General features: G+C 41.4%; 1 protein-coding gene across 6 annotated transcripts; it reads left to right on the top strand.

The window, feature by feature from the left end:
• The first annotated feature begins 28,818 nt into the window (after window positions 1-28,818).
• On the top strand, window positions 28,819-68,708 carry ccdc90b (coiled-coil domain containing 90B). 6 transcript variants are annotated; one of them, XM_059964520.1, is made up of 10 exons: window positions 28,819-29,080; window positions 40,963-41,079; window positions 47,975-48,078; window positions 48,735-48,818; window positions 50,830-50,931; window positions 51,708-51,749; window positions 51,835-51,906; window positions 54,280-54,333; window positions 63,134-63,248; window positions 68,571-68,708. In XM_059964520.1, the coding sequence occupies exons 1-10, from the start codon at window positions 28,975-28,977 to the stop codon at window positions 68,627-68,629; spliced, it is 855 nt and encodes a 284-aa protein (XP_059820503.1). In that variant the 5' UTR covers window positions 28,819-28,974; the 3' UTR covers window positions 68,630-68,708. The 6 variants fall into 6 exon arrangements, with proteins under 6 accessions (XP_059820503.1, XP_059820502.1, XP_059820501.1 ...); XM_059964519.1 differs by having other exon boundaries at window positions 63,134-63,237; window positions 68,571-68,687; XM_059964518.1 differs by lacking the exon at window positions 68,571-68,708 and adding an exon at window positions 66,977-68,560 and having other exon boundaries at window positions 63,134-63,237.
• Window positions 68,709-72,089: the final 3,381 nt, after the last annotated feature.

The raw sequence follows: 72,089 nt of genomic DNA, 5'->3' as shown, positions 1-72,089 counted from the left end.
CTTTGGCTGCTTTATCAATGACCTTCCTCCTATCACAAGTTCAGAAATGGGGTGCTTGTAAATGAACCAATTTATTAAAGCATACAGCAAGAATTAGGCAACATTAGGCCATGGCTAACACGTAGCAAATAATAGTCATATCACCAAACTCTCATTCAATGACTATTTCCACTAAGAGAGAATTTAATTATAACTCTTTATGTTTAACAGTGTTACCAACATTGACTGCACAAGCATCAGTATCATGAAGTCATCATTAACCAGAAACTCAACTGAACCAACCAGATAGATACCTTGGTCAGAATCTCAGTATGCTGCAGCAGGTGATACCCTGAAACCTTTCCACTATCCACAAAGCAAAGGCAAGAGCATAATGCAATATTTCCCACTGATCCAGATAAGTACAGTGCCAACATGTCTCAAGAAGCAGGACAAACTAGTCTGCATGCTTGGCACCCATCAACCACCCTGAACATTTATTCCCTCAACAGCCACGTGTATCCTCTACTAAATTATTGCAGTTCCTTCCCTAGGCTACTCCAACAGCACTTGCTAAATAAGTTCAAGTTTATCATTCAAGCATACATGGATACAGCCAAAACAAAATAGCATTCCTCTAGGGCCAAGGTACACAACACATTACCAACAGCAGACAGCATCTTGTACAAATAGTACAAAAACGTACCATTTGTACTATTCATAGCAGAAATAGTACATATGGTAATGATTTCAGAAAAACATGCAGTCGCAAAGAAACAAAGATATATAATCCAAGTCCCTGAGTTGTCCTGCTCCAGCTTGTTCTTCCACTGAGCAAACACGGGAAGGCAGCACCGAGCGAGCAGCAGAGGGCAGCAATGAATGAACACCATGACTTTACCATTAAAAAGGCAGACGTATGGGAACAAGTTCCCCTCCAAATTATAGGCCATCTTGAATTGGAAATATGCTATCAGTTCTTCATTGCCATTTGATCTGCTATTTTTATAACTCACACTCTTAAAGTTCATGAAGTTATTTTTGTAGACAGAGAGTACCGAGAGTATCTAAACAAATCATTCTGATGTCTCTTGGTATCTCCATTTTATAACTAACATCCCTCTTTCAGCAATACATTCCACGTACCTACATCCTATCAATTGTTTTCCTTTGTTTTGTTTCTGGTGGATTTATGTGTGCATTAATTACTTATGATGGCTGGAGAAATTTATGACTTTTACATCTCACTTTTGAAGTTAACAAAGAAGAGTCTGTATAATAGCTGAAGTATCAAGTAAAGATCTCTGAAATTGTTAATTGCTTAAAAACCTCATGTTTTTGAATTGTACACCAAACATGACTGGCTTTTAACTAATCAGACTTCAGTCTTTTATTTCAACCATGGTTTATGGTTTAAATTTAAATGATGATGAATATGTGTTTTACTGCACTATTTCCCCAGCAATGTATTGTCATCTACACCCATTCATCTGCTCTACCACAAAATGATTGTAAATATTAGACAACAATACCTTCATCTTGAAATTTATTACTGACTACTTAATTTATATCCAGTAACCTATTATCAAATAAAATCTATGAAAAAAGCACTTACTAACATCTAGAATTTCTTCATTCAGAAAGGCAAATAAAAACATCTGATGCAAACAGTGGTAGTTCGGATAGTGCAGCACCTGTTCAATAAGATAAGCTAAGATAAGATAAAACTTTATTTATCCCAAAGGAAATTATTGTTGCCAAATTGTTCAGTCAGAAATATATTGTTTGAAATACAAAACATGAGCATTGAAATACAAAAAAAATCCAAAATGTGCAATAAAAAGTAATAGTGCAAAATACAGATGTGCAATGAAAGCATATACTTTATACTTCATGAGGAGGAATTGTAGAGTCTTAAGCCACAGGGGGAAAGGATCTCCTGTGACATTCAGTGGTGCACCTCGGTGGACTCAGTCTGTTACTAAAGGTTCTCTGCTTGTCCCATATGTCATGGAGGGGGTGAGAGGGATTGCCCATAATGTTTTGTGGCTTCTGCCTCATCCTCCTCTCAGACACAACCACCAGGGAATCCAGTTCCACCCCAGAGCAGAACCAGCCCTCCCAATGAGCTTATCGATCTTCTTGTGTCAGCTGCTCTCACTCTGCTGCCCCAGCAGACCACAGCGTAGAACAGAATACTGGCCACCACTGAGTGCTAGAACACCTGCAGCACAGTACTGCAGACATTGAATCACTGGAGCCTTCCCAGGAAGTACACTTGGCTCTGTCCCTTCTTGTACTGAGCCTGTAATTTTAATCCTGTCCAGTTTATTGTCTAAGTGAGTTCCCAGGTATTCGTAGTCCGAGACGATTTCCACAGCCGTTCCCTTGATAGAGATGGGAATGCCGGGTGTTTTCACCTTCCTGAAGCCCACCACCAACTCCTTGGTCTTAGTGATGTTAAGGTGATTCACCCCACACCACTCAATAAAGTTGTACACCACTCTCCTGTACTCAGCCTCTTGACCCCGGCTGATACAGCTCACAATGCCCAATCATCTGAAAATTTCTGCAGGTGTCAGGGCTCTGAGTTGTATCTGAACTCTGAGGTGTGGATGGGGGACAGGACAGTCCCCTGAGGTGCCCCTGTGCTGCTAACCAGGGTGTCTGATACACTCTGCACTCTCACATACTGTGGCTGACTGGACAGGTAGTCTGTAATCCAGGACACTAGTGGAGCATCCATCTGCTTCTCTGTGAGCTTACTCCCTAGTAAAGCAGGTCGTATGGTGTTAAAAGCACTGGAGAAATCAAAGAACATGATTCTCACGGTCCTGCCTGGCTCATCCAGTTAGGTGTAAGCCCATTGAAGTAGGAAGATAATGGCATCCTTGACTCCAATATGTGGTTGGTAAGCAAACAGTAGGGGCTTCAGTGATGGACTTACGATGGTCGGAGGTGTGTCAGGCCCAGTCTTTCTAATGACTTCGTAACATGCGAGGTCACTGCCACTGGTCTGTAGTCACCATAGACAGATCTACCTGTAGATGGGGCACGTCTTCTTGAGCACTAGAACCAGGCAGGATGTTTTCCACAGCACAGGGACCCTCAGAGATTAAGGATGTACTGAAAGACTGCACCCAGTTGAGCAGCACACACCTTGAGTACCAATGGGCTGATGCCGTCTGGTCCCACAGCATGTCTGGGTGAAGCCTGCTGAGCTCTCTCATTGCCTGCTCAATCCAGGTGATAGTGGTTGTTGGAAGTCCGGTGTCCCTGGGGAGAGACGGTGGGTGAGAGGGGAGGAGCTGGGGGCTGGAAAGGTTATAGAGGGGTAAATAGAAGCCTCCTCATCAAACCTGTTGAAAAACCAGTTTAACGTGTTAGCCCTGTCCCAGTCCCCTTCAATCACCTGTGGTCTCTGGTCTTTTTTGTAGCTTGTGATCGTTCTCATATCATTTCACACATCCTTGTGTTGTTCTGATGTAGTTTCCTCTCCAGCTTCCTCCTGTAGCAGTCCTTGCCCTGGACGATCTTCTCCCTTAGATCCCCCTGAACCAGCCTCATCTCCTCCCTATCGCCATCTGAATGCCCTCTTCTTCCTGTTCCGTATGGCTTTGAAGTCTTCGGTGACCCAAGGTTTTTTGTTTGGGAAAGAGCGTACAGTCCTAGTTGGAACAGCATTATCCACACAGAAGCTGACGTTCCCTATAATGCAGTCTGACATCCAGCAACGTCGTCTCCATCTGGACTACAGAGCACAGCCCAGTCAGTCCCTGCGAAGCAGCCTTGTAGGCCCTCGTTGACTTCCTGTGTCCATTTCCTCACAGGTTTATACAAATGCTGAAGGTACACCAGCTCATGAACAGATCTGCCAAGAGGTGGAAGGGCTCTAGCACCATATGCACCCTTAATGTTGCAATAGCAGATCTATTGTCTTATTTTCCCTGGTCTGACAGTCCAGAAACTATGTGAAATGACTTACATTTGGAATTTCTTCATTCAGAAAGGCAAATTAAAATGTCCAAAGCAAACAACGGTAGTTCCGACAGTGCAGCAGTTCCTCAATACTGCGGCCAGATAACACCTAGAAGTTATACTCAGATCTTTGACTCTAAAGTGAGACGATAATCAACATCTACACTACTTCTGCCAATGCTTGAGCCCTGAGAGAAGCCTGTGACAATTACTATTGTAAGGCACCTCATTGTTGTAATTGCAATTGACTGATCTTGAAAACGTCCTCAGAGACAGCTGGTGAAAGGAGAGGAGAAAGACATGATGTTTTATTGTGGCTTTCATAACCTCAGGCTGTCCAATTCTCTTTATAGCCAATGAAGTACCTTTGGAGCATCGTCAAATTTGTATTGAAACTTGTCATAACATGATGAGGACCAGCTGTCAGCATAATCACTCTTTTGATAGTTTTTTTTCCAGTGTCTAATATTGTATTCTACAAATCTGTCATGGATCTCTGTGATATAATTCATTACACCTGCAAATTTCAGTATTCTCTTGAAAATCAGGGCAAAGCAAAAATGTTATTCAAAATGTAAAATTTTTGTCATCTTCAAATTCAGTAACAATATTTCTAGGTTGACAGTGCAATTGACACCTCGACATTAATAAACCCCAATGAAATTGTTGGTGGAACTCAGCATCGGTGGAAAAGAATAAACAGTCAACGTTCTGTGCTGAGACCCTCACCAGGCGCATTGATGAAAGGTCATGGCCCGAAACACCAACTGAGCTCATCCAGCATTTTGTGTGTGTTGCTCTGGATTTCCAGCATTTGCAGAATCTCTCTTGTTTGTGTCTCCCTATGAAATTGTTTTGGTTTTAGCGTATAATAAAATTAACCAGAATTTTTGACCGCTGGTGGGAATGGGTAGCCCACTGATTACTCATTCCCTGCATGGGAAACAAATACTTCCTAATTGATTTCCTGGACTATCATGGAGAATTTGGTAGTGGACCCAGGAAATTGCAGGAATGATCATAACTTCTTTCCATGGATTAATGCAGCCATATAGTGATTGTCTGTTGGCCGTCACTCTTTGCTGAGTTGCAATCACACAGTCCTTCATCATGGAAACTGGCTTTCAGTCCAGGAGTCTGTGCCAAACACTAAGTACCCATTTATTCTAACTCTTATATTAATCGCATTTTCTTCTCCCTATATTGCCATCAACTCTCTTGAGTTCGACCACTCATCTACACACTAGAGGCAGCTACCATTTTACTACACAACCATTATACAATTCCTCATCTGTCTTCAACCCCTTTAACTGGCTGGCTTTCTCTTCTGAGTCCTCACTCCCGTTTCCAGGGTTCTGCTCTCAAGCAGTGGCAGGCTTCCTCTTTGTGACAAAAGTTTCTCAGAGAACCGGTGCTGCATACTGAATGACCTTTTCTCAGTCTACGGTTGTTGCAGTATTCAATGGAGGAGCGTAGTTCCAGCCTCACTTGAGCATTGCTGCTCAGTAGAGAGTCGCAGCCTATTTGTACAGGTGTTCATCCATTTTAATCATTCTGCAATATGAAGCTGCAATGAGCAGACTTGGAGCCATTTTAGTACCTATCAGAGCGCTTTAAAGCAACTGAATCCGAAGGCAGTCACCATAGCAACCAAGCTTACAATATATTCAGATTTCAGAGAGCCTACAGAAGCAGAAGCACTTTGACGTACAAACATTATTATCCATACCAGTCTGAAATGTTTAAAAACACAATAGTCATTGAGATTGTTGGTCAAATTTAGACCACATGAATTGGAAGAAGTTGAATCTTATATACAAAGGATGTGGGCTACTGATAATTTAAAAGCGTTTGCATTGAAGTGCGTTCAGATTTCTTCCACTTAATTGATATGCAGTCTTGTTATTCTGATTTAAATGAATTAACCTTTCAACCATTTTAAAACTCAGCCTTTGGTCAACCTGCTTCACTCTGTATGATACAAAGGAATGACTGGGTACACAGGATATAGCAAGAACAATTTGGGGTCATACTCCTAAATTTGCATAACACAAACACAGGCCCCTCAGCCCACTAAATCCATGCAGGCCATCAACCTTAAGTTTATTTTAATCTTCCCATACTCTCACCAACTCCATCCAGATACCACCACTCACCTGTACACTGGGAGAATTTATGGGAAACAATTAACCTAATGGTCTGCACATCTTTGGTCATAGAGAAAATGTGCAAACTCTGCACAGAGAACATTGGAGGTTAGGATCAAAGACAGTGAGGCAGCAGTTCCACCAGCTGTGCTACTGTGCCAACCCACAGTTTTGATGATTAGGCATTAGCTACCCTTCCATCATGAGCAGTTCTGGGCAGCCACGACATATATGTTTGCCCTACAAAATAGAGCCCTATCCGGGAATCTCCTACGCAAGGAAAGCATGTATAGACAATTATTGCCTCATTATTTTATCCTAATTATCAATGGAACAGTGAAAGGTATTGTCAGTCAGGATGTGATCAGAGGGACAAAGGGCCTGCTTCCATATTGTTTGACTCTATGACTCTATCAATGACAATGCAATTGAATATCCCTCACTCACCAGCAACCAGATGCCAGGACACATTTAAGCGTGGACAAAAGAGCTGACCTCGGAAAGAGAGATATAAGCCATTGTCTTATCATTGAAGAGGTATTTAACTATATGATGCCTTGGTAACGTTCCACAGAATAGAAAAACTGGGAGAATTGCAACTGATTGAAACTGCAGTAAAGATGTGTTTGTCAGAGGACAGCTACGCAAGTCCCAGAACATTGCTGCTGGAGTCCCTCGCAGTAGTGTCTTGGCCAAAGTCACTTGCACTTATTAACCTGGGGTTCACAATTAACCACAATCTAGACTGACCATCAAATAAGTAGTGGTGTATGGTGAGATCAGTAGCTCAACTTTAGTTCATAATACGGAGTAGATTTCCAGTTGCTGCTTAGGCATTGGCATCCTCATAGCAAACGATGTGCAAGATGTTTGGGAAGTTTAGAATTGAACAGTAAAGAGTTTTTGATGAAGGCAACGCATGTACAATGATAACTTTTGCTTTCAACTAGAAAGCTGACAATTTACCCCTCTGGCTCCACTGTGACAGGGAGAATTAGGAGAATCAATTTACCAAAATGATTAGTCCACTGTGCCCAAGGAAGTATCAGCGAAAGGTCAGAACTTGCAATGCACAAAGAACGATGGAATTATATTGATGATTTCCCCCAGTTGCTAATAATGCACAATTTTGGCCCTGACCTCCTGTAAACAGTTGAATCAGTTCAGAGTGCTCAGGCAGGGGATATTTGAGAAAGTTCATGAATCATGAAAACTTGCTGTGTAGATCCTCTATAATCAAACAATTCATCAAGGTTTTGGTAGAAATCATACAAGGTGAAATATGTTATAACAACCCATCTTGATTTTATATAATCCAGTGATAAGGCAATGAAAGTAGAAATCACTTTTCATTCTGGTTCCTGGGTAAACTGGTATTTCTTTATAATCTTTTAAGATCTCAGCAAGTTATTAAGACAAAGTACCAATTAAAGATGCTATGTGAATCTAAACCAAAGAGGAAAGATGTTGCAGAGAGAAGACAGCTATTAAAGAATTGAGAGAAGTTTCTGAAAGCAGTAAATGACAGCAATGACCTTCAATGCAAGTGGAAATGTTGTCATACTGGGTGTAGACAGCATACAGTTGCTTCATTTAAAGTTCACCCTCATCTTAGAAAGCTTATGGCTAAAAAATAGGAAAGTTCAAAGTTCAAAGTAAATCAATGTACATTCATACATCACCATATGCAACCCTGAAATTCATTTTCTTGTGGGCATACATAGTAAATGCAAGAAACACAATAGAATCAATGAAGACCATACCCAACAGGATGGACAAAGTACCAATCTGCAAAGGACAACAGACTGTAAGGACAATAGACAAATAAAATAATAATATTAATAGTAAACTAAGTAAGCAATGAATATTGTAATGAAGAATCCTTGAAAGTGAGTCCATAGGTTGTGGGAACAGTTCAGTGATGGGGCAAGTGAAGTTATCCCCTCTGGTTCAAGAGCCTGATGGGTCAGGGGTAATAACTGTTCCTGAACCAGGTGGTGTGAGCCTTGAGGCTCCTATACTTTTTTTCCTGATGGCAGCAGCAAGAAGAAAGTATGGCTTGGATAGTGGGGGTCTTTGTTAATGGATGCTGCTTTCCTGAGAATGCAGTCCATGTAGATGTGCTCAGTAGTGGGGAGGGTTTTACTCTGGGCTGTATCCAGCACTTTTTGTTGGATTTTCCATACAAGGGCATTGTTGTCCCTATACCAAGCTGTGAAGCAAGCAGTCAATATACTACCACACATCTATAGAAGTTTGTCAAAGTTTGAGATGTCATGCTGAATCTTTACAAACTTCTAAGGAAGTAGAAGTGCTGCTGTGCTTTCTTCATAATGGCAGTGCTGGATCCAAGACAGGTCCTCTGAAATGATAACGCCCAGGAATGTAAATTTGCTGACCTTCTCCACCACTGATCTCCTGATGAGGAATGGCTCACGGATCTTCGATTTCCTCCTCCTGAAGTCAATAATCAGCTCCTTGATCGTGCTAACAATGAATAAGAGGTTAAGAAAGAATATTATCAAATATAGGTGCTGATAGTGTCTGAATCTGACCATTCATTTTACTTTATTTTTATTTCTGTCTGATCGACTTCAGTCTAACACATGAATAACTTGAGCAGTCATTTAGTTTTCCAAACAAGTCTTCATATAGAATCATAAAAGTCTGAAAGTACAGTAATAGATGATCCAGCCCAACAAGTCCATGAGGTCTACCAACCATGCTTACAAAATTCAAACGTTTGTACTGGCAAGCCACTTCACTGCTGTAGAATCATGTCACGAGTTATTATTTTCTGGGTTGTTTCTGAAAAAAATAACCAACCTTTAACCTTACTATTAAATGAACAATAAAAGTCCTATTTATCCCCCAGTGTGTGAACTACAAACATTTCATGGAAAATATTCTTCCCAAAAAACTTGGGATTTTTCGCGTTCCCAGCCACCTACAAATTAGTATGATTGCCTTATAGAATCCTATATTCTAGAAGTGATCACTGCTGAGAAATTAGCGGGCACTAATTTTATTGAAAAGGCATTTACATTTGACTGCATAATTGTGAGCTTGCAATTCTATTCTCTGAAAGACTGAGCAATCAATTGAGATGCAGCAGTAGCTAACTACAATTTAAAAGCAAGAGAATTGTGACCAGCATACATCATGGAAATGAAAGCACAAAACATTCCTTTTCAGAACTAAATGTCTTGTTGAAATTAAGATGGAGACACAAGAGACTGCAGATTCTTGACTCTGGAGAAAATAAAAAAGAATTGCTGGAGGAACTCAAAGAGCCAGGCAGCATCTGCAGAGGAAATGGACAGTCAATGTTTCAGGTTGAGGCTCATCTTCTGTATTGAAATAGTTGAGGGCAGATAACCCGTGTAAACAGGTAAGGTAAGGGTGAGGTAAGAGTTGGTAAGCAATAGATGAACTCCAGTGAGGGAGTTGAGAAACTGAGTTACAGAGAAAGGTTGAATAGGTTAGGACTTTATTCCCTGGAGTGTAGAAGAATGAGGGGTGATTTGATAGAGGTATATAAAATTATGATGGGTATAGATAGAGTGAATGCAAGCAGGCTTTTTCCACTGAGGCAAGGGGAGAAAAAAAAATCAGAGGACATGAGTTAAGGGAGAAAAGCGAAAAGTTTAAAGGGAACATTAGGGGGAGCTTCTTCACAGAGAGAGTAGTGGGAGTGTGGAAAATAGCTGCCAGTTGAAGTGGTGAATGTGGGCTCACTTTTAACATTTAAGAAAAACTAGGCCAGGTACATGGATGAGAGGGATATGGTCTAGGTGCAGGTCAGTGTGACTAGGCAGAAAAATGGTTCAGCACAGCCAAGAAGGGCCAAGAGGCCTGTTTCTGTGCTGTAATGTTCTATGGTTCTAGGGGTTGGTGGAGGGGGAATTAGTGAGGTATTCAGATGAAGTTATCTGAAGGAGGGATGGGTGGAGATACTATCAGAGAATCAAAGGTGATAGATAGAGGTGGCAACTGGTTGCAGATGACAGAATCTGATAAAGAAAAGAATGCTGAAGTCGAACTTAATAAGGGAGATGGGATGGGCAGATAGGAACAAGGGGAAAAGGGAAGACAGTGGGTGATGGTTGTGTGTGATGGGCAGTTGAAGTACATGGGGGAGGGAAATATGGTGGCAGAAGGGATTTGAGGAGGGTGGGGCTTGGAAGAAAGATAAAGTGTGTGAGAGGACCTAAATAGACCCAAAGAGAGACAAAAAGAGAAAGGCACAGAGGTGGGTGGGTCACCTGAAATCAGAGAATTCAATATTCATATCATTAGGTTGTAGACAACGCAGGAAGATAAGGTGCCGTTTGTTGAGTTTGGGTGTGACCTCACACAGGACTGGAGGAGGCTGAGGAGGACAGATGGGTCAGTGTGGGAATGGGAAGGGAAATAAAATGGCTTGCAACCAGGAGCTCCAGATAGTCATAGAGGACAACTGGATTTTTTTAAAGCTGTTCTATTTTGAAGATTTCAAAGTTTTCAAAGGGACATTTAATGTCAGAGAAATGCATACATCTTGGGTCTCTGGGCAGACAGCCAGGGCTTTTACATCTCCAATGACACACTGATCTCCTGCAGAGGCACCGATCTCCAATCCCCATCTCCAGAGCCACGAGATCCCGGACCTCCGAAGGTGAATGGAGTTCTTAGGCCGAGCGCTTGGTGTGCAGAACCACGGCCAGTCGTGAAACTCCAAGAGCGGGTCCCATTCCCTCAGTGAGTAACTCCAAGTCAGGGTCTTCAAAAGAACCCTGTAAGGGTTTATTTACCAGTTTATACACTAATGCCGCCATGTAGATTGAAATAATTGAACAGTTTTTGTTTAATTTCTGCTGCTTTGTTCTTGCACTGAACATTTGCAGTCTTCCCCTGTCTACTTAATACCACCTCGATAGCAGATGGCATTCACATAAGTGGGACTGGAATGCAATCATGTAAATTTTAGTCATTCGTTTTGGTTCGTGCTTATCAAGTCAAAAGATACACATGCAATGCACATTCATACCTTAAGAAATGTACAGAAATGCATTAATGTTGCAAACAATAACATATTGATTTACATTCTATTTACAAAATGAACGTTTGTCAGATAGTTAACCAATCTGCGATCAAATTATTGGGAATTTATTTATCATTTCTTTAGTATTAAGGCCAGATTTATCTTTTTTCAATGTTCTTGTTTTCATGAACAACATCAGCTTTTTCACTTAGCAATATTTTTGACATTGCAATTGTCAACTTCATCAAACTGCCTTTTCTCAAGTGTCAGGTCTAACACAAAAAGTTAACCCGAAAGTTTGCAAAGCAAACATGGATTTCTCATTAAGTGAAGGCTAACCTTTTCATCTGCGATGTTCACAATTTCACCATACAGTCAGTTTCTCAAGGTTGGCCTATAAGTTATCTGAACAATACTGCTCAGCCACTTCAATCACTTGTAAAGCAAAACTACTTATCAAGGACGGTAAAAGACACTCAAGCTTCAATAAGGAGAAAGGATGCAATAAGATGTCTACACTTCTGTAACCATGGCTTTGCAGACACAATTTTAGTCAGCAGGCTACATGCCCTTTTCAATATCCGGTAAGAAATCTTTAAATGTCCTTATCTAATCTTAAGAGCATGCTTTTCCTCCATCTCAAGATTCCTGTGATTGAATTAGATTACTGAATTGAATAAGTGTGTTGCTAATTATATTCTGGCACCAGTAAACTAGGAAAAGTAGTGACACTCAGCCATAGGTTCCTAATTTCTTTTGTAAATAGGTAATGCACAAGAACTGTTGTTATACTCTAGACTCTGCATAAGGTCAGCCAGCACCCCACTTAGGAGATAAAGTGGTATTGCAGACCTTTGCTAGATTGACAGTATCAGGCTTATGTGACAAAATACTATTTGAGAATGAATCTATAGTTAATTAAAATCAATGGAGTTGTACATCACTCAGAAATCCATTTGTCCATACTGAATAAACCAGTCCTTAATGCCTTCAATTATTCCAGCTTTATAAAACCCTACAATTATTTTCCTTTTAAGGTATATATCTGAAGTTGTTATTAAATTTACTTGCACAAACCTTTCAAGTAATGGATTTCAGATTACATTTTGCAGCATAGAATATTTACTTTTTTGACTGAAAAGAAGCAAGGCTTCTTCTTTCCAGTACTATCATCTGGAAAGGGAGATGAAGCCTTGGATTGTGGTCAAGGTCCCTGTCTGAATGAGCAGTCCTCAAATAGTGCAGCATTGTCTCATCACTGCATTGCAGTACAAACCTCAAACTCCAAGGAAAACACTTCCAGTTTCTCTGATCTTCTCAGATAACTGATGTCCCACAGTTCTGATGCAGAAAGCACACATTCTGCAAGTACCACAGTTTTATTCTATCAAATCAATCTGGTGAGTTACTTAAAGTAACTACCTAATACTGAAATTTTCTTATGGCTTTAAAATTCAGCTCTGATGAACCCACTGTTATGTGTTGGTAAAGACAATTTGGTCCTAAGTTGAAGCCAGTTTTCACGTGTGTATATGTAGACAGTGAATCACGTCAGCCAACGTATTAGAGAGAGCATCACTACAACTGGAGCTAAGGCCTGCAGAAAGAATGCAAAGTTTGCAAACCATGATGTTGTCCAATCTGCCAAGATGTTTTGGTAGCATCGCTGAATCCACCAATTAAAACTTATTCCTAACTTTGGACTGGTGATCATAAACAACAGCAGAAATTGACCCTTTGAATGAATGCCTAATCCAAACTATTGACATACCTCATCTGTGGGGACAATTATTCTAAGATTAACCCCAACCTTTACAAGCTGAGTAGTTGAAGTGGACATAAGGATACAAGATCTATCTGGAATAAGTCCTCTCAGGTTTAGTCCTGGTTGACAAGGGCATTAAGTTACTTGACTATTATAGTCATCTTTCTATCTCATCAGTTGTGACTTCATGACCGAGAGAGAATTGAAATCTATAGAAATGGTAGTTACAATACATTTGCATGCATCATCTAATGCAATTTTGCTTTAACAGTTAAACAGAATCAGAATTATATCTACATGAAAACCGTAGTCCCCTAGCAGTATGCAAGTAAAATGGAACACCTAACCAATGGAACTTTATAAAGTGTAAAGAATGCATCAGAGATCCACCTGGATTGGAGAACTTCAGTCATGGGCTGAAATAGGAAAGCCTGGGCTTGCACTCTTTGAAATAAATCAGGCTGACAAGCATCTCCTGAACCTAATAAAGAGATCACTAAGTGTATATTCATGGTCTTCTGCTGCTGTAGCCCATCCCATCCACTTCAGAGTTTGAGGAGTTGTGCGTTCTTCTGCATGTTGTAATGCATTATTATATTCATATTTTTAAAATCTTCCTGATTCACAAAAATACGTTCCAAATAAACTTGTAAAAGTATGCACATTATATAAAAATTATCTACCAAAGAACTAAAAGAGAGAAGTGTATTTTTCTTTGGAAATGTTTCAAGTTATTTTTGGAACTGAAGCCTCCAAGATTTGTTACTCCAATATGTAATGGCATGTATACTCAATGGCCACTTTATTGGGTACTTTCTGTAATAAAGTGGCCACCAAATGTGTAACTCATCCACTTTAATGTTCGACATGTTGTGTGTTCAGAGATGCTCTTCTGCACATCACTGTTCTATTGTGAGGTTACTTGAGTTGCTATTCCCTTCCTTTGAACATGAACCAGTCTGGCCATTCTCTTCTGACCCCTCTCATTAACAAGTCATTTTCACCCACAGAACTGCCGCTCACTGGATGTTTCTTTATTGTTTTTTGATCCTCTGTGAACACTAGAGACTGGTGTAAGTGAAAATCCCAGGAGATCAGCAGTTTCTGAGATACTCAAACCACCCTGTCTGACACCAACAATCATTCCACGGTCAAAGTCATTGAGGTCACAGTTTTTCCCCATTCTGAACAACAACTGACCATATCTGCATGCTTTTATGCAGTGAGTTGGTGCCATATGATTTGTTGATTAGATATTTGCATTAATGAGCAGGTGTACCTCATAAAGTGGCCACCGAGTGTAAGATTAAGGTGAAAGGAATGTGTGCTAATGGGGATTTTACACAAAGAGTTATTGATGTCTGGAACATGCTGCTAGAGGCACTAAATAAGCAAAAATAGAGGATCTGGTCCTAATGCAAGCAAGTGGGATAGTGAAGAGCTGGCATGATTAGACTGGGCTGAAGGGCTCCTTTCTGTGCAATACAACTGTATGAATCTATGGAAAGTTCTGCTATTCTGAAAAATGATCATCATCTCATCACTATTTGATCACTGTATACAGTAAATCCCTGCACAGCTATCAGGACTATACCACTTCCCAGCCTGCCACTTGTATAACTGCCATTCCCCTTCTCCTAGTTTCTCTGTCTCTGCCTCATCTGCTCTCAGGGTGAGGCTTTTCTTTCCAGAACATCTGAGATGTCCTCCCTCTTCAAAGAAAAGGGGTTTCTCTTCATCCACCATCAACAGTGCCCTCACACGCATCTCTTCTATTTCACTGCATCTTCCCTCATCCCAACCACCTACCATCCCGCCAGGGGTAGGGTTGCCCTTGTCCTCACCTACCACCATTCTAGCCTCCACATGCAGCCCATAATTCTCCATGACTTGCACCATCTCACCATTTCCAATAGGAACCCACCACCAAGCACATCTTTCCCTTCCTCCCCACTTTCTACTTTCTATTTTCTGCAGGGATCACTCCTTATGCGACTCCCTTGTCCTCTTGTCGCTCCCCACTGATCTCCCTCCTGGCACTTATCCTTGCAAGTGGAACAAGTGCCACACCTGCCCCTACACCTCCTCCCTCAGCACCATTCAGGGTCCTAAACAGCCCTTACAGGTGAGGTGACATTCACCTGGGAGTCTATTAAGGTCATCTACTATATTTTGTGTTCCCAGTCTGGCCTCCTGTATATCGATGAGACCCAACGTAGATTGGGAGACCACTTTGCCCAGCACCTTCGCTCTGTCTGCCACAAAAAGTGGAATCTCCTAGTGGCCACCCACTTCAACTCTACTTCCCACTCCCATTCTGCCACGTCAGTCCATGGCCTCCTCTACTGCAATGACGAGACCATACTCAGGTTGGAAGAACAAGACTTTATATTCCATTTGAGTAGAGTTCAACCTGAAGGCATAAGCATTGATTTCTCAAAATCCAATAACTGCCTTGCCCACCTCCTTCACCATTCCCCATTCCTGTTTCCCTCTCTCACCTTATCTCCCTACCTGCCCATCATCTCCCTCTGGTGCTCCTCCCCTTTCCCTTTATTCCATGGTCTCTGTCCTCTCTTATCAGATTCCCCTTTCCCCAGCCCTGTACCTCCTTCACAAATCATCTTCCCAGCTCTTTACTTCACCCCCTCCCCCTCTCCAAGTTTCACCTATCACCTACCACCTTGTATTTCTTCCTCCCCTCCCTTCAACTTCTTATTTTGATTTCTTCTCTTCCTTTCCAGTCCTGATTAAGGCTGTCAGCCCAAAGTGTTAACTGTTTACGCTTTTCCATAGATGCTGCCTGTCCTGATGAGTTCCTCCTGCATTTTGTGTGTGTTGCTTTGAAATCCCAGCAAAATCCAACAGTGACAATGATCAATGTTTGAATGTTGTCTGTCCAGGACATCCTGATTAATGGAAGGACCAAAACACTACAGTAGTAACTATGCAGTAATATGGCCTAACACAGAATGTCATGGAAAAAAAACTTTATCATCCATGTTGTAATGTGAATAAAATCAGCAGAGAGACACTGAAGGAGTGGATACAGAACTGCTTTACTCAACTAAATGAGACTCTCTTGGAGGAAGAGGCCTCCTGACCCAATATTACATGACATTTTTATATGCTAAAGATGAAAGGTAACAGTAGGACAATTCTATAGTTAGAATGCATCTACAATGCTTCCTTTGAATTACATATTGTTTTCACACACCTTCTTCTTCACACCCACACTCCAGACACCCAAAATTAATGTTAATCTGCATTGCCTGTTTTGCAGTCAAATCCAGTGCACAGCTCCTGGAGAACTATTGGTCAGGGCTGCATTTTAAATTCAATCTGCAATTCACGATCATGTCTGAAGATTGGTTGCAGGTGAAGTAAATATTTGTTATTTACCCTAACTCCAGAGTAAGCCCTATCAATCCAAATGATGGAAAGATACAATTTTTCTATATGCCAACTCCTCTTGAAAGTGATGAGACCATGCTTAAGGTGGCCACGTGTGCTCAGTTTAGGTCAGTTGAATACTACCAGTACTAAAGAGTTGACGTTGTTTGCCAATGAAGTCAGTCAGAAACATTAGTCACTATGGTTTAGAATGAGTAAGATAACCATAGTTGACTAAGGGAAGACCTTTAATGCTGCCTAAGAGTCACTGGGAGACTCATGGCTTGCAAAAGACAGGGATAACATGAGGGTGAGAACAAATAGGGTCAGTTCAATGTCAGTCAATGACCTTCGAGAAACTTCATCAGTTTCATCTGTCATGAAAATAAGATCTGATGTCCAGAGGACTTTTTAAGCAGGGCCACCTGCACATTAAAGTGATTGAGGCCTGTTGCCTTTTAGAATGTTGCTGCTGTCACAGCCAGGAAGACTGGTCTTTCTTGGTGGAACTATGAGCATGGGCAGCGAATGCAGTCAGTGGGCTCCACCCTGCAGAAAACTTCCCTTTTTACATATGCAGACAGACTTTGAGTTTTGCAGTTTGTCAGTAATTGCAGCAAGAGACTAATGAAATTCTGTCCACTGCTGAGCTGGTAAACGAATTAATAGCCCAGTACATGCTGAGTGCATAGAGTAATTTGTAAATTCATTCATATAACTGAGCAGGCACTGCATCATTGCAATGCTTTAATATCTCAATGCTCCTTGGCAGGAGTCATCCTGTGTGTAACCACTGGCAGACTGCCCCACATGTTGTTAAATGCTGTTTTATCCTCCCCAGTGTCTACACAAAGATCTTTTGCCAATTTTGGCAGGATCATAATTGGAGTAGTTGTGATTAAATGCTTTCAGACAGCTGGTCGACAATGGAACAGCTTTTTCAAACTTTTTGTAGGTAATTTGTTTACAATATTATATTTGTTGCAATAAAAAAAATCTGGTGCATATTCAATCCTGGAAGTATTAACTACAGTCTTCAATTCTCTGAAAGTTGATCCTGCATCATCCTCTACAAATTTGTTTCAGTTTTCCATGAGAGAATAATTACTACGTACATCACCACCTATACAAGTATAACAAGCGGGTCGCCATGGTAGTGTAGTGGTTAGCACAACACAATTACAGCTCAGGGAGCTCCAGAGATCAGAATTCAATTCCATCTGTAAGGAATTTGCACGTTCTCTTCGCCACTGCGTGGGTTTCCTTCGGGTGCACTTCTTTCCTCCCACAGTCCAGAGAAATACCAGTTAGTAGGCAAATTGCCCTATGATTAGGCTAGTGTTAAGTAGTTGGGTTGCTGGGCAGCACATCTCATTGAACCAGAAGGGCCTGTTCCTCACTATATTTCTAAATAAATAAAATAACCACTTCTCTAACTTCCCCTAATCTTCCCCATTACTCTTTTAATAATTCTCAAAGAATTAATCCTCTCAAACGAGTAAAAATATCTATCATTGTTTAAATTTCTCTAATCAATCTCATCCCATTGATAATGGCACTAATAAAACGTTTTTCATAACTAGTTTCTCATCACTGACATTGTTGCTGAATCAGATTAGTCACCCTCTGTGATATTAATGTCCTCTTTTATAAAGAGTCACTTAAATCTACACACTTGACAAATTGAAAACATGAATCTAAAAAGCAATCCTAATATGTTCCGCATTACAACCTCACATTAATCTTTATTTTTGTTTGCCTCGAAGCACTTGAAAACATCTAATGTATCTTATTATTATTTGCCCCTTCAAACTGCCTGCAGATTTTTAGACTTTATAGTGACATGAATTATGCTCCAAGTCATTACTGTTTTCCTTCTTGACGTTTAACACCATTTCTCTCTTAATGCACATCCAGGATTAACCCTACATTTTGGCATTGTGACTGAATCTTTTGCTGATACTGCTTTGTGTCCTTTTATGTCTATATTGAAGTTCTTCATAAATGTTCTTTCCACAATGTTCTGCAAACCCGCAAAATTCCACCATCACATATTATTCCCATATCATTATATATGGCTTCAGCCATAAACAGAAGATATTCTGCTGGAAATCTAGCACAACACATACAAAATGGTTCAAACTCTCTAACTTTGTACTTAATAGTTCCTGCATTCAAATATTTGTTGTTTAATCACCACTTTATCAATTGAATCCATATTCTTGTTCCTGGTTTATTCACTGGCTTTCTTTAGATCACCTATCCTTACTATGAATATATCTTTATTTTTCAGTACCAGTATGTTCAAAGTTCAAAGTGCAAATGCTCATAGTAAATTTATTATTGAAGTACGTATATGTCATTGATATTCATTTTCTTGAGAGCATTTACAGTAGATATAAAGAAACATAATAGAATCAATGAGGGGAAAAAACTACACACCATGCAAAAGAAGACTAATTGTGCAAATACAAAGGAAGCAAATAATAATAAGTAAATAAATAAACAAAAATTGAGAACATGATTTGTAGAGTCCTTAATAGTGAGTCCACAGGTTGTAGAATCAGTTCAGTGTTGAGGTGAGTGAAGTTATCCTCACTGGTTCAAAATGAAATTGCTTCTTTCTTATGCTTTCACTTTTTAAAAGTTTTTCTCACAACTTATTTGAGCCATACTTTCTGTTCATATTTCAGAGGTATTCCTAAATCTGTTGGCTCAGTCCAGTCTCAAACCAAACTTTCTTCACATTCTGTCATGAGAGTTTGAATCCTTCCTCTGACTTTTACAGTATCTTGGACAGTCAAAAGCCATTTCCTACAATGTAACTTCCTCTGCTGCAGACGTCTGTTGTGTAGGGAAATTATCTCTATCCTGGTGTGTCCACCCTGTACACTTATCCTATAGTTTGATAATTTACTCTCCTGAATCCAGCCATTGATGGGACTACAACTCGAGGTCATGGGTTAGGGATGAAAGGTGAAAAGTTTAAGGAGAACATGAGAGGAAACTTCTTCACTCAGACAGTCACGAGACTGTGGAATGAACTACCAGCTCAAGCGGTGATTGCAAGCTCTATTTCAATGTTTAGGAAAAGTTTGGATAGGTAGGGGTATGGAGGCCTATGATGCCGGTGCAGATTCATGGGATCAGGCAGTTTAAATGGTTTGGAGTGGACTAGATAAACTGAAGACCCTGGTTCTTTGCTGTACTTTTCTATGACTCTGCGACTCCATGACTCTATTTCAAAATATAATCTGAAAACCATCACTCGCTTTACTCCTAATCCTTAAATCCCTAATGCTAAACATGTTTCCAGCTATGCCACTAATTCTCTGTAATTATCCCCTGCTGTTGCTGATTTCCAGAAGATTTCTCTATCTGTTCCATGATTTCCAACACCCCGGCTGACTAGTTATCAGATAAGGAGTCAAAATATCCAACAAGGTATACAAAATGTTCAATTATGCTTCTAATTTGAGGCTCTGAAGTTACTATTCACAGTAAATGTTCACTGAGATTTCTTGTTTCATAGCTGTCTCTGTGAAGGGTATAAATTTCAGGTTGTATACAATCTCTGATATTAAATTGGACCATGTAGATGTGAAATCCACCATCCTCACCCCTATATATAAACTTGTTGGTTTAACAACTGTGATTGACAAGATACTGGAATCTAGAATCAAGTAAGAAATAGCTGGTCATTTAGAGAAGCTGAATGTAATCAAAGCAAGTTAATATGGTCGATGGGAGATAAATCCTCTTTGACAACTTTGCTCTAGTTCTTTAAGGATATAGCAAGCGGCATAGATAGAGGTAACCCTGTAGATGTAGTGCTTTTGGATTTTCAGAGAGCACTTAACAAGTGTACAAAATATTGATGTAAGTGTGCTCGCATGGATTGAAGGCAGGTTATCCCATAAAAGATGGAGAGTCAGACTAAACATGTCTTTCTCCGTCTGGAATTCAGACCCCCAAGACCATTTCTCTCCCTCGTTATTTAGAGAGTCACAAAGTCATAGAGCAGTGTCTATCGATCACCCAGAGAAGGGAGCAAAGTGTAAGGTATCTAAGCTTGCCTCTGACAGGAAACCAGGTGAGAGGGCAGCATTAGGATCTTGCTACTGGATGTAGATGGGTTGAGTGAGTGAAAACTTGGTAAATGGAAATTAATGTAGTAAAGTGTGTGGTCATGCATTTTGGTGAAAGGAATATAAAGACTGCAGGTGTCAGGAGAGTAAATGGCATCTTGCTCGTATTACGAGAGAGTTGGAGTTTAGAAATAGGGAAGTATTGTTACAATCAGCAAGTGAACTTGTAAGGTTACACCTGTAATCCTGTGCACAAGTTTGGTCCCCTTATTTAAGTAAAGGTCTGCTGGCATGGGAGGAAGTCCAAAATTGGTTCACCAGGCTAATTCCTAGGATGAGAGGGTTGTCTATGAAAAAAAGTGCAGTCAACGTTTCAGGCCAAAACCCTTCAGCAGGACTGGTTTCAAAGGGTTTCGGCCTGAAACGCCGACTGTACTCTTTTCCATAGATGCTGCCTGGCCTGCTGAGTTCCTCCAGCATTTTGTGCGTGTTGCTCAGATTTCCAGCATCTGCAGATTTTCTCTTGTTTGTGACCTACTGAAATTAGAGCCATATTCTTGGGGTTTAGAAGAATGAGGGTGTACTTATAGAAACTTATGATCCTTAGGGGCATGAAAGAGTCACTGTCTCCATTAGTGGAAGAATCCTGAACTAGGGGACATAAACACAAAGTTAGGGATCTCTCAGTTAAACTGAAGGTGCACTGGGGCTTCTCGCAGTGGATGGCAAATCTCTGGAACTCTTTATCCTAGGGCTTTGTGATCTCTGTAGTGGTAGATAATAGAGTTTTTCCTCTCCCACTGAATTAGCCACTCCCACACAGGAGGAATCCACATATTGTACAAGCAGTGTTATCTAAAAAAGTCAATCGAGTCTCCAGCATGCTGCCACGTAGTGTGCTCTGCACTATCCCTCAATAACTAACACAACATGCTGTCAGAATTGATGAACATCGATGAATTAGTGCTACAGACCAAGGGGATCCCCAGCAAGAAATAATTTATAGTAAGACTGTACTTGTTTACATATGTCAATGAAAAATATTCAGATACTTGTCATCCTAAACTGCCTGTGCAGGGTTGAAAAAAAATTGTATGCACCATGAGGCTGAGCTGAGAAAGGGCCAGAGCTTTAAGGCAACAGCTTTAAGATGCACCCATCATGGAATCATCCGTGGATGGCTAGCCTGGGGAACTGCACAGAGACACAAACACAACAGAGAAGTCAGTCAAACTCTCAGGGAGAGAAAAGATGACTTTCGTAGTCCAAATAAATAAAGTAATAACTAAACAAACAAACAGGAAAATGGAGTAAGCACCTGCAATACCTACATCTGTTCACCTAATAGAGTCCGCCAAGACATTTGATTTCTCTAAACCTGGGGACTTTGAGAGATTTAGGATTGTAAGCAATCTCACTCAGGCTTCAGAAGCGCACCAAGTAAGCATGCTGATGTACTGCATGGGTGACAAAGCCAATGACATCATGGGTGGATTAAAACTGACAGATGCTCTGAAAAAGAAACACAAAAGACTGAAGGACAAATTCAAAGAATATTTCACAGGAAAGTGAAATGTGATATACGAGAAGGCAAAGTTCAACTCCAAAAACCAGGATCCAAATGAAAGTGTAAATGACATCATTGTATGCCCTGTCAGACAACTGTGCATGTGGAAATCTGAGAGATGAGCTAATCAGAGCAGGATTGTTCTCAGGCTACCAGATACCAAATTGTCAGAGAGACTTCAGTTGCAGGCAAATCTCACACCAGAGAAAGCTATTACTATAGGCAGTGTGATGAACTACGTGCCTGTCTGGACACGCCCCCTTCTGACTGCTCCTGTGGCTCCTCCCACAGGCCCTGTATAAAGGCGATTCAGGTCTAATCCTCTGCCTCATTCTCCAGGATGTAATATGATGGTCACTCACTGCTGGTTCCTTCTTCAGTCAATAAAAGCCGATATCTCGCCTTACGTCTCAGTGTGAGTTATTGATGGTGCATCAGGCAGACAGAGTGACAATGTTTGTCAGCAACAGGCAGAACTGAGGCACGGTAACGATGCTGAGGTAAAGTTAGTAGCTGTACAAAGAGAAGGGTACAAACAAGGGCAGTCAGAAAGACTGCAGTAAAAGGTGACAGTAGAGCTCAGCTCAAACAAAACAGATAAGCAAAGTGCAGGTAAAATGTCCAGCTGCAGGAACTATGGCATGTCTCCATTCCATGTCAAAGAGCTCTGTCCAGCTAGTGAAATGCCACCAATGCAATTGAGCTGGCCATTATACAACCCACCTGATACATGAACAATGCTAAATATCTGGGGAATAGCTCCAGTAACACAGGGACTTTTGTACCCAGGAGCCCCGTTACTACATCTCCAAATCACCCCCAAATCCTACCACAAACAACTTCTATCACCCCTCCCCAATCCCCTCTAAATACTTATGGTATCCCTGTGCACTGAACTGGTCATGACACAGCAGAATGTAGTTCAACTTTCCAACTCTTCATCATAAAATGTTGTCCTTGGTTACACAGTGATCCATGACAATCATATATCAAGATTGATACCCCTTTTGAGAATACCCTGTACAGCCACTGGGTCTCTCATCGATATGTGTGCCCTCTTGTAAAAATCAAAACATCTTGTAAATACTTCATAAAATTTTAGCATAGATCTTAGATTGAGACTAAATCCATTAAGACTTTAGTGCAAGCTGGCCAGCAATCTTCAATCTCCTAAGCATATATTGCACTATTTAATAAGAAGTCGATAACTGCAGATTGATTAGCGTGTTTTTACGCTGCCGGTCTTCATGATGATACTAGAACAAGGATTTATGTGATATTTTGCAGTGGCATAAGATGCAATGTAATGTGATACAGTACAAAACATCAATGAATAATTGTCCAGCCATAGCACTTGTCAAATTGCCATTATTTTCTGATCCTCAGAATGGAAATGCATGGGTTATGTCAATAATTCCTTCAATAATTGCACCAAACTGGTTATTGGGCACTCAACTCTAACAGGGCCATTATAAAAGCTAGTGTCACTCAAAATCAATTCTTCAGGAGGACAAAGGAGACCACAGACGCAGAGAGAGTTTTCCTTGGGGCTCTAGATTCAAATAGCTCCCCAAATGTCTGCTCACAAAACTGGTGAAGGAAACAGGCATTATGCCAAATCCAACAAAAAAAAAATCCTCATGGGGTCAGAGAAACGTAAGCACACAGGGAAAGGAAGGTTTATTACTTCCATCCGTAAAGAAGAGAAACAGTTAAAAGAGGATGTCGATGTTGTTCAGAATCTCTTCTCACCACTGCTGGGATGACATGCCATCGAGAAAATGAAACTCACTGCAAAGGTGGATTCGCTAAACAATATTCGATGGGAAGGAGAAGTACCCAGTGCACAGGCTTGGGAGTACTATAAGAAGAGTACCTTATGCAACTGAGTGCAGGAGTGGCACCCTACACTCTGACCACAGCAAGGCATATACCAGTCGAATTGGTGATCAAGTCAAACTGAATTTGAGAGAATGGAGTTGCTTGACATCATACCTAGAGTGAATGGACCTATCGACTGCAGTGCGAGCATTGTTCCTGTTCCAAAGCCAGATGGCACAGTGAGAATCTGTGTTGATCTAATAAAATTGAATAATGCAGTGAGGCAGGAGAAGTTTATTCTGCCCTCCAATGAGCACACATTGGGTATTCTGGGTGGAACAAAGTCCTTCACGAAATTAGATGCAAACTTAGGGTTCTAAATTTGCTCGTGAGTCACAGAAGTTCACAACCTTTAACACACCATATAGACTCTATACCTTCAAGAGATTCCCTTTTGGCACCTCATTAGCCCCTGAACTGTTTCAGATGAGGATGAACCAAATTTTGGAGGGACTGGAAGGAGTCATCTGCCACACGGATGATATACTAACCTTTAGAGGTTCAATGAGGAACATGATAAAAAAGTGGAAGCTGCTTTGGAGAAGCTGAAACAGGCTGGAATCGCTTGAACAAAAAGAAACGTGAACTTACAAAGTTGGAGTGAAGTTCTCAGACCACCAACTGTCCTCAGAGGGAGCGCAACCAGACTGAGATAAACTGGCAGGAGTTCGGAACATGGAACAACCTGCGAATATATCAGAGATTTGCAGTTTACTTTTTCATTCCATATTTGGCAGAAAAAAACAAAACATGACCTCCTCTCTCAGAGTAACATTTGGACCTGGGACAAACCACAGGAGATGTCATTCTCATCACTTAAAGCACAGCTGATCTCTCCACCAACATTGACATTCTTTGATCTGAACAAAGCAACCAAGGTCTCAGCAGATCCCTCAGTCTTTGGCCTTGGGGGAGTGTTCATGCAAAACTGCAGTGGTATTTGGAAACCAGTGGCATATGCACAGCTTTGTGGGCCAAACTGCAGCAAGGGCAGGCAATACCATAGGTACGAATGGCTAGCTGTTCCAAAAGAAGCTCACAAACTCAGACCTTACTGGTTTGAAAGAGACATTCACCATTCTTGATGGTTTGCTTTTAAAGGGCTCCAGATTTGTCATTCCTGCTTCTATGCACACCAAAGTCATCTGTCAAATCCATCGGGGGTATCAAGGTATCAAAAAATGCTGCCTAAGAGCAAGTCAAACCGTGTGGTGTCCTGATCTGAGCACGCAGCTGGGAGATTATGTAAGGCAATGTGAAACATGCAGAAAAATGCACAAAAATCATGCTGAACCTCCCTGTCCCGCAGAGTTCCCAGACTTTCCATGGCAAATTGCAGGCGTAAATATGTTCAAGCTGAAAAGAGCTTCTCACTGGATTACTACCCACAGAATGTCGAGGCGTCTAAGTTGCTCACTACATTCTCAGCAGCAGTTACACAGCAGCTGGGAGCTGTAGTCACTCACAATGGAATACCAGAGACTCATGTGTCAGGCAACAGTCCACAATTCAGCTGCTCAAAGTCTTTGCTAGGGAAATGAGTTCAAACACCAGACAAGCAGTTCACAGTACCCACGGGCAATGGAGAAGCAGAAAGAACAGTGCAGACTGTTAAGTGTCTCCTACTGAAGACAAAAGACCCTACAAATCACTGCTGGCTTATCACTCCACACCTCTTGCAAACGGCTGCAGTCCATCAGAGCTGTCAGTGGACATGACACTGAGAACAAGCCTGCCCCTTCTTCCTTCCCTTCTCCAATCTCACTACCAGACTGAGACAAAGAGAGAAGTTTTGAGACAGCACAGTGAGCAAGTATGATCTCAGACACAGAGCAAAATCTTTGTCGCCCCTCAGCAGTGGTGAAGCTGTTTGGGTTTCAGACCAATCTAGCAAAGGAACAAAGGATCATGGCGGCATGCACCATGATCATTTGTGATCAGAACATCACAAGGTAAAATCAGGCAAAACGGGTGTGAGCTTGTGCGCCTTCAAAATCCACGAATGGTAGAGAAAGAAATAGAGTGGCCTGATCCTTATGATGAGATCTGTTCAAGGTCCTCCAACCACTCAAACATTTGCAGAGACCCATCCCAGATTGGGCCGGGTATCTGTCCCACCACAGGGATATACTCCGTAGCGTAACAGCTTAGTGCGAGTGACTAAAGAGGCAGAATAATCCTCTCCTTTTGCCCAGTGTTCAGGTAGTCTACCCTGACCTCCATTAGATATAGTGTTTTTTAATAAAGAGCTCTAATGTTCAAAACATTTCACAAAATGACACTGTTCTAAAAAAAAGGAATTGGTGAAAAAGAAGGAAAGAGTTACCATTAAAAACAAAGAGAAAGACAGCTATAAAAAGGCAATTTTCTTCTATGCTTATTTAAGGACTATAAGTTATATGCTATGGGTGAAGTGAACAGAATTGCTCAATTACAGTGACTATAATTTCAATACAGTTCTACAGACAAGCAGTACGTAAAGGGGAGATATAGTGGCAGTTAATAGTGATACTCCTAAGCCACTGAGTTAGCCACCCCCACATGGGAGGAATTCATATATTGTACAAGCAGCATTATCAATAAAGATCAGTTGAAAATACTGCAGGCTGCTGTGCTGGTGTGCCCTCAATAACAAACACAGCAATCAGTATTAGGGACATTTAAAGAGGAGGCATTTGAAAGATCAGGATATTGAGGGCTAAGAGCAACTAGCACAGAATAGGTGTGGCCTAGTGCAGATCAGACTTCATTGTTTTGAGTTGTGTGGTAGGGTTGAGGGAGTTGGAGTGTAGCCTACACCTGCTGTTATTTTCTTGTGTTCATATATTCTACCTGATTCTCATCTCGTGAGAAGCCCCTCTCTCTGTGGTAAGTCGATCAGACCCATCCTCTTCCACGTGACTGCTACAACCCACCTGATACATGAGCAATGCTAAATATCTGGGGAATAGCTCCAGTAACACAGGGACTTTTGTACCCAGGAGTCCCGTTACTACATCTCCAAATCACCCCCAAATCCTACCACAAACAACTTCTAGCGCCCCTCCCCAATCCCCTCAAAATACTTATGGTATCCCTGTGCACTGAACTGGTCATGACACAGCAGAATGTAGTTCAACTTTCCAACTCTTCATCATAAAATGTTGTCCTTGTTTACACAGTGATCCATGATAATTATATATCAAGATTGATGCCCCTTTTGAGAATACCCTGTACAGCCACTGGGTCTCTCATCGATATGTGTGCCCTCTTGTAAAAATCTTGTAAATACTTGTAAATATCTTGTAAATACTTCATAAAATTTTAGCACAGATCTTAGATTACTCTGAGACTAAATCCATTAAGACTTTAGTGCAAGCTGGCCAGCAATCTTCAATCTCCTAAGCATATATTGCACTATTTAATAAGAAGTCGATAACTGCAGATTGATTAGCGTGTTTTTACGCTGCCGGTCTTCATGATGATATGAGAACAAGGATTTATGTGATATTTTGTAGTGGCATAAAATGCAATGTAATGTGATACAGTACAAAACATCAATGAATAATTGTCCAGCCATAGCACATGTCAAATTGCCATTATTTTCTGATCCTCCGAATGGAAATGCATGGGTTATGTCAATAATTCCTTCAATAATTGCACCAACTGGTTATTGGGCATTCAACTCTGGCACAGCCTTAGATCTATTTCCAGCAAAAATGATTCCAAGGTGGTTCAATTGTTAGTGCTCTCTCATTACAGACATTGAGGCTTCATTCCCACTTCAGATTTAACCAAACTGCGTGTGCTCATGCAGCGAATAAGGACTGTTATGCCTTTAAACATTGATTGGATTAAGACATATCTGCTTGTTAGTCCGGCCACAAAACATCCGTGAATTCTGTGTGCCCAGAACATCATTCCTCCCTTAGACACGAATACAAGGTGAAAGTGACCCTTCAGGTATATTTATTGATTATGGGGACTTGCTGTTTGCAATTGGCTGCCCCACGTCATCGAATTCACTTGCCACATGGAAGGGACAGTGTCGAGGTTCATCCCCAGCAGTTGCGTAACAGAGGACTCTCTTATCTACGGGCTGTTCCCGGGGACGTACACGGAGACCAACATCCGGTGCTGCTGGCAGATCATCAACTCAGTGAAAGACGCTGTTTGGTCGGCCCGAAACTTGATGGTCTACCAGCACGTGGAGATATCCATGGGGGAATGCTGCCGACTGGCACATTCTCGGCTGCAGGAGTACGTGCTGAGGGACGCACTGAAATTTTGTGCAGCCACTGCAAGGGCCTGGTGGGGAAGGACCAGTCTAGGGTTCTTCTCCCGCGGGAGTTGAGGGGTAGTGGGGTGGGGTGTACACCCCTCAGCAAGGGAATGTAAATATGGAAATAACAGAGTGCCACGTGGTGGCAAAAAGTGTGGAAATTTAAAGACCGTAATGGAAACATTTGTAAACGATTGAAAGTCATTGAATGGTTTATAGTATATAATCTTATTTTTGAATAAAGTATATTAAGTTTAATTTAAAAAATTGTTAAACCTTGTTATAAACAGGCAATTTCAGCCGCGTTTCTTGGTGACAGAAAACACTGATTTAGAGATGACTGGGATCAGCTGTGAATTGGTCCGAATGAGCAAATTGTCATCTGAAATTTCAGTAGACCGCGTCCCCCTCGTCGGCCTTTTATTTAACGCGCGTGAGTGGCGGGGGTTCAATATTAATTTCTTGCTGCTGAGAGAAGATGCGAAAAATAAAGTATATTGCTTAAAATCACACATATAAAAGTTTCTTTTGGTGAAGTATGAACTTTTGTATCAAGTGAAATTATGTTCCTGTAAAAGTCAAGCGATTTGAGGAACCAAAAAATACTCGTACAATGCGAATAAAATGGGTCCACTCAGACAGGACTGTAATTACAACTCCAGCCCACAAGGTGATGCTATTTTGAGCGCCGGGATTTCCTCAATGAGCTCGCGAGGCTGTGAGTTTCGCGGGTGGAAATGACATCAGGGTGAATGGAGGCGTGTGAATTTTGTTGAATAAGATTTCACCACTTACTCTGATTAAAACACCAGCTGTAGTTTACCCTCTCCTGACATCACTGTCCATCGAAAATAAATCGTAGAGGTTGCGGGCGGTGAGAGGGAGAAAGAACATGAAGCTGATACGACGTTGTAAAACTTTATTAGAGGCGTACAACTTCCGAGCTCTGGACCTGCAGCGTTCATTAGCCGAAAGTCCAAGAATGTATTTAAAACGCAGTGAGTGTAAATTAATGCTGAATGATCCTTGTTCGGGGAACCTCTGAATATTTTCTTTGCGATCAGTTTACGGAAAAGTACCAAAGTACAATACAAGTTTAACACAGGAAATGAATAAATGTGGCGTTTTGTTTAGCGAAAGATAAATACGCATAACAACAGTAAAAAACAGAGACAGTGATATCTTTCAGGAACTTTGGCGTGACCAACTCCAACACTTCTGTCCCCGCAGTGACTTGAGTCTGCCTGCATTCTCATAGTGACAGGATTTCTCCTGAATTTGCTCAGTTACTACATCACCTGCAAAATGTCTTTCCACAGCTGCTGCCTGGCCTACTGTGTGTTTTCAGTATTTCCTGTGTTCATTTCAGATTTCTGGCATTTACAGTATGTACTTTGATTTGCACTCCTACATCGCTTTTACCAATGACCAAAATCACTGTGACAATCCCACCCTCAAATCCACCATCTCCAAACCTGAGACAAACAAATGAAAGGAACTCTCCCCTCCACGGTGCTTGCCCCTTATCACATCCAGTGTATTACATTGGCTTCTCATCGTTTTCCCCTGAAAAAGCAGTTATGTAATTAATGGAATTGTTACAAAAATGTGTGATAAGTGAACCTGTTAAAGCCAGAATGAAATCAGATACTTATGTAATAATCAATGTACTAGTGGCTCTCCTTTATAAGACCATAATGGAGCAGAATTAGGCCATTTGGCCCATCGAGTCTGCTCTACTATTCAATCATGGCTGATCCTTTTTTTCCCTCTTCAGCACTACTCCCCAGCCTTCTCCCCATAACCTTTGATGTCCTGTCCAATCAAGAACCTATCAATATCTGCCTTAAATACACCCAGCAACCTGGCCTCCACAGCTGCCTGTGGTAATAAATTCCACAAATTCACCACCCTCTGGCTAAAGAAATTTCTCCACATCTCTGTTTTAAATGGGTACCCCTCTATCCTGAGGCTGTACCCTCTTGTCTTAGGCTCCTCCACCATGGGGAACATCCTTGCCACATCTACTCTGTCTAGCTCTTTCAACGATCTTCACTCATCCTTCTAAGTTCCAGTGAGTACAGACCCAGGGCTATCAAACCTTCCTCATATGATAACCCTTTCATTCCGGAATCATCCTTGTGAACCTCCTCTGTACCCTCTCCAATGCCAGCACATCTTTTCAAAGCATCTCACATAAAATGCTGGTGGAACACAGCAGGCCAGGCAGCATCTATAGGGAGAAGCACTGTCGACGTTTCGGGCCGAGACCCTTTGTCAGGACTAACTGAAAGAAAAGATAGTAAGAGATTTGAAAGTGGGATGGGGAGGGGGATCCGAAATGATAGAAGACAGGAGGGGGTAGGATGAAGCTAAGAGCTGGAAAGTTGATTTGCAAAAGGGATATTACAGAAATCCTTACAGGAATGATATTAATAGGGTTGAAAGAGTGCAGAGAGGGTTTACAGGGATGTTGCCGGGATTTGAGAAACTGAGTTACAGAGAAAGGTTGAATAGGTTAGGACTTTATTCCCTGGAGCGTAGAAGAATGAGGGGAGATTTGATAGAGGTCTATAAAATTATGATGGGTATAGATAGAGTGAACGCAAGCTGGCTTTTTCCACTGAGGCTATGGAAGAAAATAATCAGAGGACATGAGTTAAGGGTGAAGGGGGAAACGTTTAAAGGGAATATTGGGTGGGGGTTCTTCACACAGAGAGTGGTGGAAGTGTGGAATGAGCTGCCAGATGAAGTGGTAAATGTGGGCTCACTTTTAACATTTAAGAAAAACTTGGACAGGTACATGGATGAGAGGTGTATGGAGGGATATTGTCCAGTTGCAAGTCAGTGAGACTAGGAAGGAAAATGGTTTGGCACAGCCAAGAAGGGCCAAAAGGCCTGTTTCTGTGCTGTAATGTTCTATGGTTCTGTGGATACAGAGCTGGAGAAGGGTTATGGGACGGGAGGCCCAGGGAGAAAGGGGGAGGGGAGCACCAGAGGGAGATGGAGAACGGGCAAAGAGTGATTGTGAGAGGGGCAGAGAGAGAGAGAGAAAAGGTGGGGGGGGGGGGGGGAAGGAGAGATAAATAAATAAGGGATAGGGTAAGAAGGGGAGGAGGGGCATTAACAGAAGTTAGAGAAATCAATGTTCATGCCATCAGGTTGGAGGCTACCCAGCTGGTATATAAGGTGTTGTTCCTCCAACCTGGGTGTGGCTTCATCTTGACAGTAGAGGAGGCCATGGATAGACATATCAGAATGGGAATGGGACGTGGAATTAAAATGTGTGGCCACTGGGGGATCCTGTTTTTTCTGGCGGACAGAGCGTAGGTGTTCAGCCAACTCACAGGTGAAGTGTCACCTCACCTGGAAGGACTGTCTGGGGCCCTGAATGGTGGTGAGGGAGGAAGTGTAAGGGCAGGTGTAGCACTTGTTCCGCTTACAGGGATAAGTGCTGGGAGGGAGATCAGTGGGAAGGGATGGGAAGGGGACGAGTGGACAAGGGAGTCGCGTAGGGAGCGATCCTTGCGGAAAGCAGAAATGGGGGGAGGGAAAGATGTGCTTGGTGGTGGGATCACATTGGAGGTGGCGGAAGTTGCGGAGAATTATATGTTGGACCCAGAGGCTGGTGGAGTGATAGGTGAGGACAGGGGGAGCCCTATCCCGAGTGGGGTGACAGGAGGATGGGGTGAGAGCAGATGTGCGTGAAATGGGAGAGATGAGTTTGAGAGCAGAGTTGATGGAGGAAGAAGGGAAGCCCCTTTCATTAAAAAAGGAAGACATCTCCTTCATCCTGGAATGAAAAGCTTCATCCTGAGAGCAGATGTTGTCGAGACAGAGGAATTGCGAAGGGGATGGCAGTTTTGCAAGAGACAGGGTGGGAAGAGGTATAGTCCAGGTAGCTGTGAGAGTCTGTAGGCTTATAGTAGATATCAGTAGATAGGCCATGTCCAGAGATGGAGAAAGAAAGATCAAGAAAAGGGAGGGAGGTGTCAGAAATGGACCAGGTAAATCTGAGGGCAGGGTTAAATTTGGAGGCAAAGTTAATGAAGTCAATGATCTCAGCATACATGCAGGAGGCAGCGCCAATGCAGTCGTCAATGTAGCGAAGGAAAAGTGGGGGATGGATACCCATATAGGCTTGGTAGGTGGACTGTTCCACAAAGCCAACTAAAAAGGCAGGCACAGCTGGGATCCATATGGGTGCCCATGGCTACACCTTTGGTTTGGAGGAAGTGGAAGGGGCCAAAGGACAAATTATTGAGAGTAAGGACTAATTCCGAGGAGAGTGGTGGTAGAGGGGAACTGGTTAGGTCAATTCAAAGATCAGGAGCCCAGAACTGTTCACAGTCCTCAAGGTGAGGCCTCACCAGTGCATTTTAAAGCTTCAGCATCACGTCCTTGCTCTTGTATTCTAGACCTCCTGAAATGAATGCTAACATGGCATTTGCCTACCTCACCACTGACTCAACCTACAAGTTAACCTTCAGGGTGTTCTGCACAAGCACTCCCAAGTTCCTCTGCATCTCAGATTTTTGAATTTTCTCTCCATTTAGAAATTAATCTGCACATTTATTTCTACTACCAAAGAGCCTGACCGTGCATTTTCCAACATTGTATATTATTTGCCACTTTCTTGCCCATTCTCCTAATCTGTCTAAGTTCTTCTGCAGCCTACCTGTTTCCTCAACACTACTGGCCCCTCCACCAATCTTCGTATTGTCTGCAAACTTGGCAACAAAGCCATCGATTCCATCATCTAAATCATTGATATACAGCATTAAAAGAAGTGGTCCCAACACCACCAGTCACTGGCAGACGACCAGAAAAGGATCCTTTTATTCCCACTTGCTGCCTCCCACCAATCAGCCAATGCTCTAACCATACCAGTAACTAAACCATGGGATCTTAACTTGGTAAGTAGCCTCATGTCTGGCTCCTTGTCAAAGGTCTTCTGATAGTCCAAATATACAACATCCACTGTATCCCCTTTATCTATCCCACATGTAATCTCCTCAAAGAATTCGAACAGGTTCATCAGAAAAGACTTTTCCTTAAAGAAACTCTGCTGACTTTGTCCGATCTTGCTGTGTGTCACCAAGCACTAAAAACCTCATCCTTAACAACTGACTCTACATCTTCCCAACCACTGAGGTCAGGCTAACTGGTCTATAATTTCCTTTTTGCTGCCTTCCTCCTTTCTTAAAGAGTGGAGTGATATTTGCAAATTTCCAGTCCTCTGACACCATGCCAGAGTCCAATATTTTTGAAAGATCATCACTAATGCCTCCACGGTCTCTACTGCAATCTCTTTCGGAATCCTAGGGTACAGTTCATCTGGTCTGGATGACTTATGTACCCTTGGGTCTTTCAGCTTTTTGAGCAGTTTCTCCCTTGTAATAGTTATGACACTCACTTCTCTTCCCTCACACCCTTCAACATTGGGCACACTGCTAGTGGCTTCCACAGTGAAGACTGATGCAAAATACTCACAGTACTCATCATGATGCAGAGTGCTCATTAGGTCCTTTCATTTTTGAGAAGCCAAGTACAGTAAATGGATTTGTTTCGCAAACAGGAGAAAATCTGCAGATGCTGGAAATCCAAAGAAACACAGACAAAACGCTGGAGAAACTCAGCAGGACAGGCAGCCTCAATGGAAAAGAGTAAATAGTCGATGTTTCGGGCCAACACCCTTCATCCTGCCTGGCCTGCTGAGTTCCTCCAGCATTTTGTGCGTTGCAAATGGGTTTGTGTTTTTTAAAACCTTTTTGTGAATGAACATTTTATCAGAAAAGCTATATCTTGCTGCTTCACTGTGTTCACACATCACTGTGGTTTCATGTGCCTTAGAATGACATGCTTCACATACACTTTATTGAAGGCTTTGACCTGAGAGCAGGTCTTTTGTTAATTTGCTTGGGAAAAACATGCAACGGGCTATAAGTGCAGGAGAAAGAGTCATGCAGTTCTGAAAAAGGCCCTGTGGCTCACTGTTTACATGCCAACCATTGACGATGATCTTTGTGTCTTCCTTGGATACATGAATATACCAGAAGATTGGAGGATGGCAAATGTTGTTCCATTATCCAAGAAAGATAACAGGGATAATCCTGGGAATTATGGACCAGTGAAGATCACATTGCTGCTGGGCAAATTAATGGAGTGGATTCCTAGATATAGGACATGTAAGCATTTGGAGAAGCATAGTGTTATTAGGAAAGGGAACGTGGTTTTTAAAGGGGCATGTCATGCCTCATGAGCCTTATTAAACATAGAAAACCTACAGCACAACACAGGCCCTTTCTTTAAAGTAACATGGACTTACTTTAGAAATTACCTAGGGTTACCCATAGCCCTCTATTTTTCTAAGCTCCATGTACCTATCCAGAAGTCTCTTAAAAGACCTTATCATATCCGCCTCCACCACAGTCGCTGGCAGCCTATTCCACACACTCGCCACTCTACATTTTTAAAAAAACTTACCCCTGACATCTTCTCTTTACCTACTTCCAAGCACCTTAAAACTGTGCCCTCTTATGTTAACGATTTAAGCCCTGGGGGAAAACCTCTAACTATACACATGATCAATGCCTCTCATTATCTTATATACCTCTATCAGGTCACCTCTCATCCTCTGTCGCTCCAAGGAGAAAAGGCCAAATTCACTCAGCCTATTCTCGTAAGGCATGCTCCCCAATCCAGGCAACATCCTTGTAAATTTCCTCTGCACCCTTTCTATACTTTCCACATCGTTCCTGCAGTGAGATGACCAGAACTGAGATTTTGAAGAGGTGACAAAACAAGCTGATGAAGGTAGAGCAGTGGGTGTGCTCTATATGGATTTTAGTAAGGCTTTTGACAAAGTTCCCCATGGTAGGCTCATCTAGAAAATCATGAGACACGGGATCCAGGGAAACTTGGCTGCATGGATTTGGGGGCAACAAAAATCCTCCTGATGAAGGGTTTCAGCCCGAAACCTCGTCACTACCTCTTCCAATAGATGCTGTCTGGTCTGCTGAGTTCTGCCAGCTTTTTGTGTTTTCATTTTTTTTATGCATGGATTTGGAATTGGCTTCCCACAGAGGGCAGTGGGTGGTGGTAAATGGAGTTTATTCTGCCTGGAGGACAGTGACCAGTAGTGTCCCACAAGTATCTGTGCTGGGACCTCCTACACTCTGTGATTATTATATGAGACATGAACGAGGAAGTGAAAGGCTGCAGATAACACAAATGTTAATAGTGTTGTGGATCGTGTGAAACGTTGTCTTAGGCTACAACTGTTTTTAGAAAAGATACAGAGATGGGTGGGGAGATGGCAGATGGAGTTCATTCCAGAAAATTATGAAGTGATACAGTTTAGAATATCAAACTTGAAGGTGAAGTACAAGGATAGTGGCAGGATTCTGGGCAGTGTGGAGCAACAGAGGGATCTTGAGATCCGCATCCGTAGATCTACTTGCTGTGCAAGTAGATAGAGTGGTTAAGAAGGCCATTGATGTATTGACCTTCATTAGTCCAGGAGTTGAGTTCAAGAGCCAAGAGGTAATGTTGCAACTTGATAAAGCTTGAGTTAGACTTGAAGTATTGCATTCAGTTCTGGTGATCTCATTATAAGAAGAATGTGGAAGGTTGAGAGAGGGTGCAGAGGAGAGAACATGTCTTATGAGGTTGAGTCAGCTAGGGATTTTATCTTTGGGGCTCTAGAGGTGTATAAGATCATGAGAGGCTTGATAGAGTAGACTGCTAGTCCCTGGGCAGAGTGGATAATACCAAAGTACATCAGATTGAGGGAAGTGGAGGAAAGTGTAAGGCATTTGTCAGAGGTTGGCATTTTACACACAGAGTGGTAGGTGTCTGAAGCATATTTCTGGGGTTAATGGTAAATGGCTGTTAGGATAGGGGCATTTAAGAGACTGCTGTGTTGACCATTCATTATAAGCTATGAGAGCAGAATTAGTCCGTTTGGTCCATTGAGTCTGCTCTGCCATTTCATCACGGCTGATCCATTTTTCTTCCAGCCTCAAACTCATACCTCGCACCCCCCCCCCCCCAAACCCCCATATCTCTTCATGCCCTGACTAATCAAGAATCCATCAAACTCTGCCTTAAACATACACAAAAACTAGGCCTTCACAGCTGCCTGTGGCAAAGAATTCCATAGATCTACCACTCTGGCTAAAGAAATTTCTTCTCATCTCCGTTCTAAAAGGACACCCCTCTATTCTGAGGCTGTGTCCTCTGGTCTTAGACTTCCCCACCATAGGAAATATCTGCTCCACATTCACTCTATCAAGGCCTTTCACTGTTCGATAGCTTTCATTATTTTTCTGAATTCCAGTGAAATCAGGCCTAGAGCTAGCAAGCGCTCTTCATATGACATGCTGTTTAATCCTGGAATCTTTTTTATGAACTTCCTTTGAACCCTTTCCAGTTTCAGCACATCCTTTCTCAGATAAGGGGCCCAGAAGTACTCATAATACTCCACCTATCGTCATATCATCTGCAAACTTTGCAACAAAGCCATCAATTCCATCATCCAAATCACTGACATATAACGAATGTCAATATAAGAATCAGCCCCAACATAGACACCTGTGGAACACCACTAGTCGCTGGCAGCCAACCTGAAAAAGCTCCCTTTATTCCCACTCTTTGCCTCCTGCCAATCAGCTGGAATCTTTCCTGTAATATCATGGGCTCTTACCTTGTTCAGCAACTTCATGTGTGGCACCTTGTCAAAGGCCTTCTGAAAATCCAAGTACAGAACATCAACCAAATCTTCATTGTCTATCCTGCTTGTAATTTCTTCAAAGATTTGTCAGGCAAGATTTTCCCTTGAGAAAACTGTGCTGACTATGGCCTATTTTATCATGTGCCTCCAAGTACCATGAGACTTCATTCTTAATAATCGACTCAAACATCTTCTGAACACACTGAGTTCAGACTGGCCTAAAGTTTCCTTTCTTCTGCCTCTCTCCCGTGTTGAGGAGTGGGTGACATTTGCAATTTTCCAGTCTTCCAGAACTAGTGATTATTGAGACATTATTACTAATGCCTCCACAATCTCTTCAGCCACCTCCTTTAGAACCCTGGGGTGTATACCATATGGTCCAGCCGACTTATCTAACTTCAGACATTTTCAGTTTCCCAAGAACCTGCTCCCTGTTAAAGGTAACTTCACACACTTTATGACCCCTGATACCTGGAACTTCCTCCACACTGTTAATGTCTTCCACAGTGAAGCCTGATGCAAAATACGTATTCAGTTCATCCACCATTTCCTTGTCCCCATTACTACCTTTCCATCATTGTTTTCCAGAATTTTCCAGTTCTGGCCCACTCCTTTCTCATGCCTCTGTATCCGATATCCTCTTTTGCCTCTCTTTTACACATTATGTATCTGAAGAAACTTTTGGTATCTTCTTTAATATAATTGGCTAGCTTACTTTCATATTCCATTTTACCTCCTTAATGACCTTTTAGTTGCCTTCTGTTGGTACTTAAAAGCTTCCCAATCCTTTAACTTTCCACTAATTTTACTCTATTATAAGCCCTCTGTTTGGCTTTTATGTTGACTTTGACTTCCCTTGTTAGATATGGTTGTGTCATCTTGCCTACAGAATACTTTTTCCTCTTTGGGTTGTATATATCCTGTGCCTCCCGAATTGCTTCCAGAAATCCCAGACATTGCTGCTCTGGTTCCCAATCAATTTTGGCCAACTCCTCTCATGCCTCTGTAATGTCCTTTGCTCCATTGTACATCTGACTTTAGCTGCTTCTTCTCAAATACCAGAATGACATTGATCATATTATGATCACTTGTCCCTAAGGGTTCTTTCACAGTAAGTTCTCTAATCAATTCCGCATCATTGGACAACACCCAATCCAAAATGGCTGATCCCCTAGTGGGCTCAACCGTGAGCTGCTCTAAAAAGCCATCGTGTAGGCATTCAAGAAATACCCCCTCTTGGAGTCCCACACCAACCTGATTTTCTCAATGTACTTGCATATCGAAATCCCCCATGACGATTGTAACATTGCCCATTTGATAGACATTGTCTCCTGTTTGGGAATCTGTATAGAATTCCCATCAGGGTCTTTTTACCCTTGCAGTTCCTTAGCTCTATCCACAATGGTTCAACACTATCCAACCCTATGTCACCCCTTTCTAAAGATTTGATTTCATTTTTTACCAACAGAGCCACGCCACCCCCCTCTGCCTTCCTGCCTATCTTTTCAATACAATGTATATCCTTAGATGTTAATCTCCCAGCTATAATCTTTTCTCAGCCATGATTCAGTAATGCCTATAACATCACATACTTGCCAATCTGTAACAGTGCTACAAGCTCATCGACCTCAGTCCATATACTGCGCGCATTCAAATATAACACCTTTAGTCCCGTATTCACCCTTTTTGATTTTGTCCACCTTTTAGATTTTGTCCACCTTTTACATTGCAAGTCATCCTGTTGACTGTAATTTTACCCTATCATCAGCCACTCCTTGCTAGGAGTCTCACTACACATTGCCTCTGTTTGTAACCCAACTACCTCATCTTAAACATTACCGCTCCAGTTCCCACCCCCCTACTAAATTAGTTTAAACCCACCCAAACAACTCTGGCCAACTTGCCCACAAGCATAGTAGACCCGCTTCCGGTTCCGGTATAACCCATTCCTTTCGTATAGGTCATACCTTCCCCAGAAGAGATCTCAATGATCCATAACCCTGAACTCCTGCCCCCCACACCAGTTCCTCAGCCACGCATTCACCCTCCAAATCGTCCTGTTCTTACCTTCACTGGCACGTGGCACAGGCAGCAATCCAGAGATTACTACCCTCGAGGTCCTGTTTCTCAGCCTTCTACTTAGCTCCCTAAAATCTATCTTCAGGACCTCCTCACCTTGTCTACCTATGTCATTGGTGACAATATGTCCCAAGATTTCTGGCTGCTCACCCTCACCCTTGAGAATGCTATGAGCACAATCCAACACTTCCCTGCTCCTGGCACCAGGAAGGCAGCATACCACGCGGGCGTGTCTATTGGGCCCACAGAACCTCGTCTCTGTTCCTCTGACTAAAAATCTCCTTTCAGCACTGTAGTCCTCTTCTCCTCTCTGCTCTTCTGAGCCACAGCACCAAACTCGGTGTCAGAGACCCGGTCACTGTGGCAACCCCTGCCTGGTAAGTGATATTATTGAGGGGATGAGCTACAGGTGTACTCAGCGCTGGTTGTGCATTTTCCCTGCTTCTCTTGACAGTCACCCAGTTACTTGTCTACTGCAACCTGGGGTGACTACCTCCCTGTAGCTCCTCCTAATTTTCCTATATGGGTCAAAGGTCATTGAGCTGCAGTTCTAGTTCCTTAAAACATTCTCTCAAGAGCTGTAGCTTGAGGTACTTGGTGCAAATGTATTTATCTGGGAGACCTCCAGTCTCCCAGCCTTCCCTCATCCCACATGCAGTACAAAACACTGCCCCTGGAGCCATTCTCATTATACTATGCCCTAGTAGATGAGGAATGAACAAATAACAGAGAGAGAGAGAGGAACTTACTAGACTGTCTGCCTCACCAAGCCTGATGAGCCAAAGCCACTTTAAAGACTGGCACACTCATAGATTGGCCGCTCTGTTACCTGTATTCACCCTTTCTAAATAAATGCCTCTCACTGATTGGTCGCTCCTCAACTCAGAGAAACCGCCGCAAAACTAGGCCTTTGAAATCACGGTCGCCACTCTTAATTAAAAAGAAGCTCTTTTTCACAGACCCCTGGTGTGGATCATCAACAAAACTAGGTGAGGAAACTCACTACACAACTCTTAATTAATCAAAGCTCGCACTTTATTGTCCCTGCATAAACAACAACGTAACTATGTTGACGCCAGGCCGACAACTTTGGACATGGATTCTATTGTTAGCATTGTTCCAATGCTCACTCAGACCACTTTTCTCATTTATAAAACCAAAATAGAGCATCCCCCGTTGGCCAGACAATCGATGCTTCCTTATCCCAGCCCCCGGCTTGCAATGGTTCATTTCCAGAGTTGTTGTGCCTTTTCATCTGAAGCTCCTTATCCATTCAAATGATGCACTTCATCCTTGTTGGAGCAAGGACATCTGAATGGCTTGTATCACCTTCTTATTGACTCTGGTCCAAGTCAGCATCAATTTATTGCCCTTTTCCACAAATAATTACAGCTGGTAACTTATAGCTCTTTGTTCCAAATCGGTTACCTGACCAGCATCCAGTTCAAATCACTCGGCAGACAGACCCCACCATTCACAAACCTGCATGTTAGATCATACCAAAGAACACCTCACAAATAACCTTTTATTTGGAAATGATCTCTAATCCAGCAGAGTACCTGGTGCATCATTGTGCCTTTGCTTTCAGCCAAGCAAAATCAGTGTTTTAAAGTCAAGAATGCAGTGCAGCTTCATAAAATGGCAACCTCCATTCCCTCAACCTCATGGCAAGAACAAAGACAATTGCTTTGTGTACTTCCACTGTCAATGACTCATTCGAGTTCAGTGTTTTCTTCCATATTTTAATTCCTCCATGGGCAACAGATAGATAAGCACATGGTTATAAGAAACACAAAGGTTTATGGACTGTGTTGGAGGGAGGAGTTAGATTAAACATGAGGTAGATTTATATAAGGTGGCACAACATACTATGTATGCACAGTAGTACATGCTGTACTGTTCTATGACAACTGGAAGTACCTTAATAAATGGTTTGTGTGCTGTAGACTCTTTCCTTGAGCAACAAAATAAATCATTCTGGTGTATCGGTTGGATATTTCATAACTGTGATGTTAGGGACATTAAAAGTACGGGCAGCTAAAGCTGATTTGTTTTGTCTGTCTGCAGGCTTTTTTGCTGCTACCTCATCGTGTGTTTATGACCCGAAGGTTGATTTATTGTCCCAAGAACAGAGGAGAATGTGTTTTGATACCCACGCTTTAGTCCTGGAGCTGCAAAGTAATGGTGAGAAGAAAGCATTGTACCTTACCATTTCTGAGTTTAACCTGCAGTATTTGTTGGAGATTTTATTTTCTTCAATGGGACTGATTATTACAATTTTATGCTCTGTGATTTTTAGCAATTGTTTTGCTTTCTAAGTTCAACTTTGGTGGCTTCTTTTACTTTCTATGGAAACATCTTGAAGGGAAAATTGCACCAACACTTTTATTGGTACATTCCTCTATCATTTCTAATGTTCTCTTTCTTCCTCTAGAACTCTTCCTTTCGACTTTATTCATGTTAAAAATTAGGCTAGGTACTCTGTTGATAACCATTGGTTCTCCCTGACCAAAGTTTATTTTCCCTAATTCCTGAACTTGTCTACGTCTCTGGCCACCACACTGCAGGATATGATAGCATAAAGAAAGTGCAGAAGAGATTGACCAGGATGTTGACTGCTGTTGAGGACTGTGCTTATAAGGAGAGATTGGACATGCTGGATCAAATCTCACCAGAGTGGAGGAGGCTGAGGGTTAATTTATAGAAGTTTTTGGAATTATGAGGGGCATGGATATGCTAGAAAATCAGAATCTTGTTCCCAGGACAGGCAGTCTAAAGCTTGAAGTCACAAGCTTGAAGTGATAGGGAAGAAAATTTAAAGGAGATCAGAGGATAGGTTTTGTCCTGAATATCTGGACAAGCTGCTGGAGGAAGTGGTGGCAGCCGATACACTCACAATGTTTAAAAGGCATTTAAATGGGTGTACAGGCAAATGGGATTATCATGGATGAGATGGGCCATAAAGTTATATTCTAACATCTGTTTTCTCTAACAGGGAGAAGCCATTCTACTATCAGGATTAGACATGGTTGTGTGTAAAAATTAGTATTTATATTTATTTCTATCTGCTTTCCGCTGTGTCTTTAAACACCAATGCTCGACAGGTTTGGATGTTGACCTGTTCATTTGTAGCAGCTAATACATACTCGTTCTTGATATCCTAATACGGGAATGCTAGCCTGTATGATCTTTGCTCTTGATCATCTCTATACAGGGAAACAATCAATCATTAATTTCGATCTCCCTGAACAGCCAGCGCATGCCTTTACTCCAGCTGTTGAGGCTGCTGGCAGAAATTTCCTCACTAAATCTGTCTCCTTCATCTCCTTAAAATTCAGCTTTGCTAAAGCTTTAGGTGCTCCTTAAAATTTTTCTTCTGTGATTTAGTGGCACATGAAGTGCATGGAACAATTATGTGTTGAAAGCATCATCTAAATGCAAATACTCAATGCCTCTAGACGAGGGTGTGAATAGACTGAATCTTGTATCCATTTATCACATTTTAATTAAGTTAATGCAAATGGATAAAGATATGATCAGAGAAGATTATCTGTGCCCCAGGTGTGCACGTTTCATTGAGGGATCATTTCAGTTTATTATTCTGCTATTGATCACAAATTTGTAGATTTCTCTAAAGGCCTGGCTGAGAACCTAGAAATCCCTGCTATCATGGTGTCCAATTCTACAGCAAGCTGGGAAAACTGCATGGAACCATGCATAACTAACACAGTTTTGTTTTAGGAAAGCTTTCTGAAATGTAATTTTCACCGTTAGTTATGATTCCTGACCAAGTGGAATAGATTTCTAACTTCATCTCTCGCAGTTTTAGAGAGCTATGATACAAAGGTTCTCGTGAAGTGCTGAGGCTCCACATTGCACCAATCACCTACAGAGGCATCGTTAGATGAGATTCTGTCTACTCGCCAGAAAATGTTTCCATTTGAAATGAAATGGTTGATGAGTAGCCTGGTCATTGGTTATCCCTCAGTCAATACATGATAATGCCTCTAAGTCTGTTTTGCTTTGTGTGTGTGTGTGTGTAAGTAGGGTGCTGCATTTCCTGTGTTACCCAGTGACAATATGCTGATGGGTAAATTACTGCCAAGTTTAGGACAGCATCTCATGTGAAACAGTCTTCTGTTTGAGAAACAAAGAGGGAGCAACTCACCTGATTTTTTTCTAGGTCAAGCAGCATCTGTGGAAAGAGACAGTTAATGTTTCAGCTCAGAAACATTTTGTCAGAATGGGGAAGGAGATAAGCAAGCTAATTCTGTTTCAGAGATACTCCCCAGGTTCCTGCACTTTCTGCTTTTATTTTAGTATTCCAGGATCTGAAGTGTTTTTTTTCTATTATTGTCCAATCAGGGTAGTGCCTTGGGGCTGCTGTGGAACAGAGAGGTCAAGAACTACAGGTAGATGGTTTGCTGTAGGTGGCATCACATGAAGAGAGGGTGGTGAAAAAAGGTGTTTGGCATGCTAGCCTTGAGCAATAATGCAGAGTATAATAGATATAACATTGTTGTTGTTGTACAAGACATTAGTGAGGCTGCACTTGCAGTATTGTGTACAGTTTTGGTCACCCTGTATTAGGAAGAACGGCTGAAAAGAGTGTAAAGAAGATGTGCGAGAATTTTGTCAGGGCTCAAGGGCCTCAGTTATAGGAAGCAGCTAGGCAGGCTAAGACTTCATTCTTTAGTGGACTGGTGGAGGGGGGTGAGTTTATAGAGGTGTATAAAATCATGAGAAGCCTAGGGAAAGGGAATCAAAAAGCAATTCTGATTTGGGTGTTGTGTAATGGAGAATTGATTAGGGAGCTTAAAGTGAAGGAACACTTAAGAAGCAGGTATCATAATATAGAATTCACTCTGCAGTTTGAGAGGAAAAGCTAAAATCAGATGTATTGGAGTTGAGTAAAGGTAGCTACAAAGGCATGAGGGAGGAGCTGGCCAAGGTTGATTATAAAGGGACACTAGCAGGGATGACATAGAGTAGCAATGACTGGAGTTTCTGGGAGTAATTTGGAAAATGCAGGACCAGTTCATCGCCAAGAAAAAGTATTCTACAGGGAAGATAAGGCAACTGTGTCTGACAAGGGAAGTCAATGACAGCATAAAAGCAGAAGAGATGGCATGCAGTAGAGCAAAAACTAGTGGCAAGTTGGAGGATTGGGAAGCTTTTAAAAACGAACAGAAAGCAACTAAAAAAGCCTCGAGAGAAAAGATAAAATATGAAGGCAAGCCAGCCAATAATATAAAAGAGGATAAGAAATTAATTTTCAGATATAAGGATTAAAAGAGAGGCAAGAGTGGACATCAGACTACTGGAAAATGATGCTGGAGAAGTAGTAATGGGGTACAAGGAAATGGCAGACAATCTGAATAATTATTATGTGCTAGTCTTCACTGTGGAGGGCACCAGAAATTACAGTGAGTTGAGGTTGTGTAGTCACTATTACTAAGGAGAAGGTGCTGGGCAACAGAAAGGTCTGCTTGTCGATAAGTTCCCTGGAACAGATGAACTATACCCCAGGGTTTTGAAAGAGGTAGCTGAAGAGATTGTGAGGCATTAGTAATGAATGTTCAAGAATCACTAGATTCTGGAATATTCCGGAGGACTGGTAAATTAAGAATTGTCAATCCTCGCTTTAAGAAGGGAGGGAAGTAAAAGATATTATAGGCCAGTTAACCTGACTTCAGTGATTGGCAAGGTGTTAGAGTCCATCATTAAGGATGAGGCTTTGGGGTACTTGCAGGCACATAGTAAAATAGGCCGAAGTCAGCATCGTTTCCTTAAGGAGAAATCTCGCCTGGCAAATCTGCGGGAGTTTTTTGAAGGAATAACAGGCAGGATAGACAAAAGTGAGTCAATGGATGTTCAAAAGGCCTATGTGAGACAAGACAAGAACCATGGTATTAGAGGAATGATACTGGCATGGACGGAAGATTGGCTGACCAGCAGGAGGCAAAGAGTTGGGAATAAGAGGGGCCTTTTCTGGGGGCATCTGGTGACTGGTAGTGTTCTACAGATGTTGGTGTTGGGTCTGCTGCTTTTCTTGTTATATGTTAATGATCTGGATTATGGAATCGGTGGCTTTGAAACCAAGTTTGCATAAGATACAAAGATGGATAGAGGAGCAACTAGTGTTAAGGAAGCAGGCAGTGTACAGAAAGACTTGGACACATTAGGAAAATGTGCAACATGGTAGAGGAATTCTTAGGTCGTAGAGCTTATTAATTAGTTTTGAGGGGACGATAATGTCGATTACAGAGCTGTAGTCAATGAAGAGCATCTTGATGTTTGCATCTTCACTGTTCCAGGGCTGAGGGACCAGGCAATGAAATGGAATCTGCCATTAACCTGTTGTGACAGAAGGCAAATTAGAGTGGATCCAAGGGATCCACTGCACTGTCTGCAAAGCCAGTATATCCTTCTTCAAGTATGGAGACCAGAACTGCACACAGTACTCCAGGTGCAGTCTCACCTGTATATAGTTGCAGCATGACCTCCCTGCTCTTGAACTCAATCCCTCTAGCAATGAAGGCTAACATTCCGTTTGCCTTCTTAATAACCTGTTGCACTTACAAGCCAACTTCTCACGATTCATGCACAAGCACTCCCAAATCCATCTGCACAATAGCATGCCACAATCTTTTCTCATGGATTCTCGGGCAGGAGTTGATACGTTTCATCTAATATGCCAAAGAATGATGTTATGGATGAAATGGGAGGTGAGGACCTCGATAAAATCACTGTCACTAAAGAGATAGTGATGAGCAAACTAGAGGAAGATAAGTCCCCTGGTCCTGATGGGATGCATCCCAGGGTGCTGAGGGAATTGGTGGAAGTTATAGTAGAGGCCTTGGTAATCATTTATCAAAATTCTCTAGACTTTGTGCTGTTCCCAGCGGATTGTAAGACAGCAAATGTCACGCCACTTTTTTTAAAAGGATGTAGGCAAAAGACGGGCAACTGTAGGCCAGTTATCTTAACACCTATAGTTGGGGAAAATGCTTGAAGCTGTGATTAAGGAAGAAATAGTGAAACATTTAGAAAGGAGTGGTTCTATTAGACAGATGCAGCATAGATTCAGAAAGGGCAGGTCCTGTTTGGCAAACTTACTGGAGTTCTTTGAGGACATAATGAGTGCAGTGGATAAAGGGGAACAGGTGGATGTCGTATACTTGGATTTCCCGAAGACGTTCGATAAGGTGCCACACAAGAGACTTATAAATAAGATACGGATGCGTGGAGTCGGAGTAAGTGTCTTGGTATGAATGGTGAATTGGTTAACCAATAGAAGGCAGAGAGTTGGTATAAATGGGTGTTTCTCCGGTTGGCAGTCAGTGGTGAGTGGGGTGCCACAGGGGTTGGTGCTGGGCCCGCAGCTATTTAACATTTACATTGATGATTTGGAAGAGGGGACTGAGTGTGGCATAGCAAAATTTGCTGATGACACGAAACTGAGTGGAAAAGCAAATTGTACTGAGGATGTGGAGAGTCTGCAGAGGGATATAGATAGGTCAAGTGAGTGGGCCAAGGTCCGGCAGATGGAATACAACATTGGTAAATGCGAGATCATCCACTTTGGAATGAATAATAGAAGAGCAGATTATTTTTTAAATGGTGGAAGATTGCAGCATGCTATTGTGCAGATGGATTTGGGAGTGCTTGTGCGTGAATCGTAAGAAGTTGGCTTGTAGGTACAACAGGTATTAAGAAGGCAAACGGAATGTTAGCCTTCATTGCTAGAGGGATTGAGTTCAAGAGCAGGGAGGTCATGCTGCAACTATATACTGGTGAGACTGCACCTGAAGTACTGTGTGCAGTTCTGGTCTCCATACTTGAAGAAGGATATACTGGCTTTGGAGACAGTGCAGAAGAGGTTCACCAGGTTAATTCCAGAGATGAAGGGGTTAACTTATGAGGAGAGATTGAGTCACCTGGGACTATACTCTCTGGAATTCTGGAGAATGAGAGGAATGAGAGAATAGAAACATACAAAATTTTGAAAGAGATAGGTAAGATAGAAATAGAAAAGCTGTTTCCATTGGTAGCTGAGACTAGAACTAGGGGACATTACCTGAAGAATCAGGGGAGTAGATTTAGGACGGAGATGAGGAGAAACTGCTTTTCCCAGAGAGTGGTGAATCTGTGGAATTCTCTGCCCAGGGAAGCAGTTGAGGCTTCTTCACTAAACATATTTAAGATACAGTTAGATAATTTTTACATAGTAGGAGAATTAAGGGTTATGGGGAAAAGGTAGGTAGATGGAGCTGAGTTTAAGCACAGATCAGCCATGATCTTATTGAATGGTGGGGCAGGCTCGATGGGCTGTATGGCCCACTCCTGCTCTTATTTCTTATGTTCTTATCACCAACCTCTCAAGGCACTTCATTATAGTAAATGTAAGTGTTCTTGGACACTAGTCATTGAGGCAGGTTGCCTCAGTCTTCTTGGGGACCAACATAATTGAGCTGCTTGAAGGAAGTGGGTATCTCAGACCGCTGAAATGAGAAAATAAAGATATCAGTAAACCCTCCAGCCACTTGGTTAGCACAGGTCTTCAGTTAAGTAGAGGATGATAGGTTCTTGATTAGTAACAGCATCAAAGGTTTTGGGGAGAAGGCCGGAGAATAGGGTTGAGAGGGGAAGTAAAGCAGCCATGATCAAATGGTGGAGTAGACCCACTGGGTTGAATGGTCTAATTCTACTCCTGTGTCTTATGGTCTAAAAGTCACTAGAGAGCATTGGTTTAATATGAGAAGGGAAAAATTAAAAGGGACTCATGGATCAAGTTCAGACAGATAATGGTGCATATACGGTATGGAACAAGCTGCCATAGACAGTAGTTGAGGCAGGTATAATAATAAAATTATAAAGCCACTTGAGAAGGTACTGTACCTTGATAGGAAATATTTGGAGGGGTTTAGGCTAAACACTGTCAAATGAGCCAGCTTGGGTGTGCACTTTAGATGGCATGGACAAGTCAGGCCAAAGAGCCTGTTTCTGTGTGTATTGTTCTGTCTAAATCATTATTCTAGTTGGAATTATTTTTAAATTTTCTCTTTTTTATGACTAGGTTTTTCAAAAGAGCAAGCAGAGGCTATAGTTACAATAATAGCAAATATAACCAATGCAAATATGGAATCCACATACAGGGATTTGGTAACTAAAGCACAACAGGTAGGTACATCACATGTGAGACTGTTTTTTCAAAACTGATTATTAAAGATGTACTTTTGTAATGTTCAAATGCATTTTGAACAGTCTGAACGTGACTCAATGTGGTATGTACAAACACTATGGACAAGGTTGGCGCCTAATATGTGAGGAAAATAGATTTAATTAAAATAACTAATGAAAAACAAATCAGGTTGATGTCCCTTTTCCTGTAAATCATTGATAGTAAGGAAACAAATGCTGAGACAAGAGCCTGAGGGCTCAGGGAATAAACCAGTCAGAACGGATTTCTGTAAAAATGTGTTTTGTAGCTATCTATTTCTCTGCATCTCTCTGTGTACTTTTCCCTTATTTGCCATCTACTGATTCAAATTTTGCTTTTTTAATTTCTTGGTTGTTATTTATGTTCTGTCTCTCCCGTGATCTGTCTGGAGTTTATGAAGGCAGATGTTCCACTGCTTCTCACTGGATCAGTGATACTGTGGCTCTAAGTGGCCCAATCTCCATCATTGGACAGCAGTGTTAACCTTAAACCTGCGTCGAGTGAATGTGTGGCCAGGTTCACCACCATACCACGGGTTCCCTGTTTCACTGCAAGCACACATTTGTTTCTAATGTACAACGATGTCTACTTAAGTGCCAATCTTTCTCCTTAACAGATAAAGAAACGTAAGCATGATTACTGTGGGGTGTTTTTTTTTGCTTTATCATCTCAAGAATCTATTCCTTTGGTTGTCGCAGTTGTAAGTATTAAAATACAAAGTTGTATCTTTTAGATATATCATATTATAAGGACCCAACTGACTATAAAGGTTGCACTTAATTAGGTTAATTACCACTGTATATTGCCCCTAGGGTATAGGCGCGTGTTTGAGCCTGGAGGACGTTGATAATTTAATGTAGGAGAGTGTGAGGACATGTACTTTGGTAAAGGGATTCTAAAGGCAATGTGGTACAGTAGCACTGTGGTTAGCACAGTGCTCTGACTTACAGACAACCCGGGTTCAGTTCCCGCCACTGCCTGAAAGGAGTTTGTGCGTTCTCCCTGCGACCACGTGGGTTTCCTCTGGATGCTCCAGTTTCCTCCCACAGTCCAAAGATGTACCATTTGGTAGGTTAATTCGTCATTGTAAATTGTCTCCTGATTAGGCTCAGATTAAATCGGGATTACTGGGTAGTGCAGTTTGACAGGTCGGAACTGTACCTCATCTCAATAAATAAGTAAGTAAGAAAATAAAAGATGAACATAAGTGAATGGTTTGGGGTTGGTGTGCTGAAGGGGCTGTCCCCAAGCTGAATTTCTCCTTGATTATCACGATTTCACCATGTCTCATTTCTTGGGAAGGTGATGGTGATCCTGACTTGTAGATCGTGATCATTTCTGGGCCAGTCTTGTCCCCATAATAGTTTTCCTTGCATCAGTAATAGCAAAAAAACCCAGCATTGTACGAGATGTTTTGTGGAGGAGGGGAGAGATTTGTGATTGATGCTGCTCCAGAACAATTTGCTGTTTCATTCAATTTTTTTCTGTAAAGGTTCCAAGGTTTTGAATTACTAAATTACACTTGGCAGCTTGCTTTAGTTTCTGTCTTGCTTACTGCTAACCTTGTTTAGCTTTTTTACGGATACAGTAAGCAACAGTGGTGATGAATATACTGTTACACTTCAGACCGGAGCTTTGCTTATTGTGGTGAGTCTTTTGTCGAGAGGTGAAATACAGCAGCAAGACTGTAACCATTGTGTTAATCTAGTTGCATCTTCCTTCCTCCCACCTTCTCTCCCCATTCCACATGAATCTTCTTGGCATTACACTTGAAAGTTAAAATATTCTCATTGGAAATTAATTCTATCTGGCCTTTGTGTCCTGATCTGAATGTAGTCCTGCTCCTAATCTAATTAGTTTATGTCAATTTGCTGTAAGGAATGACATAAAAGGAACTTAAACTTGTTAGTGAACAACTCACATCTGGTCTATTGTATGAAAGCAATGCCTCTCATACAGTTGGTTGGCTCACGGACGATGCCAATGTCCTAAGGATCTGGTTCAGTAATATCCCACACATTGCAAAAATTGGCCTCCAGCTACTTCCACCAGTGACCTGTCATCTGTAGTCACCCAAATATCAGATGTTTTTTTCCATTGCTGACCATTTTGCTTAGTGCCATCTTCATGGGAATGCTGTGAAAGCAATAACAGATCTTCCATTCAATTGGTATAATTTAGTCAACCTTTAATTAAAGCTGTGTTCTGATACGGATCACTTGTATACAGTAAAACTTCATTAATCTGACAAGTGGTGCTGGGTCAGCAGATTTTCTGAACCATCTGATATAATTTTGTCGATATTCCAATAAACATTGAATTCATTTAACATCAACTTAACTCTTAAATTCACACTAACACAGTGAATGCGGTATGTGCAAGGAAGAGAGCCTAAGTTTTCAAAGAAGGGCAGCCAATATAACCAGGGTGAATTTAAAGGGAGCACAGGAGACCTGGGGCCCTGGCAAGCACAAGGGAGCTGGAGACCTGGGGCCCCCATGAACAGAAATCACAGACGTCTGAAGAGCCCAACGCCAGACCACCGGGATCTTCCGGTGATGGAACATGCCGAATGATGTGGGAGGGAAATGAGATCTTTGAACATTGGTGGAGCTGACACCTATGGTCAAGGCAGAACGTGAAACTTACCAGTTCATTCATCTCTCAGTCCGCAAAACTGAACACTTGTATGGAATGTTTCTTTCTTTCAGGAATTAATGCTGCATCAAATCATGGCCCATTTAGACTCGATAAGAAAGGATATGGTTATTCTTGAGAAAAGTGAATTTTCAAGCCTGAGGATGGAAAATGAGGTATGATGTGACTTCAAACGGTACGGTATCACTAGTATACTATGAATTAAATACTGAATGAACTGAGACCAGGGTCTGGAAAGGTTTGCTTACCCTGCTTCATACTGTGTCCTGACACTACTGACTTTAGGTCTTGATGTGTAACCACAACAAGCTCCTAGATTATGGAACTGGCTTCTTTCAATGTTTAAAGACAGTCCTTGACATCATTTGGATGTGATTCTCCTTTGTGGCTGAATATTTTTTTAAGAGGAGAGAGATAATTGAAGTGTTTTTTAGAATCTATGCACTTGATTCAGCTCTTATCAGGAAGAGGACAGTTTTTTTTAATTAAGTGCGTTTATGATTTTTTTATAATATTTTAATATTTTCCTGTGCTTCTGTTGAGAAAATGTTAATATTTTGAATGGAGAACAGTCAGAAGGATTTAAAGAATGCAATAACTGGCAGATTAAAACAGAGGTGCGCCTTTGCCACTTATCAAAGGATTTCTCAGCAGTTTCGCGTGAGGTCTCGTCCAGCTCACTGATTCGATCTGATTACATTGGATGGAACTCTGTCTCTATTCAGAACTTCCCAATTGTCTCCAGGCTGTGCTCAGTGAACAGGGCAAGATCCGGTCAAGTACTTGCCGATTGAGATTCCGAGAGATTAGCAGGCAGTGGGCCCTGCTCAACAAAATATGGATCGTTATTTAAATAAGACATGAGCTTTGATTACTTCTTGACATATTGGAAATCTTCCTTGACATATTGGAACTCTCTTTTTTTCATTAGAAAATAAAAATTGAATTGGAACACGTGAAACAACAGCTAACGGTAAGTTACTGTTTGACTATTACAAGTACAGACCATGTTTTTCTGGTTTTGATTGCCAGTGTTCATTTCAATATTGGTTTTATAGGATGAAGTTAAGAAAATCAGAAATGATACAAAACTGGACATGAACTTGGAGAAAAGCAGAATTATGGACTTGGTAATATATTGTTGACACTAATGTTGGCTTGTAGCTATTTCATGTTTGTTTGCTGTCATTGTTTAAAAAGTACCCTTTAATTTAATACATCACCTTCCCATGTTTTACATGGGGAAAGTGTAGTATTGAGCTTCAGCAAATTTGAGAGATGCAACAAAAACTAAAGGAGGGGGGAGTGTCATATGAGGAAAGAAAAGGGGGCAGAATAGAGGAGGTAAACATTGATAAAGATTAGCTTTACTTATCACATGTACTTCGAAACACACAGTAATATGCGCTGTCTGCATCAAATCAAATTAGTGAGGATTGTGTTGAGCAACCTGCAAGTGATAGCACACTTCTGGCACCAAAATAACGTGCCCACAATTTACGAACCCTAGCCTAGGTCTGTAGAATGTGTCAGTGGCTGTTCTTTCGCAATCACAAGACCATGTTGGACATTTACAACAACATGTCACTTAATCTATTTTGGCTTCCGCCCTATCGCAGGCATTCACTTTCTTCTCTGGACATCTGCCCCTTCTGTGCATTTCACATACAGTACATCCAGTTTCTAACTTTTCCTGACAAAAGGTAATTGACCTGCTGTGTTCATTCTATTTCTCTCTTCAGAGACGCCACTTGTCACAGGAGCGCAAGATAATAAAGAGTAGGCTGTCAGGCCTCTCAAACCTGTCCTGCTATATTGTATGATCATGGCCTCAAATGGTCTCTGTGCCAGTTCCCTATAATCTTCAATTGCTCACTCTTTCAAATATTAATTTATCTCTACCTTAAATATACCTAAGAATCTGGCCTCCAGCACTCTTAGGATGCAGATAATTCCAGAGATTCTCTATCTTTTGAGAGATGAAATTACAACATATTTTAGTTTTAAATGACTAACACTTTGTTTTGTACCTCTGTTTCCTTGCTCTTGACATCCCACTTGAAAGTGTCCATCAAGCTCCTTTGAGATCATGTAAGTTTGAATAAGGCTGCCCCTCATTCTTCTATACTCCAAGGATTCTACTGTAGATCCTACTGTCTTGTTTCTTTTGATAGGATTACCCTGTCATCCCAGAAATTAACCTGGTAAATCTCCTTTGGGCTGCCTCCAATGCTACTATAATTTCCTTGTCAGTAATGACACCAAAACTTTATACAATACTTCAGGGTAGTCTCAACAACACGTTGCTCAATTTTATAAAACTTCCCTAATCTTTAACCTATTTGCAATAAAAAACCAAGATGCCATTTGTCTTCTTAACTACTGATTGGATTTGTTCTCTGACTTCCTGTGATTTATGAACTAGAACATCTGAATCCCTCTGAGCCTCACTCGTTTGGAGTCTCTCTCAGTTTAGTTAATAATCTTCCTTTCGATTTCCCCCTTTACTGAAGTGTGCAACTTCACACACAATCTCCAATTTACCAGGTTTTCACCCTTCACTCAATTCATCTGTATACTGTTGTGGAACCACACTGTCCCCATTACAAGGTGGCTTTCAACCTATTTCCATTTGATCAGCAAACTTGGAACCATTACATTTCATTCCATCCCCAGTAACAAATGCAAATCATAAACAAATAAGGGTCATGAACTGATCACTGGGTACTCCACTATTACATTCCTCCAGCTTGAAAAGGACTTGCTTATTCCAACTATCTGCTTTCTTCATTCCAGCCAGTTTTCAATCCGTGCTAACACACTTCCTCCTGCTGACTATTCCCAGTGTTATTTCAAATCTTCTTTTATATTTCCAGCATCTGGTGTTGACCAATAACAGATGAATGGTTTTGATATTGAATGTGAAAATATTTTCGAATGGAGACCAGTATATCTCGAGTTTCCCCAAAATATAATAGCAACAACAGTACTATGTCAACCGAGGTCCAGGCTCAAAATTAACTAAGGGTTCAATGTTTACAAATCGAAAAGGAGAGAATGTCAAAAATCAAATCTTATAATAAACATGTATGTGATCCCAACAAAACCTACTTTATTTAGCCAACAGTTCGGTTGATCAGAATATTGCAGAATGACATAATATTCATGCATAGAATATACTTAAATTATCACAGTACATTGTGAGCAGTTATTTTGGCTGGGCAATATGTAACAGGTCATATTTATATCATGTAACACAGTTTTAGTGTTTAATGGATGGTGGAAAATCATTGCTAATTTACAAAGTGGTCTTACAGATGTTTTAGAAAGGTATCCAGTTGCCTACCAGTGGAAATATATAATAGAGCTATTTAACAATTATTTATTTAATTAATAGTTATTTAAAAGAATTGATCTAACAAATGTCAATCTGAAGGATTTTAATTTGAGGAAAAAAGTATAAATATATCACTCCTATATTCATCTTTTTTTCCCCCAATTAGTTTAGAGAGCAAGAGAAGCAGTTAATGACATCTAAAAATGAATTTACTGAAATGGTAAGTGCTTTTAAGAATATTACATGAAAAGTTATTTCTTTGAATATGAAGTGAAGACATCTGTCATAACTTAAAGATTGCTTTGGTGTGAATATGCCCACAGTTCTCGTAACACCACATACTCCTCATTGTGTTTTGTTCATTAGGATAGGGAATATTTGCAGCAAATTAGAGCAGGTAGAAATTATAGAAACAGAAGGGGAGGGGGAAACGATTATAAAACCATCAACAAGCAACTATAAAAAGTGGAAACACACGAAGACTGTGGGAGGAACTCGGCAGATCAGTCAGCATCTATGGAAGTGAATAAACAGTCGGCGTTTGAGTCCTAGACCCTTCATAAGGTCTCATCAAAACTGAACCCAACTAGAGGTGACAAATCAATTCAATTGGATGAAGAGCTTTCAGAAAGTATTTTCCACTCTAATGTGTTCCCCACATGGTAAATGTCCAGAAAATGCCACAGCTACAGCTTGGTTGTTCATTAAACTCAAAAAAAAAGGGTTTAAACTGTAATCTCTGATCTATAAGGTAATTGTTAATAGGTCAACTGTTCTTGAAAAGTGCAATCTTAAACTTTCAAAATTACTGAATTATTGATTTAAAAATCTTTCATTTTAACTACTTCCCATTCTTCCAATATAATCATCTCTTCCCATTTCTCTTACTGCACCCAGTGTGTTTTTTCCTTTAAATTTCTTGTTTGTTCCTGTCTTCAAGTTCTCGGATGCCATTGGTTAAGGGAACATATTTTATCTTGATTTGGTAGTTGTAGTGCACATGAGATCTACCAGAATTATGAAGATGGTGGGATTGATTTGGGCAGTTGGTATTGTTCAAATGATAATTATGAACAAGACTACAAACGTTGGTTCCCTTGGCCACCGTTGGTTATTCATTATTCCCTACATATTGAGCACAGCAGAGATGATAATAAATGAGAAAATCCAGTTGCTCTCTGACATTCAGTGGAATTGCTGTCACTGAATACCATAGTATCAATATTCAGGATAGTGGTGTGGTGGGGAATGTACCATTGAGCAGAAATTGAACTTGAATAGCCATTTAAAATGTAGCAACAAGAGGAGGTCAGAGCCTGGGAATCCTGCAGTGAGTATTTTGCCTCCCAAGATCCCCAAAGCACGTCCACCACCTGCAAGTCTCAGATCAGTGATGGGATACTCTCCACTTCCCTGGATAAATGCATCTTCAACGGCACAAGGAGTTTGGCACCAAGCAGGGCATAGTTGCCCATCTGATAGGTACCCACCCACAATCAGAATCAGTTTGATTATCACTGGCATGTGTCATGAAATTTGTTAACTTAGGAGCAGTAGTTCAATGAAATGCATGATAGAAGAAAATAATGATAAATGAGTAAATCAATTACAGTATATATATATATATATATATATATATATATATATAGAGAGAGAGAGAGAGAGAGAGAGAGAGAATAGATTTAAAATCATGCAAAAAACAAATAATATATATTTAAAAAGCGAGGTAGTGTTCAAGGGTTCAATGTCCATTTAGGAATTGGATGGCAGAGGGGAAGAAGCTGCTCCTGAATTGCTGAGTGTGTGCCTTCAGGCTCCTGTACCTCCTACCTGATGGTAATAGTGAGGAAAGGGCATTCTCTGGGTTCTGACGTTCCTTAATAATGGACACTGCCTTTCTCAGACACTGCTCCTTGAAGATGTCCTGGGTACTTTGTAGGCTAGTACCCAAGATGGAACTGACTGAATTTACAACCTCCTGCAGCTTATTTCGGTCCTGTGCAGTAGCGATTCCCCCATACCAGACATTGATGCAGCCTGTCAGAATACTCTCCACGGTACATCTATAGAAGTTTTGAGTGTATTTGTTGACATACTAAATCTATTCAAGCTCCTAATGAAGTATAGTCTCTGACTTGCCTTCTTTATAACTGAATCGATATGTTGAGACCAGGTTAGGTCCTCAGTGATCTTGACACCTAGGAACTTGAAACTGCTCACTCTCTCCACTTCTGATCCCTCTATGAGGATTGGTATGTGTTCCTTCATCTTACCCTTCCTGAAGTTCACAATCAGCTCTTTCATCTTACTGACATGGAGTGCCAGGTTGTTGTTGCTGTGGCACCACTCCACCAGTTGGCATATCTCACTCCTGTATGCCCTCTCGTCACCACCTGAGATTCTACCGACAATGGTTGTATCATCAGCAAATTTCTAGCTGGTATTTCAGCTATGCCTAACCACACAGTCATGTGTATATAGAGAGTAGAGCAGTGGGCTAAGCACACACCCCTGAGATGCGCCAGTGTTGATCATCAGCAAGGAGGAGATGTTACCAACAATCCGCACAGATTGTGGTCTTCCAGTTAGGAAGTCGATCCATTTGCGGAGGGAGGTACGAAGACCCAGGTTCTGTAACTTCTCAATCAGGATTGTGGGAACGATGATATTACATCCTGAGCTATACTCGATGAACAGCATCCTGACGTACATGTTTGTGTTGTCCAGGTGGTCTAAAGCTGTGCAAAAAGCCATTGAGATTGCTACCATTAACCTATTGTGGCGATAAGCAAATTGCAATGGGTCTGGGTCCTTTCTGAGGCAGGAGTTCAGTCTGGTCGTGACCAACCTCTCAAAGCATTTCGTCACTGTTGATGTGAGTGCTACCGGGCGATAGTCATTAAGGCAGCTTACATTATTCTTCTTCTTAGGTACTAGTATAATTATTACCTTTTTGAAGCAAGTGGGAACTTCCGCCTGTAGCGGTGAGAGGTTGAAAATGTCCTTGAGTACTCCCTCAAGTTGGTTGGCACAGGTTTTCAGAGCCTTACCAGGTACTCCATCAGGACCTTCCACCTTGTGAGGGTTCACTCTCTTTAAAAACAGCCTAACATCAGCCTCTGAGACAAAGATCACAGGGTCATCAGGTTCAGCAGGGATCTTCATAGCTGTAGTTATATTCTCTCTTTCGAAGCAGGCATAGAAGGCGTTGAGTTCATCTGGTAGTGAAGCAATCCTGCTATTCATGCTATTGGGTTTCGCTTTGAAGCAAGTAATATCCTGCAAACCCTGCCAGAGTTGTCATACATCCAATGTTGCCTCCAACCTCATTCGAAATTGTCTCTTCGCCCTTGAAATAGCCCTCCGCAAATCATACCTGGTTTCCTGATACAGGCCTGGGTCACCAGACTTGAATGCCACAGATCTAGCCTTCAGCAGACAACGTACCTCCTGGTTCATCCACAGCTTTTGTTTTGGGAATGTGCAGTAAGTCTTTGTAGGAGCACAGTCGTCCACACAGGTTTTAATGAAGTCGGTAACAACTGCAGCATGCATCCAGGTTCGAAGATGAGTCCTTGACTACAGTCCAGTCCACCAATTCAAAGCAGTCCTGTAGGCACTCCTGGTCCATACCTCTTGGTCCTCACTACTGGTGCTGCAGTCTTCAGTCACTGCCTGTACTCAGGGAGTAGAAGTACAGCCAGGTGATCAGACTTCCCGAAGGGAGGGCGTGGAGTAGCACAGTAGGCATTCTTAATGGTGGTGTAGCAATGGTCCAATGTGTTGTTTCCTCTGGTATTGCAAGTGATCTGTTGATGGTAATTGCTTAGTGATTTTTTTTTTTCAGACTGCCCTGGTTAAAATCCCCTAAACGATGGTGAAAGAGTTAGGGTGCACTGTTTCATGCATGTTGATCCCATTGCTCAGATCATCTAAAGCTTGCTTGACATTGGCCTGAGGTGGAATGTATACTGCTACCAAACTGATCCCGGAAATCTCCCGTGGTAGGTTAAAAGGACGGCTCTTCACTGCTAGATATTCCAGGTCTGGTGAGCAGAATTGGGACAGCACTGATATATTTGTACACCAAGAAGAGTTGATCATGAGGCATACTCCTCCACCTCTGCTTTTGAGAGACTCTGTAGATCTATCCTGACGGTGTATAGTAAACCTTTCGATCTGAATCACTGCATCCGGTACAGAAGGGATTAACCAGGATTCCGTGAAAGAGAGGACACACGTGGACCTAATGTTCCTCTGATTCAGCCCCCTAGCTCTCATCACTCCTTCACTGACACAATAGCAGCAGTTTGCACCATCCATAGGATGTACTGCAGTGAATCACCAAGACTTCTTAAACTGTACCTTCTACGTTCTCTGGAAGGACAAGGGCAACAAAAGTATGGGAACACTTGCAAGCCGTACCTCATACTTACCAGGAAATGTATCTGTGTTCCTTTTAGCCGCGCTGGGTTGATATACTTGCTCTCTCTGGCACGCTCTCACAGCTCAAGAAATACAGAAATTCAAGAAGGAAGCTTCCAAAGCCTTTTTTGAGGGTAATTAGGGATAGGCAATTAAATGCTGGCTTAGCCTACAAAGCCCACAATCCCTTCAATGAACAGGAAGATGATACAATCGGGTCTGTAAATCAAATAAAACCTAAGGAGTACATATATTTATTCCAATAAAATAATTAAGGAATCAAAATTAAAGTTAGATTTCTCTAACTTCCCTTAATGCCCCTCCTCCCCTTCTTACCCCATCCCTTATTTATTTATTCCCCCCCCTTTTTCTTTTCTCTCTGCCCCTCTCACAATCACTCCTTGTCTCTTCTCCATCTCCCTCTGGTGCTCCCCTCCCCCTTTCTTTCTCCCTAGGCCTCCCGTCCCATGATCCTTTCCCTTCTCCAGCTCTGTATCCGTTTTGCCAATCTACTTCCGAGCTCTTAGCTTCATCCCTCCCCCTCCAGCCTTCTCTTATCATTTTGGATTTCCCCCTGCCCCTCCCACTTTCAAATCTCTTACTATCTCTTCTTTAAGTTAGTCCTGACAAAGGGTCTCGGCCCGAAACGTCGACTTTGCTTCTTCCTATAGATGCTGCCTGGCCTGCTGTGTTCCACCAGCATTTTGTGTGTGTTGTTTGAACTTCCAGCATCTACAGATTTCCTCATGTTTGTGAAATTTAAATTTTGGGTTGGGGGAGTCTGGAATGTAGAGGGAATTGGACTGGAGGAATGGAAGTGAAATATTAATTACTTTCTTGTTTTAATAAAATTACCAATAAAAAGTAATGAAAATACAAAAAAATTACAGTTAATATAGTTTAATATTTAATGTTTTCTTGTGGGCATACACAATAACAAGAAACACAATAGAATCAAATCAGATTGTACGCAACAAGATGGACAAACAACAAATTTGCAAAAAACAACAAATTGTGCAACTACAAAAGAGGAAAAAAATAATAAATATGTAAATGAGTAAATACTAAGAACCTGAGGTAAAGAGTCCTTGAAAGTGAGTCCATAGATTTTGGTAACAGTTCAGTGATGGAGTAAGTGAAGGTATCCCTTCTGGTTCCAGAGCCTGATGGTATGGGTCCTGAGGCTCCTGTACCTTCTTCCTGATGACAGTAATGAGAAGAGGACATTACTGGATGGATGGATGTCTTTGATGATTGAGGCTGCTTCCCTGCAATAATGTTCATTGAATTGACTTTATTTCTTACATCCTTTACATCCTTTTCTTACATGTGAGGACTAAAAATCTTTACGTTACGTCTCTGTCTGAGTGTGCAATGTGCAATTATAGTAATTTATAATAAATATGTCAGTGTAACATAGAAATACAGTCAAATCAGTATGAGTTAATCAGTCTGATGGCCTAGTGGAAGAAGCTGTCCTGGAGCCTGTCGGTCCTGACTTTTATGCTGCGGTACCACTTCCCGGATGGTAGCAGTTGAAACAGTTTGTGGTTGGGGTGACGTGGGTCCCCAATGATCCTTTTGGCGTTTTTTTTCACACCTGTCTTTGTAAATGTCCTGAATCATGGGAAGTTCACATCTACAGATGCGCTGGGCTGTCCGCACCACTCTCTGCGGAGTTCTTGCAATTAAGGGAGGTACAATTCCCATACCAGGCAGTGATGCAGCCAGTCAGGATGCTCTCAATTGTGGCCCTGTAGAAAGTTCTTAGGATTTGGGGGCCCACACCAAACTTTCTCAACTGTTTGAGGTGAAAGAGGTGCTGTTGGTACAGCAACTGTACTGTTGGTATGTACAGACTACATGAGATCCTCGGTGATGTGGTTGCCAAGGAACTTAAGGCTGTTCACCCTCTCAACCCCAGATCCATTGATGTCAAAAGGGGTTAGCCTGTCTCCCTTCCTCCTGTAATCCACAACCAGCTCCTTTGTTTTTGCAACATTGAGGGAGAGGTTGTTTTCTTGGCACCACTGTGTCAGAGAGATGACTTTTTCCCTGTAGGCCACCTCACTATTGTTTGAGATTAGGCCAATCAATGTAGTGTCATTGGCAAGTTTAATTAGCAGATTAGAGCTGTGAGTGGCAACACAGTCATGGGTATACAGGGAGTAAGGAAGGGACTTAGTACACAGCCCTGAGGGGCCCCTGTGTTGAGAGTCAGAGGGGTGGAGTTGAGGGAGCCCACTTTTACCACCTGCCAGCAATCTGACAGGAAGTCCAGAATCCAGCTGCACAAGGCAGGGTCAAGCCAAGGTCTCTGAGCTTCTTGTCGAGCCTGGATGGAATTATGGTGTTGAATGCTGAACTGTAGTCCAAGAATAGCATTCTCACATAAGCATCCTTCTTCTCATGTGTAAGGATGATATGTAGAGCTGTGGCTGTTTCATCGTCTGTCGATCGGTTGTATCAGTAGGTCGATTGCAGTGTGGGTGGTAGCATGCTGCAGATGTAATCCTTGACCAGCCTTTCAAAGCATTTGCTTATTATTGAGGTGAGTGTGACAGGACACCAGTCGTTCAGACACGTTACCTTGGTCTTTTTTGGTGCAGTGACAATGGTGGATGATTTGAAGCAGGAGGGCACTCTACACTGGGAGAGGGAGAGATTAAAAATGTCTGTAAACACACCTGAGTACTCACTCTGGGATGTCGTCTGGTCCCGCAGCCTTGTGACTGTACACTCGTTGGAAACATCTGCGTACCTCAGCCTTAGAGATGGCCAGATTGCAAGTTGTAGTGGTGGCTTTCCTCGGAGGCTCAGAGTTAGCTGCACTGAACCGAGCATAAAAGCGTTTGAGCTCATCCGGTAGAGAGGCTGCGATGTTGGCGGCCCCACAGCGTTTGGCTTTGAAGTCTGCAATGGTGTGCAACCCTCGCCAGAAGTCATGTGTACTATCCATTGTAGATAAGCTCAGTGGTGGGGAGGGTCTTACCTGTGATAGACGGCCATAACCACTAGATTTTGTAGGATTTTCCATTCAAGGTCATTGGTGCTCCTGTACCAGCCCATGATGCAACTAGTCAATATACTCTCCACCACACATCTATCGAAGTTTATCAAGCTTTTAGATGTCATGCCAAAGCTTAGAAACATAGAAAACCTATAGCACAATACAGGCCCTTCAGCCCACAATGCTGTGCTGAACATGTACTTACTTTAGAAATTATGACGGGTTATCCATAGCCCTCTGTTTTCTAAGCTCCACATACCTATCCAAGAGTCTCTTAAAAACCCTATTGTATCCACCTCCACCACCATTGTCACTGGCAGCCCATTCCACGCACTCACCACGCTCTGTGAAAAAAAAACCCTGACATCTCCTCTGTACCTACTTCCCAGCACCTTAAAACTGTGCCCAATCGTGTTAGCCATTTCAGCCCTGGGAAGAAGCCTCTGTCTATCCACTCGATCAATGCCTCTCAATCTTCGCAAACTTCAAAGGAAATAGAAGCCCTGCCATGCTTTCTTGGTAATAGCACTAGGAGCTGAACCCAGGACAGATTGTCAGATATGATAACACTGAGGAATTTAAAGATACTGACACTCTCTACCTCTGATCCCACGATGAGGACTGGCTCATGGACTTCCATTTTCCTTCCTCTTTAGTCAATAATCAGCACTTTGGTCTTGCTAACATTGAGTGAGAGGTGGTTGTTGTGGTACCATTCAGGCAGATTTTCAATCTCCCTCTATGCTGATTTGCCACCACCTTTGATTCAGTCAACGACAGTGGTATCATCAGCAAACTTGTGGCATTAAAGCTGTGCTTAGCCTCACAGTCACAAGAATAAAGTGAGTCGAGTAGCAGCCTTGTTGTGCATCTGTACAAATGGAGACTGTGGAGGCGAGGCTGTTGCCAATCCAAACTGACTGGGGTCTGCAAGTGAGGAAATCGAAGATCCAATTGCACAGGGAGGTATTGAGGCCAAGGTCTTGGTAGTTATTGATTAGTCTTGAGTCATGATGGTATTGAATGCCTAGCCGTAGTCCATAAAGAGCATCCTGATGTATACATCTTTGCTATCCAGATGTTCCAGGGTTGAGTGAAGATCCAATGAGATGGCATCAGGTATGAATCTGTTGTTCCAATAGGCAAATTGGAACAGATCTAAGTTGCTTCTCTGGCTGGAGGTGATATCTTTCATCTCCAACCTCTCATCACTGTGGATATAAGTGCTACTGGACGATAGTTAATGGTACGTATTACCACGTTGTACTTGGGCACCCAGATAATTGAAGCCTGCATAAAGCAGATGGGTCCCTCCGACTGCCGACATGAGAGGTTAGAGATATCCGTTGTAATATAGAACCTGCCATTGCTAATAGCAGAGGCTTACATGACTACAGGCAATTACCCCATTGGTCACATAAGCCTCTGCTATTAGCAATGCAGGTAATGACCAAATAATTGGTTTTCCAATAGTTGCTTACTGTTACCAAGTCCTCCTCAAGGAAGATGGGAAATTAATCTCCTTGGAATACAATAGTATTGCCATCTGTAGATTGATTTCTGGTGTGTTTTTTTAATTTTGCAGAATTCAGACACGGACCGTGCAATAACTGAAACAAACAAAAAAATTGACACAGATGTGGCTTCACTTAAGACCATGTTGGAATCTCTTAAACTGGAAACAATGAGGTATCTTGCAGGTAGGATTATGGAAATGGTTAAATATATGAACTTAAAATGATCCCTATCCTGTATTTCATTTGGGAGAAGGACGGGGGAGAAGATGATAAGAGAGAGATTAAGAGATTTACTTTTGTTGTCACATGTACATCGAAACTTACAGTGAATTGCATCATTTGCATCAAATCAAATTAGTGTGGATTGTGCTGAGAAGCCAGCAGGAGCCGTGCTATGTTTGATATAATTGTAGCATTCTGGCAAGGGGCCAAAATGGGCACTACATTGTGTAGCTTGGACAGTTTGGCATTTTGCTTGCATAGCGTAACGTCTGTGCAATCCTCATTTTTTAACATCGGTACAACAAGCCTTTTCAGAGTGATTTTCATTTTTACATATTTCTTGCTGCTGGTATATTCAGGCTCTTGTGAAGCCTGATACTGCACAGCCCCATTAAGAAAGCACAAACTTTCCTGTAACTATTCCTCAAGTTTTTAGAAGTGTTTTGCAACTAAATAAATTATATTTAAAGTGATGTGGTGCACTAAAGCTACTTAGATTTTTGAGAGTGCCATCTGATTATTTTAATAACCCATGAGTTCCAGTATTAACTGATAAATTTCCAGCTGAAAATCAAGGAACCATATTAACTTTGTGCAAAGGTACCTAATTTAGCATTCTTAATGTTTAATTGTAATAGAATTTCTTCAAAATGTGTTGGTGTTTATGCATGATATTTGCCAAAAGTGTTTTCATGACCTTTCAAACATTTCTGGCTGATCCATTCGATTGGTTGATCTGTTTGGTGGACTCTGCACTGGGGACACCGAAGTTCTATACGTAAAGTTTATATGGGTTTGTAGTAATTAATGTTCAAAGGTTTTGGTGTGCTTTTATTTGGTCCTTGGAAACAGTATAACTAGGGAAAAGATACTGCACCTTTGGCAATTCTTTTACAAAAAATAAATAAATTGCAGGATGCAAATCCAGGGTTTGGGACTGCAGTTGTATTTAAATAAATGTTAAGTAGAATTTACATAAGGACCAGAGCTCACATTTTCTGACAACTCATCCCAAAATATTAATAGTTGAGGTTGCAATCTTCCATCTGCTCCTATGAATTTGTCCTGGGTGGAAAGGGTGAGTGAAGGTCAGGTCAGAGATAAGAAGAATTAATGTTGTGTAGAGCAGGAAATAACAATGCTTATGTGGCATCATATTTACATATAAAAATATTGTCCTTCAATAATAGAATATAGAACAAACATAGGAACATAGAGTCAGTAAAAGGAATGATATTTGTCCAGTGCAGGGCTTGTCCCTGGGCCACTGAGACAATTAATTGTATTATAAATTACATTTAGCCATCCATATTGTTGCCCATTTCCTTCAAAACAGTAAGATTTTTAAAATCTTTATCGTATTGTTAAATATTTCTGAAAGGTCACTACTGGCACCACATGCCCCATTCCCGCTTCTTTTAGACTATAAGGATTACATTTCTAGAATGGTTTGTCTTTTTCTACTTCATTATATAATCTCTATTTTCTTGTTTATGATGAAAGTGAATTTATGAAGAACACCCTGGTTTTGTTTGGTCCTTCTCTCCAAGAGTGTTTCCCTCAATCATTCCAGTGATTACTTACCATTTCAATTGTCATCGTAAGCATTTATAGCATGAAATTGACTCTTCTGGGGAAAACTAGCAAGCTCCTGCAATTCTCTTGTTGCTCAGCAGATGCTTTGCAGCTTGTGAGAAATAGAAAATTTCTTACCCCTTGCTGGCTAATTACAAGAAAACCATATCACTGAAACAAACCATTTTTACAATGTGTCAGTGGTCTTCTTCCACGATTATCATTTTTATCTGAAAACGATAAATTGGGAAAACATGCACAATTAGTAATTATCATCAGTGCTACACTTTATGTGACAGCTTGAAGTTTTTGAGTTAAATGATTAAGTGACAGACGTATAATACATTATTCCCGAAACTATTTGTCTTTTTCATCCCAATTGATCCAAACATTACCGGTGAATCACTGGCTTTCTGAGAAAGGAGCAATTCCTTTCCTCTGACTTCCTGGTCAAGCTCCAGGGCCAAAATGTTTTAACTTAACGGGGCTTAAAAACAAACTGCTGGAGGTATATAGTAGATCAGGCACCAACTGGATGAAGGGGCTAGATACAAAATGTTGAATGTTCAATTCCCTCCACAGATGCTGCCTGACTCGCTGATTTCCTCTAGCAGTTTGTGTTTTGCTCCTGATTCCAGTTTCTGCAGTCTCTTGTACCTTTCTATCCTAAAGGGGAAAGTGGTTCTAATCTTGTAGTAATGATATAATCGCGGTCGCACACTACATGTGGGCTATACATTTAACCAATATCCCATTACTTGGTTATTTGTCCAGTTTCTATTCTGATACAGGGATTATCCATTAGTAATGATTATCAGTTAGGCACAGAGAGAATCAGTATTTACTGCAAGTACCATTGTGGACTTAGTTCACAAGCATGTGAATTTACACAACCCAATACCTGCATGTGCACCTACTGAGTTTCCCTGAACAGTAAAGGAATAGAAAAGTAACACCCAGGAAAGGAGTCTGCATTGGCCAGGTGTTCCTCATGTTCCCAATCTAATCTCCACATGTCCAGGGGGTACTCCACATCTGCAGTGGTTGCTGATTTATGTTCAAAACCTCTGCTTTTGTACTCTTTCCTTACCATTTCAAATGTCACATTGGCTGTAGGTTATCAGAATGACCTATTTCACCATCTTATTGGCTGTGGTCCAAACCAGCATCCATTTATTCCCCTCTTCCGCAAGTAACAACTGATAATTTATGGCTGTTTATTCTAAATCAGTTAACAAACCAGTAACCAGTTTGACTCACTCAGGGGAGACACAGACCCCACCTTTCATAAACCTGCATGTATTATCATACCAAAGAAAACCTCAGAAATAACTTGTTATTTGGAAATTATCTTTAATCCAACAGATTACCTGGAGCATCATTATGTCTACTTTAAATCACTGATTCAGCTGAACAAAACCAGTTCACAAAATGGAGGATACAGAGCAGCTTCACAAAACAGCAGTCTCCATTCCTTTGACCTCATGGCAAAATCAAAGACAACTGGTCTTTCTACTTCCACTGTCCTTGATTCAATAGGTACATTTAATGTCAGAGAAATGTATACAATATACATCCTGAAATTCTTTTTCTTCGCAAGCATCTCCAAAAACGAGTGCCCCAAAGAATGAATGACAGTTAAATGTTAGAATCCCAAAGCCCCCCCAGCTCCCCTCTCCCACGCATAAGCAGCAGCAAAGTGACAACCCCACCCCACCAGCAAAAAGGCATTGGCACCCCCCCCCCCCCCACCGAGCACTCAAGTGTGCAGCAAACCATCAATAAAGACACAGATGTGGTACCCCCAAGACTACTCATTCACCCGGTAATTCGACATACCTCAGGCTCTCTCTCTCTCCCTATAAGGGAAAACGAGGTGTCCCTATTTCACAGTGAGAGGGGAGTCATAACAAAGATCTTCGCTGATTTATGGCATTAAAAGTCTGTTGCATCGCTTTTTTTTTTAGCTCTGTGCCCAAAGAACTCGGGTCTCTGGGCACACAGCCAGCAGCCAGTGTACTCCCTCAACACATCAGGCGGCAGCACTAGCCTTGAATCCACCCACCTCCTGAGCCACAAAGATCCAGCGCCCTGAATGCGCTCTTGTCTTCCAGGCCGCATCCTTGGCATATCAAAAAGCATCTAGTCGTGAGGCCCCGAGAGCTGGCCCCATTGCTGCAAAGAACCGAAGTCAGCATGTAACTCCAGGTCAGAGTCTTCAAAAAAACCTTGAAAGGGAAAAAAAGAGGTATCAAAGATAGAAATAGAGCTGTTTCTGAAGGAGCAAGCAAAGGAGTCGCCGTTAGGCGCCACCATCCTCCTAAGCTTCGTTCAAATTCACTGATTTTTAGGCTGTAGGTCTTTCTGGCCAACAATTTTCTTCGACCTTTGTGCTGCAATATTTATCTTTAATATATAAAATATCCATATTCTATATTCTGAAGATTATATTTATAGATTAAAGACAATCTAATCTACATCACCTAGGCTATTATTTTATCAGGTTGGGATACTTTTTGAGGTTGCCAATGCATTTCCAAACTTTTATTAAATGTGTGGTGACAAAATTCAAATATTAGTTTCCCATGCATTGGTTCAGAACACCAAGTAATGTTGTGATAGTTTGACATGCAACTAAAACCTTTTACTACAATCATCAGCATTAGATTGACAAACCAACAGAATAAACCAGCTATTAAAATAATAAATTGTATTGAATTTTAATTTACCAATTTGCAATTGCATGTGCACCCCACAACTGAAGCAGATTTGTAATCTAACCCTTCCCTGTATAAAGGGTTGGGCATTGCAGGTTAAAAGGACAAGTTTTGTGCTGTAGTCTTCTACTTGATTGAAACTTCTAGAGTTCACTTTTACCAAAATCTTTTACAGCCAGTTAACACGAGTTGCCTCTGTCTTCAAGCATTGAGTGTAAACTTCAGTAAAATATTTACCAAGGGTGTGGACTTTGGCCTGTGAACATGCTCAGGCACAAGTAATACCTGCATATTGCAGTTCAACTACTCATCTTGGGTGACTCTTGGTCCCGAAATGAAGTCACCATAGGTTCTGATCCTCGTGCAGTAAGTGCGTTGGAAATGAAATGCAGTATTGGGGTGAACTCCACATGGTGCCTGACCTGCAATCCTCAAATGCTGGAGTCTCGAGCACCAGTCAGCTGGAGGAATTCATGCAACATCAGACCTGCTGGGTGGGGTTTCAATCCCAAACATTGATAATTCCTGTTCTCCTACAGATGCTGCATGACGGCTGGGTTCCTCCAGCAGACTGGTTGTTGGTGCAGATTCCAGGAACTGCAGTCCCTTGTGTCTGCAAGATTGATAACATGTTGGGCAATGGCATATTCCATTTTAAAACCAAGTTTTCACTAAGAGTGATTCCGTCTTCGACCCATTGATTAATGTTGTGGTTTGCAAATGTGAAGTGTAAGTTCCTATGGGTAACTAGATTCATGAGGGTTCCACAGTTTCTCATTTATAGAATCAATGACAGTATCAAAGACAGCAAAACATAATATGCTCTAATGTTAGTGAAATTGTTCATCAGTGCTCTCACCCCGTCCAACACTGTCACTTTAAGTATGCATTTAAACTTCGTCCATCCATCCATCTGAAATAACATGATTTGGAGTTTAAAGAAAAATGTAAATATACTGAATTGTTTCTTTTTCCTTTATAATTTCTTCAGCATCTGTCTTCACGTGCCTAGCAATAGCCTTGGGATTTTATCGCTTGTGGCAAAAATAGAAGATGAGATGTGACGTTCGGCTATGACTTGGAAGAAATTCTTGAAATGGATCCCTTCACAATCATCCTGAAAAATTCCCGATAATACATTAGGATTACTCCTCGATTGGGAGAGATCATCAGAGATCATAATTGTTCAGTTGGAGTAATTTGAGGAGGTATCAGTGGAGTATTATTATTGTTCTTACAGACCAATCCAAAACAGTGGAGTACAAATCTCTCTTACTGTTAAGACCGTAAGGTATCAGAGTAGAATTTGGCCATTTGGCTCGTTAAGTCTGCTTCACCATTTCACCATCCCTCTCAACCTGATTCTCCTGCCTTCTCCCTGCAGCCTTTTGATGCAGTGACTAATCAAGAACCTATCAACCTCCACCTTAACTATACGCAGTGACAGGCATGCACAGTTGTTTCTGGCAATGAATTCCACAGATTCACCACCCTCTGGCTAAAGAAGTTTTTCCTCATCTTTATTCAATTTGGATGTCTTTCAATCCTAAGGCTGTGCCCTCTAGTCCTAGACTTCCTCCACTATAGGAAACATCCTCTCCACATCCACTTTATCCAGACCTTTCAATATTTCATAGGTTTCAAAAACATTCACCTAAACTTCAACAAGTGTGTGCTCAGAGCCATCAAACACTGCTGATGTGTTAAACCGTACTTTCCTGGGATTATTCGCATGAGCTTCTGCTGGTCCTTCTCCAATGCCAGCTCATCTTTTTATTTAGATAAGGGATCCAAAACTGCTCACAAGTGCAATCCAAACAATGCCTTATAAAGCCTAAATGTTATATTCTTGCTTTCATATTTTAGTATTTTCAAAATGAATGCTAACATTGCATTTGTCTTTCTTACTGCTAACTCATCCTGGAAGATAACCTGGAAGATGACAACTCCCAATTCCCTCTACACCTGTGAATTTAGAATTTTCTTCCCATTTAGAAAATAGTCCACACCTTTATACCTTGCGACAAAGTGCATGACTATGCACTTCCCTATATTATACTACAATTGCCACTTCTGATTTTAAAGTCCTGGGTGAAGTTTTTGCATATTAATAACACGTTGCCTGACCCAAGAGGGCTGTTGTCACAAGATTGTATTTTTTTGTAGCTTAATTAAGTGCTTATAAATGTGTTGAGCATAGTGGGTGCTGTATTAAGGCTGGATACCTTGGTATTTCTGTATGTTTTATCTTGCACAGCTGTGATGCTGAAGCTAGAAATTTTTTTTTTGTATTTTGTTTCAAAAGTACTACAAAATAACAAGAATGGATAGGCCAGTATGTAGCAACAGTTGCCATGTAACCATGGAAACAACTACAGCATGGGTTGAAACGACCAGTTATCTTGCTGCAAGACATTTGTTTATTAAATGGACTTCGAAAACTCTTGAGAAATGGCAACAAATAAACTGTATTCTTCAGAGAATGGACAGTTTAGAACAAAGTCAGTAATGTTTGTGGAGAAACTATCACGGTGAATATCTTCTGGAATAATTATTTCAAAGGCTCATTTTATTATCAAAGTGTGTATTCATCTCTGAGATTCATCTTCATATCACTGTGGAGAAGGTACTTCAGTCATACCACCTAGTCCTGCCGAAGAGTTTCGGCCTGAAACGTTGACTGTACTCTTCCTAGATGCTGAGTTCCTGCAGGATTTTGTGTGTGAACACAGAACATTGAGATTTGCCACACATTACAGGCGTGTGTTGCTCAGATACCCAGGATCTGCAGATTTTCTCGTTAGTCATATCACTACGTTTACTTTTGACACCCAAGATAAATGCTGCTTTAGAACACGTTCTTTTAAATAGTAAATGTCAGGAAAACCAGACTCTGAAGAAGAATTAAAGGGAGGGATTGAAGACCACAATTTCCAGGTCTGCCACTATGTCTATTCATTTGGACACAGTGCAGTGACTGTGCGTAGAATGACCTGTAAATGACACAACAGTCCTAGCTAAGATAAGCTAGGTGTCTGGACGCCCCAAGGCAGGAACTGACAACATTGTGTTAATTAGACTCTTTTATGTACACATTTGAATGCTTTCTCACCTCCACTGTTACAATTGATTGGCAGAAACTACTAATGCCTCCTTTTGCATTTCTGTATTTTCAACTTAACCTGTTTGAATGAACTTGTCTCAAGGATCATAATGAAGCTGAATTTCTTTCATGTAATTTATTTCTATTCAGCAAGGACCAATGGTAGGCAGCTTCACTCAAATTGATCTGAAAGTCTAAAGAGCTCAGGCTAATGGAGAAAAGTTATCACAGATCAGCGTTCATCAAAGCTCTTAACTACATCTCCCAAAATCCTTGTTCCTCTGCACCTGCCTCTCATTGTTTGTGATCCTTTCTCTCCTGGGATTTTATTTGCAAAAATAGTGTACTGAAATAGTAAACTGAAGTGCTTCACAACATATTCCTTTAAAATGGTCTGAAATGTGCACTGTACTAAATTCAATAACACATATTTAACAGGGATTTCCATTCAAATTTGCTGCTGTAAAGATGTTTACTGAAGTTGCATGGTTTTACATTATTATGAATGAACCCAAGAGCAGATGTGTGCTGTAACATTTATAGACAAAGTAAGTTCCATCTCAGTACATAACGAGATGTAGGTCATTGCTATACTTATGGAGATGGTTTGTAACACATTCACACATGATCCTCATTCATTTTCCACTATGTCCTAGGATATAAACACATAATTATGGTTTCAGTTCTCAACTTTGAGGAATATTGGCTGCCTGCCATAACACATTTGCTAATGTATTCAATCCTAGTTTATCAGCATTGGTGTTGCAGCCAAATTCAGAAACAATGAAGAAATATAGATTTATATCCTGTAAGGCTGTTTGCGTGGCTAGTCACTACAACTCCCCACCTTTGAAAACCCATACGTTATCTCTGTTTGTAACATCCTTCCATTCAAATTAACTTTGACATCCATTGTACTTATGTGCAGTGATAGGATTTTCAATGCTGCGACTGCTGGCTTGCCCTGTTGTGATTGGACATTACAGTTCTACTGTCTTACCACCAGGTGACTCTACATCACAGGCTTACCAAGTAGTTTTTATATAATACTGTAAGCTCAAGTGTATCAATGTCATCACAGGAGTATTTCAGTATATGAGTGGATTTTATTTCAGGGCTTTCTTGATTTACCCTGCCACCTGTTAGTTATACTATGTAGGGTCTATCACTTTTTAATCCAGGCAAGCTGTAGGCCAGGCTGGCACGACTTATGACCCATGGGTCACATTCAGTTGCCCTGGAGACCAAGGCTAGGTAAACAGATCATCCCAGTGGTCTACTGGCATGCATTTTACCCTGTTTCTGTGTGGAAAGCTGTGTTGTCTGAGATAGTTAAACAGAGCAGCCTTGTGCATACTTGATCTCTTTTAACCAATACATAAACTTGATTGGAGAATTTTTTTCTAA

Source organism: Hypanus sabinus, chromosome 3 (assembly GCF_030144855.1).
Source record: "Hypanus sabinus isolate sHypSab1 chromosome 3, sHypSab1.hap1, whole genome shotgun sequence".
NCBI lineage: Eukaryota > Metazoa > Chordata > Chondrichthyes > Myliobatiformes > Dasyatidae > Hypanus > Hypanus sabinus.
The sequence above is the reverse complement of the archived record's forward strand: the minus strand, read 5'-3'. Positions and strand labels throughout refer to the sequence as shown.

Bases quoted from the DNA above. Each gene is read 5' to 3' on its own strand.
- ccdc90b (XM_059964517.1), top strand. From the start codon at position 28,975: ATGAAGCTGATACGACGTTGTAAAACTTTATTAGAGGCGTACAACTTC. The intron at 29,081-40,962 runs GTGAGTGTAAAT...GTCTGTCTGCAG, and splicing joins AAGAATGTATTTAAAACGCA to GCTTTTTTGCTGCTACCTCA. The intron at 48,819-50,829 runs GTAAGTATTAAA...TCTTTCTTTCAG, and splicing joins TTCCTTTGGTTGTCGCAGTT to GAATTAATGCTGCATCAAAT.